The 72,089-nt window shown below is 42.8% G+C and overlaps 2 protein-coding genes across 2 annotated transcripts in view; both read left to right on the top strand.

Annotated features, from left to right (window-relative positions):
* Positions 1-14,736, top strand: part of LOC113406154 (collectrin-like) — a 22,160-nt gene extending 7,424 nt beyond the window's left edge. Inside the window, exons 3-6 of the mRNA XM_026649134.1 lie at positions 306-391; positions 8,361-8,477; positions 10,529-10,723; positions 14,580-14,736. Coding sequence (XP_026504919.1) covers positions 306-391; positions 8,361-8,477; positions 10,529-10,723; positions 14,580-14,736 — 555 coding nt within the window. The remainder of the gene's footprint in view (positions 1-305; positions 392-8,360; positions 8,478-10,528; positions 10,724-14,579) is intronic.
* A 16,192-nt stretch (positions 14,737-30,928) lies between these two features.
* LOC112103828 (angiotensin-converting enzyme 2) lies at positions 30,929-68,978 on the top strand. The gene is made up of 18 exons (XM_026649133.1): positions 30,929-31,111; positions 34,568-34,726; positions 38,265-38,358; positions 39,163-39,306; positions 43,714-43,826; positions 45,131-45,239; positions 46,406-46,503; positions 48,557-48,726; positions 50,997-51,223; positions 51,971-52,115; positions 56,929-57,027; positions 57,829-57,951; positions 58,265-58,437; positions 59,315-59,373; positions 65,309-65,409; positions 66,860-66,976; positions 68,214-68,408; positions 68,861-68,978. The coding sequence occupies exons 1-18, from the start codon at positions 30,929-30,931 to the stop codon at positions 68,976-68,978; spliced, it is 2,427 nt and encodes an 808-aa protein (XP_026504918.1).
* The last annotated feature ends 3,111 nt before the right edge of the window (positions 68,979-72,089 follow it).

Genomic DNA, 72,089 nt, shown 5'->3' with positions numbered 1-72,089 from the left:
TAGACATACCCTTAGATAAAGAGTAAAATTAGATCTCTAGTGCTGTCAGCCTGGCAACTTTCGTAAGCATTCAGTCCATTCAGTTTTTTGAAAAGTTATAAAGTTCTGTGTATTGTACTTTCTGACAAGCCCTATAAAAATCCTTTATGCACAACAAACAGTATTCAAGAAGTTATTTTCATAACATTATCAGGAAGGTTTATTTCTTTTTGAATGATAGACTGTTTCAGGGTCAGTGCTCCATGCAACCCCCCTCCCTGCCGGTACTAGTGCTAGAACTGTTAATTTTCTATCTTTCTTTACAGTATGCCTGGGATGCAAGTGAAGAATATCTGTTCAAGGCAATGGTGGCTTTTGCAATGAGAAGATATTCCAACAAAGAAACAACTCAGTAAGTGCATACTTAGTCCTCCGCAGCATGGGGCAGGGGTCGCTTGCTGGAGGATTCTCTGCGACTTGAAGTCTTTAAATCATGATTTGGGGACTTCAACAGCTGAGTCAAGGGAGAGAATTATTCCAAGAGTGGGTGGGTCAGCTTTTGTGGCCTGCATCATGCGGGAGGTCAGACTAGATGATCATAATGGTCCCTTCTGACCTTAAAGTCTATGAGTGAGTCTATAATATACATGTTTACAATATTGCTTATGATGGAACCTATTTTGACATAGAGAAGTTATAGAAATAAACACTATGTAGAACCAGCATACTGCAATGCCATTATTATTATTATTTTGCCATTCTAATATGTGCTAGGCGGTTTATGATCTCTGCCCCAAGCAGTGTACAATCTATGGGCCAAATTCTCTGTTGCCGTAAATTAGTTAGTTGGCTTCAGTGGAGCTGCACCTATTAAACCAGCAGAGAATTTGGCCTTAAATGTAACATGACACCATAAGTGAAGGTTCTGAACAGCCAAGAGTTGGAGGAAGGGGAAAGAAAGAACAAGGGTGACAGCAATGAGAAATGCAGTGTTATTTCTCAGGTAGGCATGATGATAGAGGCTCAGTTCCCTTTTTTGTCGTTGGTTACCTATGCTCCCCTTTGCATCTCATAGACAAGATGGCAGAAAGGCCAGCATGCAAGAAGACACAGAGATGCTTGTGAGAAAAGAAGACAAGAGTGATATACAATGACACACTTATCAGAATTTGGAGGGTTATCTGTCCCTAAGAGTACAACTTCCCAATTACCTTACACTCTATCAGGAAAAAGCTTCAGATTTCACACTTCAGGGCATAAGCTGATTACCAGCTGGAGTCAGGAGAAAATCTCCCCCATGTTATTGAGTATTATAACTTCCTCTCAAATTTCTGGTATTGGCTACTGTCATAAGACAGGCTATTAGACTAGATAGGTCTTTGGTCAGTGTCAGTATGGCAGTTCCTATGTCTTTAATATGCTCACCTCCTCCTTAGAGATGAAAACAATATAAAGATATTTTAGTATCCTATATTTTTTTTGTTTATGAATATAAACAGAAATGTCTGCAGTTCTAGTACATTACTGAGACCAGGCTTTAGATTTACTTTTAAGAAAAGCTGGCCCTGGCTGGCACTGAGTCTGATGAAGCGTTTTCCATATTTGCAAAGAGATTAGCTAATCTGAGTCATATGATATCTGATTGCAGCTACAGTACTGGGTTTTAAATAGAACAACTCCCATCCATAATTGAGATGTTGGTTCATTACAATTTCATTCTGATTTGTAAGAAGCTGTCCTTTAAGCTAGAGAGCCATATCTGGTATGTACCACCATTGCTTTCCTCAGGTTCCACAGGAACAAGTCAGGTGACAGCATGCTTCTGTTATTTTACATCATTGCAAACAACATGAATGCTACTCAGAGCAAATGAGTTGAAGTAAACAAATCATTAAAAGTGACCTGTAAAGCTTTTTCAGGATTGTTCGCTTTTCTAGCTTATGAGACTTATGGTCCATGAAGATTCACTTCTTACTTATTTTTGATACAAACCCTGTTTTCATAATTTTTTTCTTCAAATGTGGCAATTTCATCCACCTGGGGAAAAAACAAGGGAGAGGCATTTAAGCTCCACCCCCTGCTGACATCACTGCTAGTTGCATGCCATGCTAATAGCAATAAAAATAATAGTAAGTTGACTTGGAAGCAGAAAAATTATGATGCTGATACCAAATGGGCTTAAGTTTTTATCTGCCTTGGGAATTTACAGAACCTACTGCTCAAATAGAATCATAGATGTGTAGGACTGGAAGTGACATTGATAGGTCTTCTAGTCCAGTCCTCTGTACTCAAGGCAGTACTAAGTATTATCTGGAGTCTTGACCATCCCTGAGAGATGTTTGTTTAACCTGCTCTTAAAAATCTCCAATGACGGAGATTCCAGAACCTCCCTAGGCAATTTATTCCAGTGCTTAACCACCCTGACAGTTAGGAAGTTTTTCCTGATGTCCAACCTAAACTGCCCTTGCTTCAATTTAAGCCCACTGCTTCTTGTCCTACCCTCAAAGGTTAAGAAGAACAATTTTTCTCCCTCCTCCTTGTAACAGCCTTTTATGTACTTGAAAACTGTTACCGTGTCTCCCCTCAGGCTTCTTCCAGACTAAGCAAACCCAATTTTTTCAATCTTCCCTCATAGGTCACATTTTCTAGACTTTTAATCATTTTTGTTGCTCTTCTCTGGACTTTCTCCAATTTGTCCAAATCTTTCCTGAAATATGGCAGCCAGAACTGAGCACAGTACTCCAGTTGAGGCCTAATCAGCGCATAGCAGAGTGGAAGAATTACTTCTTATATTTTGCATACAACGTTCCTGCTAATACATCTCAGAATGATGTTTTCTTTTTTTGCAACAGTGTTACACTGTTGACTCATATTTAGCTTGTGATCCAATATGACCCTCAGATCTCTTTCCACAGTACTCCTTCCTAGGCAGCTGTTTCCCATTTTGTATGTGTGCAACTGATTGTTCCTTCCTAAGTGGAGTACTTTGCATTGTCCTTATTGGATTTCATCCTATTTACTTCAGACCATTTCTCCAGTTTGTTCAGATCATTGTGCAATGTAATCCTATCCTCCAAAGCACTTGCAAGCCTTCCCAGCTTGGTATCATCCGCAAACATTATAAGTGTACCCTCTATGCCATTATCTAAATCATTGATGAAGATATTGAACAGAACTGGACCCAGAACTGATCCCTGCGGGACCCCACTGAATATGCCCTTCTAGCTTGTCTGTAGGGAAATACTGTGACAGTTTCTCCTTTCACTTAGGCCAGTTTGACACCAAAATAATTCCCCTTGTGGAAAAAAATCTTTTCCATAGACATTTTTAAATCTACCTATCAGTTTTAATACAGAATTGAATTTCTGCTATGGAGTCCTATTGATTAATTTATATACTTGGTAGAACAGTTGTCATTCTCTATTAAATTCCATATTCACTTCAATTAAGTTATTGCTCATTTATACCATTGTAGGTGAAAAAAAGAATCAAGGCCCACAGAAAGTATTATAATCTATACTTTCGTGTCAGGACTTCAGCTGGCTCCAGGTGTGGCCTCCTAGCAATCCAATGAACTTGGCTGGGCCCAATAAAACCCTCACTAAGTGACTGTGCTCCCTTTTTGGACAGAAGGGCCAACAGATCACCATTTAAGCCTTGTAGCAACAATAGCACAGTGGCTGCACAATGTGTTCCACGCCCGCAGCTGTGCCACACCTGCTTCCTGCACCAGCCCTTGCTCCAAACCTTGTCTGCTCTGCTCCAGTCCTTGTCCCTCCATTCCTCAGAACTGGCCCCGACCATTGTCTTATCTCCTGACCACCTCCCCAGTTTTACCTTTTGCTTCTGTTTTGGCTCTGGCCATTGACCTGTCTCCTGACCATACCTCCAACTCTGTCCCTTGGTTCTGCTCCAACCACTAGGCCAGGCTCTTGTTCCGATCACTAGGTCGTACTGCCGACCCCCCGGTGTGTGCCATTTTGTGCCAGTGTTGTTGCTTGCTTGGAGGTGAGGTTTTGTGTGTCATTGGAAAAGGAATAATTCTTTGGTGCTACATTGTTAAAGGAGAATCAATGTACTGTAATGTGTCATATTAGACCAATTAAAATGTTGTGTTGAAGTTACAGAATGTTTCCACTTTCTTTATCGGGTAGGGTTCTTTTAATATAGCAATGTAACTTTTGTGCCAGTAAATTATATGATTAGATAACCTGTTTAAATTCCATTTTACAGTTTCAGTGATTTTACTGGCAAAATGTCAATGAATTTTCATTAGGGGTTGTAGAAGATTCACCATGAGTCACTCAGTATCATAAAAAGAAAAACTAGCTGATTACCATTGAGGCATGTTATGGTCTAGATTTAAACAAATATGAGACATTGTACACAATTGATCAAAGATTTATGAAATCACAGGAACAGAGAATGATTGAAGGATTACGTTTTTGCATGAAGGTCCAAATCCATGTTCCCCTTGCAAGTATATTGGCTGTGCACAGAGGGGGGTGATCTGGGAGGGGAAAGAATCATTGCTACAAGGTCACTGAGCAGCATGAGAGATGCTACATAGCTCCTACAGCAGTTTCAGGGCTTCATTAACTCTCCAACCTGATTCGTACTCTTCAAGGACATGAGAGATGAATAGTGAGTGGATCAGCATAGTCAGAACACCCTACCTGCTAGGATTCAAAGTGACCCCTTGCTAGACTCTTGGAGGAGGGATAAAAGGATTTTCTTCACTACGGTGACCAACTTTTGGCATAGGAAATGGCAATAGGCCAGCAGTAGGTGCCCATTTCTGCCCCTAGTAGGTTATTATTAAGCCCTGTTTAGACTTTACTTTATGTCAGGATGTCTGAGCAGGTTCCCATTAAATTCAAATTTCAATCTAAAATTTATTAAACTAGAATTTTAAAACTAAGCCACTGATTTGTGCTTAACACTTTAAAGACATATTAAATTGACAAAGTTGTGTGAGACAGAAAAATCACGCTACCCATTTGAGTATTCTATAATAATAGAATGTTTATTGAAAAGTTTAACTTTTCCAACAGAGGCACAAATCCTTGATTTCCTTCTCAATAGGGCCTTGTAATTCACTTTGAAATATAGACATTACTGAACTACATAAACCAACCTTTGATCGCGCAGTGTTAAAAATTGATCCTCTGTAATTTGTGTTGGTAACCCTGGTTTCCCTAATCTGTGACTTGTTTGAAATAATATTCATCTCTTTTGTGTTGGAGACAAGTTAATCTTTAGCACATAAAGAATGTGAGAACATTTACTTTCAATCAAATAGCAGAATCAGTTGTTGCTGTATCTTTTATCACACCTATATTTAAATATCTGCAGTATGTTTCATTGACCTGCCACACAAAACCAAACTTTGTTCTCTATCTTCCACACAAGGATCACATCCGTATTTAAAATATTTTGACTATTTGGAAATGGAATTACAAGTGTTCGTGTGATCTCAGATTTGAACTGATTATGTCAAGATGAGTATTTTGGCCCTGCTGGTTACTCTTCACAGAAAAATCCTCATAGTGTCCAGAAGGTTCTGCGGGGGGGGGGGGGGGAGAAGGGTCTGCTGCCTTGAAAATGTCAGAGCAAGGGGCTCAGAAGAACCCAAATTCTGTGGTTCTCCTATGATCCAGTAGAGGACAGGGTCTGCACAGAAGCTCTGTGCCTCTGCACTGCCTTTTGGCTCCCTGCCCCTTTCTTGTATTCCCTGACAATCCGGTAACTCCCCCAGAAGAGAAGTTACTTCGCCCCCTGACTAAGAAACTTACAAGTTTTTGTCCTTTCTGCTCACTGATCTGGAGGAAACTATGACTTAGATTGTAAGCACTTAGGGCAGGGCATGTCTTTTGTTCTGTGTCTGTGCAGTGCCTAGCACAATGGGGTCCTGGTCCATGACTAAGGCTCTTAGGTGCTACAAGAATACACATAATAATAATTTATTGTCGTATATTTAAAAAAAAAAACACTGGTGAGATTTGCCAGTGCACATACTGTGGGTCCTAAGAGCTGGTCCAGTATGTCATTCTAACATTAAGATTCATCTATCATCTCCGTGGCAAAATATTGACACTTGCTAACTATTTCTAACACAGAAGGCAGTTTTATTGTAACTTTACCTTAATAAAATGTTGCAATTAATAAAAAAATATTCACATCATAACATATGTTTACAAATTTACATCATGGTAATTTACATAATGAAGGCAAGTTTTTCAGTCTGAACAGATTCTGACTGTTAGCTACATATAATGTTACAGCACAGTATGAATTATCACACGTGGGAATGGGAAATGGTATATATAAGAGTATGATAACCATGCTGTGAAAAGATATGTGAACTGGTATGTGTTGCACTGTAGTCCATCTTGGTATTTACTCAGCCTACTTGAAACTCCCATGAACAACAGCTTCATTCTTTTCAAAGCCTAGAAGGATTTGCTACTCTCAGATTCTGATGATGAAGAGTGGCAGTGGAGCCAAGTTCTGGATGATTATAATCATGCAAGGATTTTATACATAACAGGGAGCTCAAAGGAAGTAAAATGTACCTGTTTTCATGAGTCTTGCTGCTCAACTATTAAAAATATTAATAATTGCATTTGCCTATTAATGAAATAAATAGAGATGGAAATCATTTAATTATTTTTCTGATCAGCCAGCAGATGTCACTATGAACATTTACAGTACTCTGTTGTGGGTAGCTGTTTGCAGAAGGAAATATATCCCACTAGAAAACCAGAGGGGAAGAAATGTTAAAACTTGTTTTTTAAGAAGGATGGGCTAAGCCATAAAAATGAGGAGGAACCAATGGCAAAATAATAATAAATACTGGGCATTATAATTACTGCATACATGGCCATAGGGATTCACTCCACATGAGGGCTGGTAGTGCCATCCTCCCAGTGGGGAACTGCCAGGGCACTTGTGTGTGGAGACTTGCCAGCGCTATGCTGAATTACTGCCGGTGTTAACCAGCCCAGGAAATTCAGTGGAAGTAAATCTGGGCCCTTACTCTTGAGTTTGATCTGCAAGTGCCACTTGCTCAGAACAGCTGCTTACACAAATGCCACCTAAAATCTGTTCAGATACTGGAGTCTCAGCAGTCTGGGGCCAGAATTTTATTTTCGGAATACAAAGTCGGCTACTATCAGATATACTTTAAATTCCTGTCGGATTTTAATCCTTCATGTATTTCTAATGGTATTTTCATTATGAATTACTGATAAGTATACGAATATCAAAAAGCTAAATTTTAAAGACATGTTCAGACTCAATTTTATGTAGCAACTCATGAAAATCTGATTGCATACAAAGCTTCCAATAACTGCTTCACATCCACTTGAATGTTTCTGTCTCTAGAACTTTAAATGTAGCTGAACATAACCTAAACACTATGGGTCAGTGCTAGAATGATTTGAGGTTTAACAGTCCCTAGTAAACTTAGCCCGTTGCCTCCACAATCCACTCAACTCCCACTACAGCAAGTGACCAGGGAGCTAGATTCATTTGCAGGGCTAGGCTGTCTTTTTCTGGCATAAACCGTCTCAGAGAGGTTCAAGGTCAAAAGTCTGTAGAGGAGGCTGCAGTCAGACAAAGAGTCCACAGCCTCCCTTCTTCCAGTGGCGGCACAGGGAACGAACACAGCCCCAGAAAGATGACTGACACTGGTTGGAAAGTGGGTATGGCCGGGGCAGCTGGCAGGTGCACTGATTCAGCACTCCCGAAGGCATCTCCTGCACCAGGAGCGCCTATGGAGTTCCAAGTGGAAATAAAATCTCTTCTTTCCACAATCCTCCCTGAGATACAAGGGACCATACTGGGGCAGGGAAGTACAATGTGCACCTCCTTATGGCAACTTTAGGGAATCTGCTCCTGATGTCATAGTCCTAGCTGTACACTATTATTAATTATTATTATTATTATTATTGCCTTAGCCCCTAGGAGTCCCAGTCTTGGACCAGGACCCCATTGTGATGGGTGCTATACAAACACAGAACAAAAATATGGTCCCTGCCCCACTAAGCTGGCCCTACATATATATATGGTTGAAAACACATTTCCTAGTGGTGAGATGACGGTGATGATATGGCTATAAAATGTTTTTAAAAATAAAATAAAGCCTCTATAAATACAGTTATTTTGTTATTGTTTTGTTACTGTATTGGAGGATAGAAAATATGACCAGTATTTCTTTCTCGTTCTTTCTTATTAGATTAACAGAAACTAATAATTTCCTTTTCTAAAAGATTTTTCTCCTTAGACTAAAACACTGCGAAATACAGTGATAACATGCATCACTTGAGTACGTACTTACTTATTTTACAATGACTTCATTTTGTTTTAAATGTTCACAGAATTTCCAATGTGCTGCTTTGCAATATGACAGAGAGGGTGTCATTTTGGTTTGTGGTCACAGACTCTGCCAGAAATGTGACAACTGTTCCTGGAAGTGAAGTAGAGGCAGCCATAAGGTAAAGTAATTGTCCCTCCCTCTGACTCTTCCTTGGCAACCAAAGATGTTTTCTTAATGTGGACCTGTGTCTCAGGCCGTATGAACTAGCACTCTGTGTTTTTTAATTACATGAATTAGTTTATAGTTAAACACAATGGGGTCTGTACTCTTCTTCCTACATGCATGTGAGATTAAAAGGCGTTATATATGGCTGAGGGAGAACAATCTCTTTGAACTCTTGTTGTAACGTGTGAGCCTTTGGGAGGTTGATTGCAACTTTGAAAGGTGTCTTTTTTTTTTTTTAACTGTGGGTTCTCATGATGTCTAGACATGATGAGCTCTGACTGTAGCCTACTGTTCAGTGTGTGTTGCACATGCCCCTCTAATGGCTGATCCACAGAGTCTGCTACAGCTCCCAGACAGGAGATTTAGTACTTTTAGTTCAAGTAACAGAGGCTCATGCTTTTAGTGCTGAATGTTCCCGTTTCATATTGCACTGTCAGCCCAAGCAAATAATCCAATGCTCACATTCTTTTTATCTTAGGTCTTTGTGGGAAGCCTGTCACTGTAGTAGATGAGCACCATTTGCACACAATACAGTGTAGCATAAGTTATCCCACTTTCCCATTAAAAATCATGCTCTAAAGCTAGAAAAACAATAATATGGAGCTGCATAGGAAGAGAAGAAAAATAGGTTATCAGACCTCAACAGTTTACGATGTGTTCACAAGGCCTTTGCAAGGGTAACTCCCATAAATAGAGTTACCCACATATGTTTCCCAAGCATCAAATGAAAAATAGACCCATTGTTTTTAAATATACTGCACTTTGTCTTTAAAAACCATGTTATCTTTGCAAAGGCGTAATACCTAATTCCTGATGAATGAGTATGCGTTCTTTTGGAAAGATTAACTTTAAGCTTCTGAGCAGATTAAACTATTTCCTACAGAGATACCCAGCAACAACTTCAGTGCATTAGTGGGCAAAGGAGGTTATTTATTCACTGAAACTTGCTAAGAGTGTTGGAATGTACCATTTTTTAATTCATTTCTGTTGTTCTTTGATACATTCGGTAGCATAAGCTGATTTACAGTAAGTCTTTTATAGGCACTGTTTGCCACAGAAATTGGATGCTGTTATAACATGTTTGGTTTTTAACTGTTGTCTCTCACCTACTAAAGAAGAGTATATGCTTTTAAAAATGTTTAAATTCCTATCAGTAGGTTAGAGATAAGAAACAAAATTCTCTACAGAATGAGAACTCCTGTGCTCAGTATTGAACTACTTTTGCTTACAGTATGCTGAATCTAAGTTGGACATGCAAAATCTATTCAGTGTTATGAATCAAAATCAACATCTGACAAGTGCAAGATTCCTCCTTTGATGATAATTATACTAATTAATAGGTATAATCAGGGCTGGCTCTGGCTTTTTCGCCGCCCCAGGCGAAAAAGCCTCCGGCCCCTGCCCCCCCCCCCCCCGGGGGGGGGGGGGCCGGGGCCCCCGGGGGGGGGGGGGGGGCCCCCGCGGGGGGCCGGCCCCCCCCCCCCCCCCCCCCCCACGGCCAGAGCGCCGGGGGCAGGGCGGCGAGCCCTGCTGTGGCCCCGCTCTCCCCGGCGGCCGCCGCGCCGCCCCCCTCCAGGTGCCGCCCCAAGCACCAGCTTGGGTGCCTGGTGCCTGGAGCCGGCCCTGGGTATAATAATAAAATTTGTTTTAGCGACAATTCCATTTGTTTTTTACATATTCCATCTCATGAGAGTCTATGCATGACCCAAAGCAGAATCAATTAGTAATATAATAAATACATAAACAGTGATAATATAAAGTCTCGTCCTTATCCCCTAAGCTTTCAAATAGTTGCATATGGGAGTCTTGTGGCTAACACCCTGCACAGGATATATAGGGATCAGTGACAATGGCTATGCAATGTATGCAGCCTAAAAACTTCATATTGAGCCACATTCAGCCCTGCCAGAGTTGTACTGCCTACATCAGGGCTATATTTTCCTCATTGTCTTTTCATTTATAAATGTGTTTATCATTTGTGTTGTGTTTTGTATTTTTTTAAAGGATGAACAGAAACAGAATCAACAGTGCTTTCCTACTGACAGACAACACGCTCCAGTTCTTGAAAATTTCCTCCACTTTATCACCACCCATTGAACCCACTGTGCCTGTCTGGGTTATTGTGTTTGGTGTTGTTCTTTGCCTCGTTGTGGCTGCAATTCTTTTCCTCGTTGTTTCAGGAATCCGGCAACGCAAAAAGTAAGCTGTGCTTTTGTTTTAACCAACTGTTAGTGAATTAAGTGAACTAGAAGTGTTAGAGTTGGATCATTCTGCAGTTCACATTGGTTACAAAGAAACAATAGCAGCCTTTTCTCCCCAGTTGAGGATATCTGTCCTTTAAAAGGGCAGGTGTTGTTATTTTGGACTGTGGAGTTGTTAACTCAAGGTAAGAATGTGATCTTGGAGGCCTTGTTAATAAAGATGATTGCTTTACAAGGAGTTTATTTGCTGCCAGCCCCCGTGCTGCAGGTAGGTCTCCTGTCAGAGATAAGGCATGTGAGAGGGGAAAAGGCTGGCAATGATTGTGGCTACTGATTTTTAAGACTGGCAGATTTAAAACACTGCTCCTGATTTGTGCAGATTCAGGAGCCACTCGCAGGGCAGACCAATGACTGAAGGGCTAGTTGACTGAAATTTTAAAAGGGCCTGATCCTGTAAGTCGGTGTATGGCCTCAGCTCCCATTCACTTCATGAGGAGTTCTAGGAGCTCAGCATCTCACATGGTCAATTCCAGATTGGACTCGCCATGAGACTAGATTATCATGGCTATGCAGTAGAGTAAGGAGTAGTTGTCTCCCCTCTCCTTACTACCCTGCTCATATTGCAGCACCAGTCATAGTGTTCAGTGCATCGTAGCCATGGCAGTCCTAGTAAGGGTTACTTACTTGATACTTGCTGCTGTGAGCCAGTGAGTTCATGGGGATAGAGAGGGAAAGGGAGTGGGTGGAGCCTTGGGTTTGACCCCCAGCTCCCATTCTGTTCCTACTTGCTGTTATTTCAGATAGTTGTACTTAAATAAGGACATCTCTAAGCTCATCTGAGACTCTCCTGCTTGATCATACAGTGAAGAGAACATCCTTTATTTGACTATGATCATCATGGACATTGATATGTTGTCACAAGCATTATGATTTCATTGCAGGCTCAAACAGGAATCGGAGATAGATTGGGAAAGTACAAACTCTTGTTGACAGCTGGATAGCTTAAACATTAGCAAATGTCCAGTGGCAAAAAAAAAAAAAAAAATTCTCACGAATAATCCAATGTAAATGGATTTATGTGTGAAGACAGATATTGCAGAGATTTCCCCAGTATAAAAATGCCTCATTTTAGGCAAAGAGGTTGAAACAACTGGGTAAAAATAACATATACTGCTAGTGTTGAGTGAACCCTATGGAGTTGGAGGTTTGGTGAGGCTTTCAAATTATTTTTTTGGATTCAGAAGACTGGTATGAATTTGTGAAACTCTTCCCCATCTAATCCCATCCCTGTTTTAAACAACAAGAACAAAACCTTGCCAATGAATGAATGCTGTTCTTGTGGTTAAGGCACTGACCTGAGATTCAGAAGATCTGGGTCCAGTTCTTAGCTCTGCCACAAACTTCCGGTGTGATCTTGGGCATCAATGAACTCCCCTGAAATCAATGGGAGTTAAACACCTAAATCCTTTTGAGGTCCTGAGCCTTAATCTCTCTGTTACCCTTACAGAAATTACCCCTTCTGTACATCTAGGATAATAATACTTCCGTATCTCATCCTCTGACTGTCTTGTCTACTTAGACTGTAAGTTCCTCAAGGCAGGGACTGTCTCATACTGTGCATGTGAGCAGTGACTAGCACAGTGGGGCCATGATCCCCATTTGGGCCTCAAGGCCCTACTGTAATACAAATTAATAATGATAATAATAAGTAATCATGATTCTCTAGTTAATGGGAAGCCTGTTCTGTAGATTAGGGACAAAAGACACACACCACCATCTCCTTCCTCCTTCTCAAAAATAAGTAGGCTGGCACAGGAGGGGTCCCTATATATGGTATATACTGTTTAATTTGTTTTATTTAGAATATTTTTCTTTTCCCTTCTCTGCTTCTTCCTCCTGTCAGCCTCTCTAAATTTGTTTTTCATCCTGCCCATTCTCTGCTCCATCTCTTGCCTTTATATTTTCATTAGATTCTTTTTCTCTCTGCTCACCTTGTCTTCTTTTCACTATCATCTTTTCTCAGCAAAACACAAACTCAGCTCATGTTTGAATTCTATCATACTTTCAAGCCAACGGTGGTTGAAGGGAGTTGAATATGAGGCAAAACAAATGTGTTTGTTCCTGTCCACTGCTGGGAGGATTTAAGGGTTACAGGGAATGTCTGGGCCACTTTGCTTCCCAAGGGAAGAGACAGGCATTTGGGACCAGATTTTCAAAGGAGCTCAGCTTGTTGGGTGTCACACTGGGAGTTGCTTCCTTTGGAGTGCTTTCAAAAATCTAGCCACCTTATAGGTGTTGAGTATTTGAAAATCTGGCTCTTTTTACTTCAATGGTCTTTGGATCAGGCCCTTACAGAGTGAGCAATGTACTGAAGTTTAGGCCCTGATTCAGTAAAGTATGTAAGCATGTGTTTAAATCCATCCCTGTTCAGGACAGCATGTAAGCATGTGTTTAACTTCAGTAGGACTTATTAAGTCTCATTGAAGTTAAGCACATGCTTCAGTGCTGTCCCAAATAAGGATGCTTTTCTCGATCAGGCCCTTGGTGAGTAACATTCAAGATCTACTGCCCCCACATACAACTCCAAGAACCATCTAGCTCTAGCTTCAGGTCCTCTCATTATAGGCTCAATTTTCCTCTCTATTGAAATCAGTGGCAGTTTGGGCACTGATCTCAGTGGGAGCTGGATCAGGCCCATACTGAACAGACTCTCTCTCCAATCCCTCATAAGCCTGGTTTCCAATGTGTTAGCTCTATCACCATGGCAGCACGTCATCTCCTTCTCTGCTAATAGACTTGTCTCATTTCCAAGCTAGGAGAGACAACCCCAGAAGCATGTCACAAGCAGGAGGACAGGAGTTTATTACCCGCTCTCATTTATTTTTAGCAGGTCTCTAAACTCCAAGTATCTCTCGCAGGCCAGTAAAGTTTTATTATTGTTAATATTACTGATGTATAAGTACTGAGTCAGGTTGTCACAATGTGTTATGGGATTGGAAGAAATACTGTAGCTAACCTGTGAGTTTCTTATCATTCTAAGTTGCTGATGCTGCAGTCTGTAAAGTACAGCAGGTTTCTTCAGCTATGAATCAGCAGGTCTCAAGGTCAAAATAAATATGGAAATTAAAGGAACTATACAGTCATTGTTGACTAAATTTGCTTACAGTTTGTCAGTTTAGATCATTTTCTTCAGCACCTATTTTATTATGGTTGGTATCAGAGTTTGAGTCTGGAAAAGTGAAAGTATGCAAGACATATTGCTATTTAATCTAGCAGCCAAAGATCCAATGGCTGGAAGTTAAAGCTAGTGAAGTTTGAACTGGACATAAGATACAAATTTAGAACAGTGGGAGAAACTTACCATTGGAATAGATTACCAAGAAATGTGGTGCATATATTCTCTAACATCTAACGTGTCTTTAAGTCAAGTTGTTGGGCTAGATGCAGGAATCATTGAGTGAAATCTATGGCCTGTATTATGCAGTAGGTCAGACTAAATGATCATGGTGCCCCCTTATAGCCTTGAAATCTATTAAGTATATGAATGTGTATTTTATTCTTTGTTTTCCTTTTCTATTTTTCACCCTCCTCCAAGCCATTTTACAGAAGGGGAAACTGAGGTCTAGAAGTTAAGTGAGGCAACAGAAGGGAGCCAGGGTGAAAGTGATATTAGAATTTACTTAGGAATTTCTGACTCCCATTCCTATCTTCAGATGAGTAGACTATGCCTCTTTGTATATAGTGTGTTGTAAACTTCTTAATAAAAGTGCATGCTAAACTATTTTTCTTATGTCCAGTCTTTGTTGAATGGTACACTTTGATTGCAGTAATGTAATTTTGTTATTCCTTTTTAGAAATAACAATGAGTCTGCAGAGACAGGAGATTTAGAAGACAAATGTGACACACCAGTGACAACAGAAAATGGGATTCCCTGTGATATACTAGATTTAAAAGCAGGCCAGATTAATGGAGTCTACGCAGCAGATGATGAACGGTTCACACCACTATGAAATGTCACAGTTTCTTTTTGGCTTCTTTGAGAGAGACTGCACTAACTCTATGTAGTCATGACTGATGAATGTCAAGCATTAAGGCAAGAAAAATATGACTTGTCAGCAGGGCCGGCTCTAGAGTTTTTGCCGCCCCAAGCACCAAAAATAAAAAAATAAAAATCCACGATCGCGATCGGCGGCAGCTCTACCGCCGCTTCAGTCTACGGCGGCAATTCGGCGGCAGGTCCTTCGCTGCGAGAGGGAGTGATGGCCCCGCCACCGAATTGCCGCCCAACGGCCGGACATGCCGCCCCCCTCTTCATTGGCCACCCCCGGCACCTGCTTGTCCTAACCTTGTCAGTTATTTTCCCGTGAGAGAAACTTTCCTTGATAAAACACAAACACACAAAACTGTATTACAAAGCTAAAACAAAGGAAAACACTCAATTGTTCATTAAACATTTTCAAGAAGTGTGTGGTGGAATGAGGTTGAAGGCTGTCTTACATCAGATGCTTAGTTATTAACGATTATTTAAAGACATCATTATGACTAGTTCATTGTTCTTCTTAAAGTGATGTCCCTATTGGTGCTCCGTTGTAGGTGCGGCAGTGTCTCCTGCGCCTGGTATCGGAGATCTTCACCAGAAGTGCCCGTAGGACTGCACATGTGCATCTTGTCTCTCTCACACTGTGCGCAGGACATATATATATATAGCACTGTTTGGTCAGACAGACAGCCCCAGTTCCTTCTTTATTACCTTTGGTCTGGGACGGAAGCCGCTAGCAGAGCTCGCTGCTCCTCATAGATAGTTCCTTACCTGATAGAGTAGTTAGTATTTTCCTCTTCTTCTTTCAACGTCTATCTATAAAAAAAAATGTTTTTTGTTTTAACTTTATCTTTACAGTTATTCTCATAGCTTAGGTTTCCATTTATCCCACTTCCCGCCTTCCAGACTGGGAAGCCCTTTTCCCTTCACCCTTATGCCCAGCTCTCCCAAGTATAAGAGGTGCGTTCGTGCGGGGCCGCCTTCTCGATAATGGACATCCACCCACAGTGTATCCACTGTCTGGGAGAGGGACATGTCCCTCAAGTGTTCTCACTGCCTCGGCCTGAAACCCAGAGCTAGAAAGAATAGGGATATTAGATTGAATTTCCTCATGGAGAAATCACTACATCCAGGATTGGACCCGGGCCCGGACTCTTCCCCAGAGAAGCCTTAATGCTCTGTCAGATTGTCTGCCGACCCCCACTCTCCATGTCCTGTGAAGAGAAAGTCATCCGTGATCATGCAGATAACAAGAAACAGGCTTCCTTCTCCTCAAACTCTGAGGCTCAGCCCTCCAGAACACCATCCCTAGCTAGGTCAGTGGCTTCAACCTCATCCCACAGGGGACATAGCTCCAGGGCTCATCTGAATACCTCTGGTACTGGCTCAAAGAAATGGTCTAATGATCTTGTCCGGGCACCTTCAGCCCTCGGCGTCATTTCCCAGCTGTGGGGACCAAGGCAGCCTGCTTGCAGGAGCTATGGCACCAATGCCATTTCTGGTACCGACAAAGCTGTTGGCACCGAGTAAGTCCTTGGCACCATCAAAATAGTTGGCACCAGCCAAGTCACCAGCACTGACCGAATCATCAACACCAAAATCTTCGGCACCAAGCAAGTCTTCGGTACTGGCCAAGTCACTGGCACCGGCCAAATCTCTTGTGCCATCTTCTGAAACTTCAGGGACATACACTCTCTCTCCATCACCATGCATTACAACCGCACTGATGATGCTCCTTCCCCTTCCACAAGACTTCAGATACCTTAAAGACCTCTGGTATCTGACACTCCCGAGTCTCTGCTTCTTCGACGGAACTTCCCCCCATTTCTACCCTCCTCCCTGGACTCACGGCGTTCCTCCCTCTCTCTGCCGAGGACAACACCTCCCTTCCCAGTAAGGAGGAGGAAGAGGAGAAGGAGGACGAGGGCTCCATTGTTCCCTTGACTACGGGACAAATTGCACCAGCTTATCCTCACTATATGCGGAATACCTCTGGCTCCCAATCCTGGCAGGGCCACCATGGATGCAGCCACATGTGCCATTCCCACCAAACTGACCATATTGGGACCCTTGGGCCAGGTACAGGGCACAATTTGGGAACCTTCGCAGAGAGCAAAGCCAGAGACATACACCTCTCCCTTCTCCATTGGTCTCTCACCCTCAGGAAGTCAAACCGCCACTGATACCAACTGAGGAGGAAGAGTAGGAAGAGGAGGCTCCCCCAACTTTACATTTTTCCTCCTCCTTACCTGACGAGGCAATTATGCCTCCATCCTCTATATCTGCCGACAACTTCAGGCACTTTCAAGATCTATTCCATAGGATTGCGGACTCCCTATAGATCCCTTTGGAGGACGTCAAAGACCAACAGTATAAACTGCTGGATATCCTCCACACATCCTCTTCCTCAAAGATCGCACTACCGATCAATGAGGCTTGTCTCAAATCTGCAAAGGTTCTGTGGCAGACCCCGGCTTCCATCCTTCCAACCTGCAAACACGCCAACAGAAAATATGTTCTGGCGAAGAATACTGAATTTTTATTTTCGCACCCCATCGCACATTTTTTGTTGGTCAATGCGGTGCAGGAGAGGAGCCGTCAGTACCAATCTCGATCTAGTCATCCAGACAGAGATTGGAAATGCCTGGACCTATTTGGATGCAAGACATACTCTTCAGCCACACTCCAATTTAGGATTTCAAATTATGAAGCTCTCATGGCCAGGTATAATTATCTGAATAACTCCAAATGGGAGGAACTTTACTATGATCTACCAGAGACCAAAAAGGAGCAATTCCAGTCCTAGATATCGGAGGGACACCTCCTAGCCTGTAGAGCCCTACAAGCCTCATTAGACTCTGCAGACACTGCTGCTCGATCCATCGCACTGCTATGGTCATGAGGCATGCATCATGGCTCCACCTCTTGGGCTTTCCTAAGGAGGTACACAGTAGGGGACTTACCATTCAAAGGCTAGAACTGTTCTCTGAGCGTACAGACGACCCTTTGTACTCCCTTAAAGACACCCAAGCTACATTTTGTTCTCTCGGGATATGCACACAAGCACCAAAGAGACACTCGGGGAAGTACCAACTCCCACCGCAGTCCCAAACTCAGCAGTATACCTCTCAATGGCACTTCAACACCCAATGCCATTGACAAAGGCCTCAGTCTAAACGTAGACAGCCCACTTCTCAAGGGACTACCTCTCATGTACTGGCACCAAAGCAACAATTTTGAAGGTGTGATCAAGGCCCCAAGAAGCTTTCCCTTGTTCCAGTCATCCCCACCATCTCTGATGTTCCAATAGTTAGGCGACCGCTAGCTCAATTTTTCCCATCTTGGAGTCTCATCACCTCAGATAAGTGGGTTCTAGAGATAGTCAAGGAAGGATACTCCTTCCCATTCCTATTCCGCCCGCGCCCCCCTTCCCTCTTCAGGGACCCCTCTCATAAGTCCTTTCTATGGGAAGAAATAAATCACCTTCTGCAACTGGGAGCCATAGAACAGGTCCCTCCCCAACACACGAGAAAGGGTTTCTACTCCCACTCTTTTCTGATTCAGAAGAAGCCTGGTGGCTGGCGTCATATCCTAGACCTTCGCAATCTAAACAGATTCGTCAAGCTGCAATGTTTCAAGATGGTTACCCTCTCCACTATTATCCTAGCATGAAACAATGGGACTGGTTCTCTGCCCTCAACCTCCAAGATGCATACTTTCATATTTCTATACATCCTGCCCACAGATGATTCCTCTGGTTTGTCGTGAGCACTGACCACTGTCAGTACAAAGTACTGCCCTTCGGACTATCCACAGCACCTCGGGTGTTCTCCAAGGTCCTTGCGATAATCGCAACCTACTAAGGAAAAGAGGAATTATCATTTTTCCATACTTGGATGACTGTCTCCTCGAGGCCCCATCTGAAATCTACACTCTCCAAGCCACCCACATAACAACGGACTTGTTCATGAAGCTAGGTCTCCTCGTGAACCTAGAAAATCCACAGTGAAAATAGAACAATTCCCAAGGGATATGGTAAATTCTGCTTCACTTGGACTCTAAATCATGACTGGATTTCTGTCTAAAAGACATGCTCTACTTTGACCACCAGTTATTGGGCTGGATACAGACATCACTGTGAAATTCCATAGCCTGTGTTATGCAGGAGATCTGACTGGATGGTCATAATGGTCCTTGCTGATGGCCTATTCATATCTGGGAATCTCCCATTGACATGAATGGGAGCTGAGGGCACCTCAGAGGATCAAGCCCTAAATTCTGCTCTTGGACAACTTAAATGAGAGCCATTCACACGTAATCCATGGTAGAAATTAATATTAAGGACACTATCCTGCTCCCATTGAAATCCATAGTAAAAGTCCCATTGACTTCAAGGAATAGAATTGGGCCCTAAGCAGAGAAGAATTATATATATTGTTAAAAGAGGATATGAGTATGTTGAGGTGAGGAATTGTATCTACATGACTGCATAAACATCTGCTTACTTTCTTCTACATCCTGTCCCGTCCTTGCAACTCCTTTGGAAAATACAATAATACACTTGAGGATAGAATTTGGCCAGTGTCACTGCAATTATCATTTCTTATTTCAAGAGAACATTTAAACCATTATTTAAGCATTAGTGTTTCACAGCATATTTTCAAACTCTTTACCTACAACAGGAGCATGTGTAAAGTGAAAAGAGCTGGCAAAGACTCTAGAGTCCGGACTGGCTATGCGGATCCCTGCCCCCAGGAGACCAACCCCACCTTCATTGACTGTGTTTTCCTTTTTGGTTTCTCCCACTCATCCCTGAATCTCAGGTTGGGGTGAGAAGGGACCAGGGTATAGAACAGTGGGAACAACATGTGTAACAAGGAAAATGGGGCATTGAGACACATGAGAAGAGGGAAGGGAGGAAGGAGGCAATTAATAAAAATAAAATCACAGAGCTAACAAGACATATGCCTAGGATGGTCTCAGTTTTGCTTGCATCTCTGCCCGCTTCCCACATCTGTTGTATGTCCCATCAATTTAGACTGTAAGCTCTTCAGGGCAGGGACTGAGTCTTCTCTATGTGCTGTGAGATTCCTAGCACAAGTCTGGGCAATGGATTAATAAAATTAAAAAATGGAAATGAATAATAATCTCCCTGTGCCTCAGATTTTCCATTTGTAACATGGGGATAATTATACTCCCCTGCGTCACAAGGATATTGTAAGGTTTAGTCCACCAGTGTTAGAACATCATTTTGAGATATTTGGATGGAAGATGCAGTAGAAGTACAGAATATTTTACTGGCCCCCATCCCGAGGTCCTTAAGTCCTTATGGCACTGACTTATTTAAGGAACTCAGGATTAAGCCCAGTATTATTTTGTCGCCTATGTAGGTGGCTGGCTACCTTCATAGGTGCCATACTCTGTATGGCTAGGAGTGAACTGCAATGTGATCTGCGCTGAATGGCTGGAACTGTGACATCTCTTCAGAAATTGCTGAAAGATTTCTGCAGTGTGGCCCTTTGGGGGAATGGCTTAATAGCACAACAGCAAGTGGGAAGTGCAGATAAAAAGAGGAAGTTCTACAGTGTGGGTGAAATTCACTTAAAGTGCAAAGAGGCCTTGGCAAGGCTTTCTACACCACACACGTCTTTAATGGGGATTTGTCTGAGCCTTCAGCACTGGCCAGCACTTTGAAAGTAGCTCTCTTCTGAATATTGTATGTGAGGTAGCCTGTTATTGGTGGTAAGTGGTTAATCACTGACCTCCTCCTGAATTGGATCTTCAGCAGTGAGATTAATTAACAGTGGCTTGGCATGATTCTCCTTAGCAGTTATGTAAGGTGAAGACAGAGAGTACATTTTGTTGCCCGTAGGAGCTGTGAGTGAATAGCCTGTGGGGAATCATAGAATATCAGGGTTGGAAGGGACCTCAGGAGGTCATCTAGTCCAACCCCCTGCTCAAAGCAGGACCAATTCCCAACTAAATCATCCCAGCCAGGGCTTTGTCAAGCCGGGCCTTAAAAACCTCCAAGGAAGGAGACTCCACCACGTCCCTAGGTAACGCATTCCAGTGCTTCACCACCCTCCTAGTGAAATAGTGTTTCCTAATATCCAACCTGGACCTCCCCCACTGCAACTTGAGACCATTGCTCCTTGTTCTGTCATCTGCCACCACTGAGAACAGCCGAGCTCCATCTTCTTTGGAACCCCCCTTCAGGTAGTTGAAGACTGCTATCAAATCCCCCCTCATTCTTCTCTTCTGGAGACTAAACAATCCCAGTTCTCTCAGCCTCTCCTCATAAGTCATGTGCTCCAGACCCCTAATCATTTTTGTTGCCCGCCGCTGGACTCTTTCCAATTTTTCCACATCCTTCTTGTAGTGTGGGGCCCAAAACTGGACACAGTACTCCAGATGAGGCCTCACCAGTGTCGAATAAAGGGGAACGATTACGTTCCTCGATCTGCTGGCAATGCCCCTACTTATACAGCCCAAAATGCCGTTAGCCTTCTTGGCAACAAGAGCACACTGTTGACTCATATCCAGCTGCTCGTCCACTGTGACCCCTAGGTCCTTTTCTGCAGAACTGCTACCTAGCCATTCGGTCCCTAGTCTGTAGCAGTGCATGGGATTCTTCCGTCCTAAGTGCAGGACTCTGCACTTGTCCTTGTTGAACCTCATCAGGTTTTTTTTGGCCCAATCCTCTAATTTGTCTAGGTCCCTCTATATCCGATCCCTACCCTCTAGTGTATCTACCACACCTCCTAGTTTAGTGTCATCTGCAAACTTGCTGAGAGTGCAGTCCACACCATCCTCCAGATCATTAATAAAGATATTAAACAAAACTGGCCCCAGGACCGACCCTTGGGGACCTCCGCTTGAAACCGGCTGCCAACTAGACATGGAGCCATTGATCACTACCCGTTGAGCCCCACGATCTAGCCAGCTTTCTATCCACCTTACAGTCCACTCATCCAGCCCATACTTCTTTAACATTTAATGATACAAGCAAACGGGCTTGTATCATTCGTAACAACCATTAAACGTTATTCTTGGTTTAAGATTCCTGGCTGAAATAGTAATCAGAAACTGGGTTATACAAAAACATATTTGCTGTGGAAGGAACTAGTCTGTGTTCTAGTGTTCTCATACTGCAAACTCTAGAAAACAAAGAGTTTGACTTGGTGAGTTCTGCCCTTTAAACACCACTAGTGGCACAATGCTGATTTACATCAGCTGAGGAGCTAGCCCAACTATCTTATATAACCTTTGCTTGTTTGCAGCAGTTGTTTTTCCTCCAAGCAACCTGTCATAGAGTGGTGAGCTTTATATAGGTAACTCAGTGAAAGGCAATATGCCTTAAATCACATCCTTAAAGACAGTGAGACAATTCTGCTCTCAGCTACATCAGTGCAGTGCCGTGCCGTGAGGTATGAATGGAGTAACACTGATGTGACTGGGAGGAGAATTTTGCTTTTCTGAGAGCTTGATCTGAGGCTACAGATCATTACCTAAATTCCAGATAAATGAAATAAAACAGTTAAATGAAGCAATTATAAAATTCAGAGATATTCTGTATAAAGGAAAGGTTGATCAAGATTCAGTAACTCCATTGCCAGAGTTGGTCACAATTTCAGCTAACAGGGAGAGTTTTGATGCCTGTGGGTTAAAACTAGTGCAAATTATGCATAAATTTGCATAAACAAACTGAGCTTATGGTTTACTCTGTCACTCATTACTTCAGAGTGTTTAGAGAAGTTTTGAGAACTTTGAGATATCTGCCCCTGAATTAGAGAACGAGCTCATTTTGACACTATTCATGTTTACTGATTAAATTGGTACAGAACTGTGAGTGCAGCACCAGACACATTCTTTACTTTTAAATGAAACACAAATGTAATGATTTTATAGGAAAAAGTGTAAACTTAGGGACCAAATATTGGAAATGCTTAGTCAGGTAATTTTGCCATTGAATTGGGTGGGAGTTTGTAGTAATTCCTTACCACAATTTATGGTGCCTCTCCACTGGTCTGACCTATCCTGAGGTCTGGTACGTATGGGTGAGTGAAGGGGTTTGCACTTGCGCTGCTGGAACAAGGTACAAAGCTACTCAGAGGGAAAAGTGTTTATGCAAATGAGCTTCTTATCCCCCACAATCAGATCTCCATGGATCCTGGTCCTTCTCACTTCCCCAGTGGCAGTTAAAAGGGTTATAACTCTAGTCCTTCATCTCTGCACATCTACTGTGGGGTAAAGATATGTTCAAGAATGGGCTCCCCAGCATGAGAACATAATAATCATAGTGGAGGTGCTGAGGAATCTCTTTAATGTTATGTCCACCTCCTCTTGATCACTTTGGAGGTCTGGCCCAGTGGGCACTGGACTCTGCTCCCAGATGACAGCTCTGGTTCAATGGCTCCTTTCAATCCCTCTGTCTGGCTGTCTTTCCTCTGGGAAAGAATTTGACCTCTGTGTTGAATCAGGAAGACACTGTGTGCATTTTAGTGCATATGGGCAGGACAGAGTTTGTGCCTATATCCCTAGGCAAGGGAACCAGTTGGGGAGTTGCATAAGCCTTACAGAGCCATCTGTGAGGACAAATTTTTGTCCCTTGGAATATGTACAGACCTCAGGGTTTCAGAACCTGGCCAGGTGGCACAATTCCAGTACTCTGCTTTCCATGGATGCACCAGGGTTGGGGATTAGGACCATACATAACAAGGAACTAGGGTCCTGCTGGTCTTCAACAATGTCACTAGCAGTACTGAAGTTGCAATTTTTGTTGGAGCTGCCCATCACATCAGTAGGGGAAAGAAACGTCCTTGTTACATGTTGGACTTCAAGATGAAGCACTTTCCTGGATATTCCTTATTAAGCATCATCGTTTGCTCTATAATTTGAGGGAAAACAATCTTGCATTTATGTCTTCTCTCTCCCATATTGTTATCTGCAAAGGAAGAGGGAGAGATCTGCATGTGGGGCTCTAGGAAACTGTTCGTGGGAATGGATCAGTTTCAACAAATGTCTTGTTTTGAAAAAAAATTTGGAAAAAAAAAGTTTTGAAATTATTGAAATCGGACATTGTGACATTTTCAAAATGAAAAATTCTGGATTTCTTTTGTTCAGAACTACTTTTCATTTAGAAATGTAAGTTAATTATAGTAAACAATGTTGTATAAAAAGCCAAAATCAAACAAAATGTTTCAACTGGCCTGTGCCAAAACATTTTTCAGTTTGTTGATTCGCAACAATTTTTCAGATATTTGACTTTTTGTCCCAATTCAGAATGAGATGATATTTTGAAATCTTGACATTTTTCTTCGGATGAAAAACCATTTGCCAGCCACCTTAGTGTCATGTTCATATCGTGAGTGGTAAAAACTCCCACCCATAGTATCAGAAAGAATATACACTTAGAAGCTTGGGACAGGAGCACTATGAAGAATAAAAACAAAAAAGCTAGGATTTTTTGGTCAGTTCTTCACTGCAATAAACCTGTTGCTTATGAAGTAAACTGTTTTAAATGTGCCAAGTTTACTTAGGGCATGTATCGACCCAGGGCCAGCGCTTCCATTTAGGCGACCTAGGTGGTCGCCTAGGGCACCAGGATTTGGGGGGGGGCGGCATTTTGCTGCCCTCGGCGGCAATTTGGCGGCGGGGGGTCCTTCCGCGCTCCGGGTCTTCGGCGGCAATTCTGCGGCGGGTCCTTCACTCGCTCTGGGACCCGCCGCCGAAGTGCCCCGAAGACCGGGAGCGCGGAAGGACCCCCCCGCCGCAGAATTGCCACCGACGACCGGGAGCGCAGAAGGACCCCCGCCTAGGGTGCCAAAAACCCTGGCGCCGCTCCTGTATCGACCAGCTGTCCCCAGCCCATTAGCTGGGAACAGTCTTTGCTCAGCTTTCTATGAACTGCTCTAATTTGTTTCTAGTATTTTTGTTTTCTTTAAAAGAGACAGGTAATAAGGGATTTGTGCGGTTTAATTATGTTCCAACTTTCAAAACTAACAAACAGTTATGCTAATGAACTAATAACTAATTACTAATGAACATCATTAGTTAATTAATGATTAAGCAGTTACATACACCTGTTTATTTTAAATGATTGAACGTGGTAGCTTTCAAATAACATGGAATAGGTACAGTGACCGAGTGATTATTAGTGTCACACGTGCCTATACATGGTGCAGATATGTTCACTTGTATAAGTACATTAAATGCCTTCACACCTTGTGGATGCACATATAAAAATGATGATGATATTTTTGGTTTCAGAACTGAATGTTCTGTAGCCATATCAATATATATGCATTTTAGACTAAGGTTCGATGGCAAGTGACAATTCTCCCTTTTCAATGAGGGCAAAACCTTCCATTAAAGTCAATGGCAAACTTCCTGTTGACTTCAGTGGGAACTGGATTTGTCTCAAAAGTGCATGAGAGGAAAGTTCAGTTTTTCTGCTCTCTCTCTCCCCTCCCTCACAATTGCCTTTTCCTCTTACCTGTTTTATGTGCCATGTTAGGTGGGTTTTGTTACCTGGTGCATGACTCCTTGGGGCTGACACTGAAGGTTTACCGTCTCATTTTATTTACTCCGATTTAATAATAATTAAAATGAAGAAAAATCCTTTGGAAAGTGAAGATGAAAAATGTTTACCTCTTGCTATTATTTTATGAACTTGTACTAGTACTGTCTGTCCGTTTGGTTTCTGATTGCCACATAATGCAGTATGTAGCTCTTATCAGCCATGGACCAACAGGAATTTTGAACTTTGAATTAACATTCTCTATGATATTGTATCTAAATGATATTGCAAACTATGATGTGTGGACACATGCCCATTAGAAACTGTACTGAGACCTCTCCCTCATTATTCCATGTTCCCTACCCTAACCTGTGGTAGCAGTAGAACAGTTCAATAGCTAATAATGTGTGTGCCCGTGTTTCATGCAATAAGCAGAAAGACAGAATGAAGAGTGATTGCAGAGATATCAGAGCAGACAGCTGGACTGATGTCCTGGTTTGGAGTATGGCTTGACAGCTACAATGTAAGGTAAATACCTGGGTCATCATGCCCAATAGGTAGCTGACTGAAATCAGAATCTCATATTTTGTTTATATTTAGGTGCTATTTGATACATACAAAGTAAAATTCTTGGCCTGATGGCCAGCATGAGTCTAGTTCCATGGTACAGCTCAGCCAGTGCTGTAAGCACCAAGCCGGACACTTCACTAAGAATGGCAACAGCAGCCACGTGGCTGATCACAGCACGCAGCTACTGAAGGGGCTGTGAGACAAGTCGGACTCTGAGGGTACGTCTACACTACGAGATTAATTCGAATTTAGATAATTCAAATTTGGGAAACAGATTGTATAAATTCAATTGTGCGCGGCCACACTAAGCACATTAATTCGGTTTTTAACCACATTAATTCGGTGGTGTGCGGCCACACTACCCCATTAATTTTAACCACATTAATTCGGTGTTGTGCGGCCACATTACCCCTAATTCGAATTTACAAAATCGATTTTGGTGCTACTCCGCTCGTCGGGGTGGAGTACAGAAATCGATTTTAAGCACCCTTTAATTCGAAGTAACTGGCTCCGTTGTGTGGACGGGTTAAGGATTAATTCGGATTAACGCAGCTAAATCCGAATTAAAGTCGTAGTGTAGACCAGGCCTGAGAGAACTAAATAGGGTTTGCAAGGGAGGAGCCAGGAGCTGCCACTGATGCTGTAGCAGCCCAGGCAGCGAAGGTGAGGGGGGAACTGGCAGATCTGGATGGGCAAGAGATTTCTGCTGTTATGAGGCTTCATCTGCACATTTCACAACAATTATGACATGTTCACTATGTTCCCCCCTTACCCAGGGCCAGCAAAATCAGCTCTGATTTCTCCATATACCAATACACGTTGTGTAGAGAACCTCTTCTCACCCAATTGCTTCTCCTCTTCCTCCCAGATTGCTTGGATGCTGTCTCCTTTGCCATCTCCAGAGCTTGGGACTCTCTGAAGAGGCTGTGGGATCTCAGCATGGTCTCAGGTATCACACACTCCATGTCCTTATCTCTGTTGCAGCTTCCATGTTAGTATTCTTTCTCTCTCCTTGCTGTTCTTCACTGGAGTGGCCAAGCTGCGTTTTTACTCTTGAACAGCATCCCAAACTAAGTTGAAGAGCAATCACCAAGAAATCTGTCCAATTCACCATAGACATGCTGTTATTGTCTCAGGCCATATTATAGAATCATAGAGTTCAAGGCCAGAAGGGACCACCAGATCATCTAGTCTGACCTCCTGCGTATAGCAGGCCATCAACCCCACCCAGCACCCGCACACTAAATCCAACAATGGAAATTAGACTGAAGTATTACAGCCCACTGTAGAATAGACTATTATGTGCCACAAGCAGGGAAATGATTACATGAGATACACCCAGATAATGCTGGCAAGTCACTCGCACCCACATGCTGCAGAGGAAGGCAATAAAACCCACAATCTAACCTGAGGGAAAATTCCTTCCTGACCCCATGGTGATCAGTTAGATCATGGGTGGGCAAACTATGCCCTGCGGGCCGGATCCGGCCCGTGAGCCATTTTAAGCTGGCCTGCGAGCCGCACCACATGGCTTGGCCCTGCTCCGGCGCTCCAGCCGGGGCGGAGGCAGCACCAGCAACTCGACCCCACTCCGACGCTCTGGCCGGGGGACGCTGGTTCGGGGCTGCACCACGCAGCTCAGCCCCGCTCTGGTCGGGGCCGCACCACACGGCTCCTGGAAGCTGCGGCATGGCCCCACTCCAGCTCCTATGTGCTCCAATGGAAACTGCAGGGGCGGTGCCTGTGGATGGGGCAACGAGCAGAGCCACCTGGCAACGCCTCTGTGTAGGAGCCGGAGAAGAGACATGCCACTGCTTCCAGGAACCGCTTGAGGTAAGTGCCACTCAGAGCCTGCACCCCCTGAGTCTCTCCCCACGCCCCAACCCCCTGCCCCAGCCCTGATCCCCCTCCTGCTCGCCAAACCCCTCGATCCCAACCCAGAGCACCCTCCTGCACCCCAAACCTTTCATCCCCTGCCCCACCCCAGAGCCCGCACCCCCAGCCAGAACCTGCACCCCTTCCCCAGCCCTGATCCCCCTCCCGCCCTCTGAACCTCTCGGTCCCAGCCCTGAGCACCCTCGTACACCCAAAACTCCTCATGCCCACCCCAGAGCCCACACCCCCTCCCACACCCCAACCCCAATTTTGTGAGCATTCATGGCCCTCCATACAATTTCTATTCCTCGATGTGGCCCTCAGGCCAAAAAGTTTGCCCATCCTGAGCATGTCAGCAAGAACCAGGCAGCCAAGCACCTGAGAGAGAGAATGCTCGGTGCCACCTCAGAGCCCTGGCCCACCCTGCCCAGTGTCCCATCTCCAGCCATGGCCATCCCTCATGTTTCAGAGGAGGAGAGAAAAAAACTTCCCAGAATACACTGAGGGGTGGAATCCCTTCCTGACTCCTGCCCTTAACATTTTCCTGCATTACTCACTCGACTGAGTGATGCTTTGGTCAGCAAGGGATTTGGAACCAGGTGACAGATTGGGTGTTCTGAATTACAGATTTCAACTATGACTGGATCTCCTTGTCGTCCCAGATGGTCACCAATTCCCCCACAACTGCCTCTGGACCGCTGGCAGCACAGCCATAGGAATCCTTCTCCTGAGAATTGCTGGTAAATAACAATGCCGCAGAAGAAGCTGATGCTGGGATCTGGGACAGGCATCTTGGGTGGTCACAATATGGTGGTTGTCAGGCCAAATTTCTCTAATGTAGGCAAAGCTCAAGTTTAAACCTCTACTAATTCATATCACAACAAAGGTTTACCCTCTGTGAAAATACCGTAGAATGTGCAAAGTGGAATTCCTGTCTACATTGCAAATAATAGTCTACATTTTATGAAATATTTTCACTTACTGGTGCACTTTTTAGTATCCTATAAATAAGTCAGAAAGTTTGAAGGATTTCATAATGAAGTCATTTTGTGATATAATTCAGAACAACTCTACCTGATAGATAAGGAGCAAAGTGCAAAATGTATATGTAATGTTCTGCATGTGGTACATTACATTGATCCTCAGCTAAAAGAGACTTGAGCTACCTCTTGGTAAGTTATCTTGGAAACCCTAAGATATTATCACTTAGAACGTCCCAGGTTTATCCTTCCTAATTCTGTCACAAATGGCCTTTCTCTAGGCACTGCCCTAATACAAATAATAAATAATAAAATAACAACAATGAAATCTTATTCTTTTTCTTCTTTGTTTCTGGTAGTACCCACACTGTGCTAAGCCCTTCCCAAATATACAAGAAGGCATTGCAATGCCTACGAGACTTAGGAGCCTAAGTATCATTTTCAAAAGTGACTCAGGCACTTAGAAGCCTAAGTCCCATTGACTTTCTGGCTCTTAAGGGCCAGATTTTCAAAGGTATTTAGGTGCCTAAAGATGCAGATAGGTACTTAGTGTGATTTTCAAAAGCACATGAGCAAGTTAGGTGCTTAACTCCCATTAATTTCTGCAGGAGTTAGGCACCTAAATACCATTGAGGATCTGGGCCTACAGGTATGTCTACACAACAAAGAAAAACCCAGGGCTGGCCCATGCCAGCCGACTCAGGCTCATGGGGCGCAGGCTACAGGGCTGTTTCACTGCTGTGTAGATGTCTAGGCTTGGGCTGTAGCCTGAGCTCTGGGACCTTCCCACCCAGCAGGGTCCTTGAACCCCATCTTCAGCCCAAGCCCGGAAGTCTACACAGCAATGAAACAGTCCCACAGCCTGAGCCCCACGAGCCTGCATCGGCTGACATGGGCCAGCTGGGGGTTTTTCTTTGCTGTGTAGTCATACCCTAAGACAGGGGTGGGCAAACTTTTTGGCCCGAGGGCCAGATTGGGGTTGTGAAACTGTATGAAGGGCATGGTAGGGAAGGCTGTGCCTTGCCAAACAGCCTGGCCCCCACCCCCATCCGCCCCCTCCCACTTCCCACCCCCTGACTGCCCTCCTCAGAACCCCTGACCCATCCAACCCCCCCTGCTCCCTGTCCCCTGACCGCCCCCTCCTGGAACCCTCCACCCCTAACCACCCCCGGAACCCCACCTCCATCTAACCCCCCCTGCTCCCAGTCCCCTGACTGTTCTGACCCCTGTCCACACCCCCACCCCTTGACAGGCCCCCGGGGACCCCATGCCTATCCAACCCAACCTGTTCCCCGTCCCCTGACCCCTATCCACACCCCCGCCCCCTGACAGGCCCCCCCGGGACTCCCACACTTATCCAACCCCCCCGTCCCCCATCCCCCATCCAGAACCTCCGCCCCATCCAACTGCCCCCTGCTCCCTGACCCCTGACTGCCCCCCGGGACCCCCCACCCCTTATCCAACCACCCGGCCCCCTTACCATGCCACTCAGAGCAGCATGTCTGGAGTCGCGCCACACGGCCAGAGCCAGACACGCTGCCGCACTGCCTGGCAGGAGTGCACAATTCCGCCGCTCAGAGTGCTGCCCGCGCGGCAGCGTGGCTGCAGGGGAGGGGAGACAGCAGCGGAGGGGCTGGGGGCTAGCCTCCCCGGCCGGGAGCTCAGGGACCGGGCAGGATGGTCCTGCGGGCCGGATGTGGCCCACGGGCCGTAGTTTGCCCACCTTTGCCTTAAGAGGCCAAGCAGCAACATTACACCAGTCCTACACTGAATTTGTTTCTTCCCAAGAGATAAGGTCAGGTAGTATCTCACTGAATTTGCTAACTATTTTTGTAGATTATCATTAATCTGTTAAAGGATTTGCAGATCTTGGACTTCCCCTGACACTGTGAGATTATAGGAACTAACCAGCTGTATCATTGACAGTATACTGGGGAAATATTAACTAAAAGTAAAAGCCTTTTATAAGAAGACCATAAAATGCTACTAGTAATTATGTTTTTCCAAAGTTAATCATTAACTTTTGTTTATTTGCCTTTTTAAAGCTATTTTCATTTCTGTCCTTCACTGGATAAAAACGATAAAAGAGCCAGCAAATTGGATTCTCCCTTTTTCCCCTAGCACACACCTATGTGCAAAGGCTGATGAGACAGCAGCTGATTAGGAAGCTTATTTGAGGGAACCTACCTCAATTACTGGATCTTGGCTCAGAAGGAAGTATGTTGGTCCATCTTTGGCTTCTTTGCAGTCTCACTGCTGTTGCTACATCACAGGATACAACACAAGAGGCCAGCAACTTTTTGTCTCAATTCAATGTACGAGCAGAAGATCTATCTTATGCAAGTTCACTTGCCTCCTGGGACTATAACACCAACATCACCGATGAGAATTCCAGAAAGATGGTGGGTACTCAACACTGTCTAGGAATGTTTGCTATGATATTAGAAATTATATTATAACTACATGATATTTTATTGTATTGCTGTAGATAGATATATAGGAATTGCTAATGGATAAGGAACTAGGGATGGGTTCAATTTTTGATTTTAGTTCAGTAGTTACTGAAAAATTTCTGATGGTCATTTGGTGGGTTATGTGAAATGAGTTGGTGACCTAAATCTATTTCACGGTGGATGATTGTCTCCCTCAAAACACTGTCGCTATTCTCATAGATTAGCATCCTTAGCAATCACCAGTGGAATAGGTAGAATTGTACTGTGAGGAAAATTTAATGAAGACATAGATTTCCAGATTCCCAAGGCCTGATGTTCTGACTAACAGAAGCTAGTATATAGCCACAGGAAGGACAGTGACAGTTGTGCTTGCCCATCTCACAATAAGATTCACTATCTCCCAGTCTCTAACTATCCAGCCTCTTCTCAGCCTCTAGCTATCCAGTACAATCACCTGCCCCTCTAGACAGATATCATATGCTGTGACAGCATTCAACCGTAATCTGATTGGTCACTGAGGATTCAGTGCTGCAGCCATATTAGAAAGCATCTACTATCCTTGGAATCTTGAAAATCAATGGAAAATATTGTGGTGACTTTTGTAGCTATATTTTAAAGCAAACTAGTTTCTAAATGACAGGTTTCAGAGTAGCAGCCGTGTTAGTCTGTATCCGCAAAAAGAACAGAAGTACTTGTGGCATCTTAGAGACTAACAAATTTATTTGAGCATGTTTTGGCATGTGATGATGCAGTGTAATCTCAACAGACCTAATTTTGAATAAAGGTATAACCCAGAATCACCACAACCAGTGGAGTCTTATTAGTTAATGAAAACATGGTTAAGTGTAACATTTCTTAATCAAAATATAGTCTCTGATTGCAGGATGAAATCCTCCTGGCTAATCATAGTTCTGTGACATTCTAAAACACATAAAATTGAAGCTCCATTTAGCAGCTTTAAGCAAGAGGATAATAAGGTGGCTCAGTATGATACCAGTAATGAACACAAGTATGATGGTGCTCAGGGATGGTGCCTCTGGTTGTCCCTCGTGCATGCACTATCGTGATGCCAGCAGTGACACTGGTATGGCGCCTGCCCGCTAAAGGGACAGAGTTAATGAAAGGTGCCCCCAGTGGCTTCCTCAAATCCACTTTTTTCATAGAATGGGGTCACCCCTCCATAATCACACAACCATTTTGCCCACTCCTCAACCAGTTTTCCAAATGGGTGGGGACAGCCCATGCACTCAACCAGCCCGTCTTGTGGAGAGGTACCGGCTGGCAACCCAACTTCTCCCAGCTGGATCTTCTCATTGGGCAGAAAATGCCCCCTCTCCGCCTAACTCCCAATCTGCTTAGTCATCCCCACTGGGATCAAATAATGTAAAAAATACATTTGCATACTAATACATTTGACTCTGGTTGGGTATCAAACACCAGGACTGAGGTGTTAGAAAGAAAATGATGCCCATTTTTGCTCATTCCCAAAGAATAAAGGGAAAAAAAGACACTGCCAACATATTCATACATAGTTCTGAATGTACGCATGCTGGGTGGTAATTCTTATCTTCTGATGAGTCATTAGCAAGGAGCTATGATAACCATAAGTACAATGTCCCTTAAATGTCCTGGAACATACAGAAGGGAGATTAGAAGTGACCTAAGATTCCAAACCAAACCTGCATGCCAGGGTCTCATTGTGCTCGTTGTCCATAACAAAAGACGGAAATGAAAGCCGGCTCTTCTAGTGACTGCCGAAATCCAAATCCTGTTAAGTGCTAAGGGTTGCACTGCATCTGTGAGCCAGCTTGTCTTGCAGAGTATAGACACACAGAGTAGGTGCAAGCAATTGCGTGTTGTGGGTTCATATTCTGCATGTACAGTTTAGGATTCTAAACTGCATTTGGGAGCGTGTGGTTTTCCATGTCCAATCAGTAAGCACTAATTATTATAACTTTGGGAAGATTAAATATTTGTGTAATCACATGAATTACTACCGGTGACATGGCAGTTATGCAGGGCCGGCTCCAGGGTTTTGGCCGCCCCAAGCAGCCAAACAAAAAACAACAAAAAAACAAAAAAAAAGCCGTGATCGCGATCTGTGGCGGCAATTCGGCGGGAGGTCCTTCGCTCTGAACAGGAGTGAGGGACCGTCTGCCGAATTGCTGCCGCACAGCTGGACGTGCCGCCCCTCTCAGAACTGGCTGCCCCAAGCACCTGCTTGGTAAGCTGGTGCCTGGAGCCGGCCCTGCAGTTATGATTTATTACTTCTATTGTGGCAGCACCCAAAGGACTCAGTCAGGATCATGATTCTTGAGCTACGGACTATTCAAATGCATAGGTAGGCATGCCCAGTACCCCAAAGAGCTTACAGTCTAACTCAGGGGTGGGCAAACTATGGCCCACAGGCCGCATCTGGCCCATCAGATCTTTTAATCCAGCCCTCGAGCTCCCACCGGGGAGTGGGGTGGGGAGTGATGCTTTCCCCGCTCTGGTTCTCCAGCCGGGGTGCGGGGTCAGGGGCTTGCCTTGCTCCACTCCGTGCGTGCAGCAGCTTCGCACAGCTCCTGGAAGCAGGGGCAGCCAGGGGGTTCCGGGAACCAAGGCCAATGGAAGCTGCGGGGGTGGTGCCTGCGAATGAGGCAACGCAGTGTGGCCCCACCTCCGCATGGGAGCCAGAGGCAGGCTGGGCCATTGTTTCCAGGAGCCACTTCAGGTAAGGGCTGCCTGGATCCTGCACCCCTGAGCCCCCCCCCCCCCCCGAGGCCCAACCGCCTGCCCCCAACTCTGATCGCCCTCCAAACTCTTTGATCTCAGCCTGAAGTCCCCTCCTGCACCCTAAACCCCTCATCCCCAGCCCCACCCCAGAGTCTGCACCCCTAGCCGGAGCCCTCATCCCCCCAATGTGCCCCAATCCCCTGCCCCAGCCAGCCCTCCATACAATTTCCATATCGAGATGTGGTCCTGAGGCCAAAAAGTTTGCCCACCCCTGGTCTAAGTTAAGACAGCATGTAACACCTGCATGCAACAAATACAGGAGGGAAGGAGGATGAGGGGAGCAGTAATAAGTATGTATGGTTACATAGACCAGCTGTGTGCACAGCTTGATGGTTCTGAATCCATTAAAACTGGTTGGTTTGTTTTGGGGGGAGGCTCTTGGCTACTTGATTACTATTTTTCCAAATACAAATAATTTGAAAAGCTCTACATCTGTGAATAAATGGAATCCAAAATGTTCCCTAGTTGTTTTCATTGTATAGTAGAAATATTTCCAAAGCTAATGAGAGAACTAGCAAAATCCACAAAACTAATTCTTCATGCAAGGAATGTTTTCTCCCCTAAAACTTATTATCTTGCTGGATTTCTTATAAATGAGTAATTCAGACTTTAATTAATCTGTTTTAGAATGAAGCAGGAGCCAAATGGTCTGCATTCTATGATGAAGCATCCAACAATGCCAGCAAGTATGCAATAGATAAAATTACGGATCCTATTGTCAAACTCCAACTTCAGTCTCTTCAGGACAAAGGAACATCAGTGCTATCTGGGGAAAAATACAGTGAAGTAAGTTGCTAAATGTATGAAGACTGTCCAAAGAGTTGAAATGCATTTCAAAATGTCTCTGGCAGTGGTTACAATATTATTCTTAGTCATTGTTTATCCCAGCAACATATTAAATCCCAACAGTGTTGTCTTGTTGTGAATCATATAGCTTTTATTAGCTAATATTACATATGCGCACATTTAATTTATTGCTAGTTTATATTGTGCATTAAATATCTACACGTTTAGAACATTACATGAACTCATTGAATACCCAGATCCTTCAGCATATGTTACATACAATTAAGCAACACGCATGTGTCTGTATAGCATAGTCAATGGGACTGCTCACATAAGAAAAATTATATACACGCTTATGTGCTTTGTAGGGTCAGGATCTTGGGGAATAAGTAGAAACACAAAAAGGCATTCAATGAAATTCAAAGGTGGCAAATTTACAACTAAGACAAGGAAATAATTGTTCAGATGTGTAATTACCACAGAAAGTGGTTGAGGCCAAAAATCTAGCAAGATTCAAAATGGGACTGGGCATTTATATGGATATCAAGACTATCCAGAGTTATGACTAATGGCTATACACATATCAGAAGGGATATTGAACCTTGTGCTTCAGGGCTTAAGCCAGTCTCTAACTATTGGAGATCAAGATGAGACCTAATGTGGAGGCAGATTATCCTACATCTGTCTACTGTGGGGTTCTTACATCTTCCTCTGAGGCATCTAATGCTGGCCCTTGTCAGAGACAGGATGGAACTTGGGTCTGATCCAGTCTGGCAATTCCTGTGTTCAGAGAAGAGTAGATTGTCTGTGAGCAATTCGAAATGGTTCAGGCATATATTTTGTGTAATTGTAGTGTTGCAGTGGCATTGTGGTTGTGAGTGATAAGGCATTTCCATCTTTATCCTCTATTTTTAGGCACTTATAGCTTTCCAGAAGAAAGGGCTGAAATTGTTAATGCTGGTTTTCAGCTCAAAGGCAACTTTCTGTTCTGTTTGACAGAACTTCATTTGTATATTTTTAAATTTTCTGATTGTGACACCGCCTCCCCCCCACACACACACAATCATTTTTCATGCTTACAGAAATTGCTCAAACATGTTTTTTTTCCCTCTTGGATAGCTCAGAATAGCTCTGGTACAAAATATCAAAGCGAGCAGGTTGTGAATTGGGGCTATGTCTGTACAGCTCATGAATTCTGGTTGATATTATGAAGTTGTATTATGAAAAATTGTGATATCATTTGTGCCTATATGTATGTGGATCCACTATTGCTGACAGGGCCTGTAGCAGATAGAAATAATAGAAGGTGCTTACCAAGGGAGAGCTGCTAGGTGTGCTCACTACGGGGGGCAATGAGGAAAAGAGATTTCAAAAATATGTTGGAGATTTCAAAGGGGGGAAGTCCTCCAGTCTCTGTGATCTTTAGGCAGTGGAGTTTACAATTGTGTCCAGAGCCATCACTGTTAGAGGGAATTGGGCATTATGAAACAGCTAGTGGAGGACTGTTAAGGTTGACACTGGTCATACAGTGTCTACACTCACCCTGTGTTGACCTCAGCAGGTGAACCATGATTTCATGCCATTCGGTGAGGTGGTTTTATTGTGTTGCCGTAGTGGGGAACTTACGTTGGCTGGAGACAAATCTGAGACACATACACATATAGGTCAACACAGGGTGACTTATGTTGACCTAACTTTGTAGTGTGGACCAGGCCTAAGGCTCAGTGATTCTATTCAGATGCAATCATCTGGGACAATGGATGAGTGGCAGCCTTAGGGCACGTCTTCACTACCCGCCGATCCGGCGGGTAGCAATCGGTCTATCGGGGATCGACTTACCGCGTCTAGTGAAGACGCGATAAAATCGATCCCTGATGGCTCTACCGTCGACTCCGGAAATCCACCGCGGCAAGAGGCAGTAGCAGAGTCAACGGCGGCGCGGCAGTGGTCGACTTGCCACCGTCCTCACAGTCAGGTAAGTCAACCTAAAATACGCCACTTCAGCTACGCTATTCACGTAGCTGAAGTGGCGTATCTTAGGTCGACCCCCCGGTGTAGTGTAGACCTAGCCTTAGGAAACCAGTTTAGCTGACTCCTCTGATGCGGGGTGTGATAAAGTAGAAGCAGTGGAAAGTTACCAGGAGGAGAACAAAGGCAATCAGGTGACTGGGAAAAGTTTAAATAAGAAATTCCCAGGAAGGTTCAAGAGACAGGAAAAGGAAGCATGGGGCATGAAAGAGGAAGGTCACAGAAGCTAGGTAAGGGGCTCCAGGAGAGAGAGACTACCAATCATGTAAGAGCATTCAGGAGATAGAAGTCACCTTTCCTGCCTTCCTGGAACCAGATGGTCCCCAAGGACTCCCAAGGGAAGTGTGTTATAGGAAGGGGCATGCCTTTAGGCTTAACTGTTTTGTGTGATCTGTATTCTCCTCTGCTTTACATGATTAAGTATAAAAGAGCATTAAGGTGTTAGACTCTGTGCAAAGTTTGTGTGTGTGTGTTGACTGCTTCACAACTGCTGTGTGCCCCTGAAAGAGTTAAACCTTAACCAGAAGCTTCACACTTTGGGGTGGAGTTCCGAGAGAGGGTGTGCTTGAGTAACTGGGGTATCTTGCAGGTCAGTGCTGATTCTGGAGGACAAGGGCAGGTGGGATGAGGAGCTGGGGTTCTGAGAAGGGGTAACAGACTGAGGGTTGGTGACCAGGAATTGTGACAAACAGGACAAAGGAGGAAACAGTGCTGCAATCTGCTAAGGCTCCAGAAGCTTAACACGCTCTAGGGGATCGAGAGTAGAAGAAGCTGTGGATTCCTCTCACAGCAATCCTCGGGAGTGAGTGTGAAGGGGCATTTGCTAGGACATGTGACAGCAGGTATATAGTCCTCAATGAGAGAATATGCTTTACTTGACACTGGAAAAGTTGAGGATAGTTGAGAGAGAAAGAAAGAAGTTAACGATAGATAAGTGAAAAGAGAATGCTCTGTAGCACCACTGGTGAGGCTAAGATGGAGCTGAATATTTTGAGATGCATTTGGCCTTCAGCTGAACTAAGACATAAAAATTAACTTCTGTGTAAATCCACAGCAAACAGATCAACACAATCTACCTTATGTATAATTAAAAAATACAACCAACAATCAACCTGTCTGTATCTGGAAAAGGGACCTTTTCCCCTCCATTAAAACGCGTGTACTGTATACTTACCTAGAAACCCTTGGCATGGATGCCATATACATAAAATGTATTGTTAATCTTTATGATAATGATGATGTATTTGAAGGGTTTTGTGGAATCACTTAATATCCACTCAAAAGATATTACATTATCTGTCTTGTCCAAGTAGCTCCAACTTAGCAAAGCATTTAAGCGCATGCTTAAATTCATTTTTACTCAGGTACAGTGCTTAAGCACATGTTAAACTGCCTTGCTGATAGGGATAAGCTGCTGTACTGAGATTTTAAGGACTAACAGTTATGGAATAGTCATTTTGTATTTATTGCGTTTTCTTTTTTAATGGGCTTTTTTGTATTTAAATTGCAGCTGAAAACTATTTTAAGTACAATGAGCACCATCTACAGCACCGGGACCGTGTGTAAACCTGATGATCCATTTAACTGCTTGCCGCTGGAGCCAGGTACAGTATAAACAATGTCTGTCCTGTGCCCTTTACGTTAACAGGTTTCAAGAAGAGTGGAACAAAGCAGAGAGGAGGTTTTTAATTGTGAAAGATCAAATTTTAGGTTTAATAGATCTGCGTTCTCCAAATGCTTTTGTTTTATAAAGCTTATTTGTTGTTGTTGGTGGTGGTGGTGGTGTGGTTTTTATCTCCCAGTACAATTTTGCTGTGACTTTTCACACATGGAAATAATTTAGTGAAATAGCATGAGCTGCAGAGTTCATGGTCCTCCATCTGGCTTGCTCAAAATTACATGCCCCATTTCAAATGATGTAGGTTTGGATGGCCAAAACTTGGCTGCGGCTTCTAAAGTTGCAGAGTAGTCTATGCTAGCTTTACATCACTTGGGGGTTCTGCCATACTGGGTGAGTTTTGTCAAATTCTATCAAAAGAGATAGAAGTTCTGTTGGCAGACTTCAAGCCAGATTCTGATTTCTATTACATTGGTGTAAGTCCAGAAAACTGCACTAACTTCAGTGAAATTAATCTAGAGTCACACTTTTTTTTTAACTAAATCACAAATTGCCCGCATATCTCGGGGCAGAAAAGCCAGGGCAGAAAAGTTGAAATGGAAACAAATGAAACATTTCCTTCAATAAACCAAAACTTTCAGCTACAGCATCACTGGTTTTACCCAAAATGTGCATTCAGCTATTTTCATTATTCCTTGTTTTCCTGTTGTTTTTTTAATGTAGAATGACAAGTACTTAAAGAATTCATCTTTTACTTATGGCTCTGGTTCTTTTTTTAAAATGATGACAGGTCTAGATGCTATTATGGCTAGCAGCATTGATTACTCTGAGAGACTGTGGGCGTGGCAAGGCTGGAGAGCTGAAATTGGCAAGAAGATGAGACCGTTATATGAAGGTTATGTTGAGTTGGAAAATGAGGCTGCAAGACTTAATAGTAAGTTACAATTGCAATTATTTTGTCCTTCAGAAGTACAGAGGGCCTGATTCTCCACAGCCTTTCATACCTTGTGCAGTCATTTGTGTCCAAGCAAAGCCAGGATCTTCCCCGAATCGGTGGGTAGCCTTGTGCACACACTTTGAACTCACTTTATACATGTGTAATCTGCAAAGGCCTGGTCTAAATTTAAAAGTTGATTAACATAGATATGTCCTGTCACAGTGTGAAAAATCCACATACCTGATCAATGTAGCTATGCCAACCCCACCCCCCAGTATAGACACAGCTGTGTCAATGGAAGAACGCTTTGGTTGACATGTCTGCCTACCACCAACAGAAAAAACCCTTGTGTCAGCGTAGGCTGTGTCTACACCAGGGAGCCATGCTGGCATAGCTCTGGTGATATACCTATGCTGGTATAGTCTCTGTAGTATAGACATACGTCAAGGTTTTTGATTTCAAATGGGCGCGCTTTGAGAAATTACGGGAGCTAGTTAGTGAAGTCAACTGGACAGAAGAGCTCAGGGCAGGGGTGGGCAAACTTTTTGGCTCGAGGGCCACATCGGGGTTGCGAAACTGTATGGAGGGCCGGGCAGGAAAGGCTGTGCCTCCCCAAACAGCCTGGCCCCCGCCCCCTATCCACCCCCTCCCACTTCCCGCCCCCTGACTGCCCCCCTCAGAACCCTCAACCCATCCAACCCCCCCTGCTCCTTGTCCCCTGACCGCCCCCTCCCGGAACTGCCCCCCGGGATGCCGCTCCCTATCTCCCCCCCCATTCCCTGACTGCCCCAACCCCTATCCACACCCCCGCCCCCTGACAGGCCCACCTGGGACTCCCACGCTTATCTAACCCCCCCGTTCCCCATCCCCTGACCGCACACCTCCCGCGAACCTCCACCCCATCCAACCGCCCCTCTGACTGCCCCCTGGGACCTCCCACCCCTAACCGCACCCCGGGACCCCACCCCCTATCCAACCACCCCTGCTCCCTGTCCCCTGACTGCCCCCGGACTCCCTGACCCTTATCCAACCCCCCCGCTCCCCGCCCCCTTACCATGCCTCTCAGGAAAGCCTGGGAGGTGGGCGGGCACAAGCCGTCCAGCCCGGCAGGAGCAGCAGGCCAGAGCACTCCCCGTGTGGCTGCAGGGGAGGAGGGAAAGCAGGGGAGGGGCTGGGGGCTAGCCTCCCCAGCCAGGAGCTCAGGGGCCAGGCAGGATGGTCCCACGGGCCGTAGTTTGCCCACCTCTGGCTCAGGGATTTAAAAGCGGGGGCAGCTTGGAATTTCTTTAAGTCAGAGGTGCAAAAACTATGTGGAATTTGCATCCCAAGCAAGGGGAAATAACTAGTAACAAAGGGCTGCAAACCTAACGAGATGAATAACCACCTCAGAAAGGATATTCGTGGTAATTAGAGAACCTACAAAGAATGGAAGATGGGATTGATCAGCAAAGAAAGCTATGTCTCAGAGGTCAGAAAGTGTAAGGATAAAGAGAGAACTGCCAAAAAGCCAAGCTGAGTTAGATCATGCAAAGGAAATTAAAACAATTAGTAAAAAGTTATTTAACTGTATAAATAAAAGAACAGGAAAAGAAGTGAGGCCACTATGCTTTCAGGATGGGGTAGAGGCTAAGGATAATCTACGTGTGTCCCAACAACTCACAGCTCAGTTTTCCATAAGGATGATAAAGTAGAACAATGGTAGGATGGCTAATGGGAATGAGTGTACAAAAATGGAAATTACCACCTCTGAATTGTTAGCAAAACCCAGAGCTTAATGCTCTCAAATCAGGGAGACTAGATAATGGAAGTAAACAGAAAAAGGGATCAAATGCAACGTGGGTTTACCAAAGGTAGATCATGTCAGACTAATCTGGTATTTTTGATAAAATAACTAGGAACTGGCTAAAGGGGAGACAACAAGTTGTACTGAAAGGAGAGCTACCAGGCTAAAGGACAGTTACTAATGAAGTTACTTCAGGATCTGTCTTGGGGCTGAGAGCCTATCTCATGAGGGGCGATTAAAAAAGCTTTGTTTGTTTAGGCTGGAAAAACAAAGGCTGAGGGGAGGATAGGATTTCTGTCTAAAAATGCATCAGGGCAGTAAACACCTGGGAGGGTTGAAAAGCTGTTTAAGTTAAAGGACAATGTTGGCACAAGAACAAGTAGGTATAAACTGGCTATGAATAAATTTAGGCTGGAAATTAGAAAAAGGTTTCTAACCATCGGAGGAGTGAGGTTCTGGAACAGCCTCTCAAATGGAGTAGTAGGGGCAAACAACCTAATTAGATTTTAAGATGGATCTTGATAATTTTATGAATGGGATTACATGATGGCATTGCCTGCAGTAGCAGGGACTGGACTTGATGACCCAGGAGGTCCTTTGCAGTCTGACAGCCCATGTTCCTATGTGACTAACTGTATGAGGTGCAAGGCAGTGGAGAATCAGGCCAGTGATCAGACCAGATACATTTCACACGTCTTACACCATAATGACGAGGTCTGTCTTTGTCGGCATTTTATCTCACTCCCATAACACCACATTATCTTTCACTACCTGAAATTAAAACATTGCCCATCCCTGGGCTGCACTGTATTTCACGGCCTCTCAGTCACAGCTGAGTGGATAACTGTGGACGTGGCTAAGTCTTTTTGTATCCATTGAGTTGTATCTTGTTGTATCAGATGGAAGAACGCATGTGGTGTTAGACTTTTATATATTATGTTCCATGAATGATCACATTTTCTAGGATTATGTTGGCAGAGAAGGCAATAGGTGGAGGAGGCAGGCCAATAATTTGCCTAGGTGAGGTGCAGATGCAGCTATTATCTGAGCATTTGAAGGAATTTTTAATTTAAGGCACAAAAGATTATGCAGTGTAATGCTTTTCAGAGGAGATCTTCTTCCCACCAATCAGAGAGGATCATCCTCTCAAGAAACAGCAGCCTGGATTAGTTGTTTTTATCCTGAGAGCTTCTATGATAGATCATACCATAGCATATAAATAACACCTAGCAAGGTGTAGCTACATCATAAGAACATAAGAACGGCCATACTGGGTCAGACCAAAAGACCATCTAGCCCAGTATCCTGTCTTCCGACAGTGGCCAATGCCAACTGTCCCAGAGGGAATGAACAGAACAGGTAATCATCAAGTGATCCATCCCCTGTCACTCATTCCCACTTTCTGGCAAACAGAGGCAAGAGACGCCATCCCTGCCCATTCTGGCTAATAGCCATTGATGAACCTATCCTCTGTGAATTTATCTAGTTCTTTTTTGAACCCTGTTATAGTCTTGGCCTTCACAACATTCTCTGGCAAAGAGTTCCAAAGGTTGACTGTGTGTTGTGTGAAGAAATACTTCCTTTTGTTTGTTTTAAACCTTCTGCCTATTAATTTCATTTGGTGCCCCCTAGTTCTTGTGTTATGAGAAGGAGTAAATAACACTTCCTTATTTACTTTCTCCACACCAGTCACAATTTTAGAGACCTCTATCATATTGCCCCTTAGTCGTCTCTTTTCCAAGCTGAAAATTCACAGTCTTATTAATCTCTCTTCATATGGAAGCTGTTCCATACCCCTAATCATTTTTGTTGTCATTTTCTGAAACTTTTCCAGTTCCAATCATCTCTCTCCCCATGCAACCATACCTCTACCTATCTACTTTCCTGTATTTTATACTTACTCAAAAAAATCTAACCAGAGGCAGTGCCAAAGCATGGAAAATTTAAGTCCAAATGGTAAAAGTTTGTCAAAATTACAAGCAATTGAAAAGGGAAGGTTGTAATGAAAAGTGTCAAGGCAACTTTAACTAGAGGCCTCGCTGTCAGCTCTCCCAATATTAGAGAGGGCCCAGACAGTGGGCTTTAAACATGAACCATCCCCTTCCCAACAAATTTCATGGAGGGGAGGTTGAATTTGAATCCCAGGATCTGAGCTTGCCCCTGTAGTTGTACTCTTGAGGTAGATTCAAAACTAGAAAGGGCTTTTTTCCTATGTCTAGTTTGGCAGCAGCCTGCCCTGCATATGTTTTATGAGAACGATTTGTGAGATTTCATTGTCACTGAACCTGAACCCAAGTCTTCATTCTCCATTGACCTCTAATCTAATGAAGAACTCCAGCCTAATCTGTCTCTTCATTCTGACTCTCTGATTAGTATGAATCATAGATAGACCTACAAACAGTTGCTGCAATTTCTGTTTCTGCTGTCCATGGAGACCTGGACTATCTAAACTGCAGTGGACCAGAGCTTTTCCATGGGATGGCTTCCTCCCTCCCACCATCTCAGAGGACACATGCCTTCAGTTCCAATACTAGTAACTTCATCTCTTCCCTTATAGGGAGAGATTGTTTAAATTTCAGGCTGGACTCTGGTCTCAGTATGAGCATGCCTTTGTTTTACAGAGTATTCTGACTATGGAGATTACTGGAGAGGAAATTATGAAGTAGATGATTCCACAGAATATGCCTACAGCCGTAATCAGCTGATTGAAGATGTGGAAACAACATTTGAGCAGGTAGTGATTCAGGGTCAAGTTGTGGGAGTTTTCTTAACCACTGTTCTGTAGTTTCATTTTGTCATTTCTACACTGGTTAGTAATTTGTGAAAGTTTTGTGACTTAAACTGCCATACTATGGGGAAATAGTACAACTCTGCCTAGCCCACTGGCCTTGGGTAATGTAGGCTCCACAACCCATAATCAGGTGGTTTTGTTAATAACATTTATTGCTCTCACAGTCCTTTCAGTTTCACCTGGAGCTTCACATTCTCATGAACTTAAAGACTTCAAAGCAAACCTGGGGCAAGCGCAAATGGAACTTGCAGGTTTCATAGGAACCTGGACACTTTTCTGGAATGCTCTTCTCCCTTTGCTCAACAGGGCCTGAATTTGTTACAAAGCCTATATATTTATCTAGTCTTTTAGGGGCAAATTTAGCTCCCTCCGTCACAACCATAGAAGGTACCCTTTACAGTGGAACTGGTGCAAAAGATACAGCAGTGTGCAGGAGGTAGGAGAATGAGGGGTGTGACTATTTGTTATGCAGCTTCTTACATCCTTCTCCTGTGTGGGGGTTATGTGAATCCCCACAGAGAGCATTCTGCCATGGGACTGTAGTGACATCCATTGAGTGGCTCCATAGCTATTCCATGGCTTAGGGATAGATATGCCTCCCTCCCTTGCATCTGTGCAGTGCTATTAGGGCCTTACTGAGTGAAAGCTGGATTACAGTAGCATTTTGTCTCCAAGCTCTCATATGCAACTTAATGATGGGAATATGGTTGCCAGAGTCCTGTTAGCCAGCTGTTTCCTCTGGTAACACCCCAGTACCACAATGAGGTCAGGATAGGGTGACCAGACGTCCCAATAAAATCGGGACCGTCCCGATATTTCGGTGTCTGTCTCGCGATCTTTTGTCGGGGTGTATTTTGTCCCGATATCCGCCGGCAGCACTGTGTTGTTGTTGTTTTTTTTTTGCTCTGCTGGCGGGCACCTCCTCCCCCCGTGTCCTGATGTTTTCTTCCCCTCATCTGGTCACCCTAGGTCAAGATGGTCTTTACAAAGGACCCTGTAAAAGTCACCAAATTCATTCTCGAACTTCATGGCCTGATATCAATATTGTGGGACAAGACGACAACTGGATTGTAAATTTCAGAATGTATTCACATGACATTGTGTACGTACACCTAGGACATTGGACAGGTGCATGATAATACAATAAGCAATATCCAGTTGGTTGAATCTTAGAGGCTCTGCATTTCCAGATGGTGGCTTAGACAAACTAATGGCTCTGTGATCTAGCCCCCCCCTTTTTTTTTCAGATAAAACCTTTATATCGGGAGCTACATGCTTATGTGAGGTACAGGCTGGAGAATGTCTATGGCTCAGAGCGCATCAGTTCAACAGGATGTCTTCCTGCTCATTTACTCGGTATGAAAAAGCAACTGTATTATACAAGCTTGATTTCATAGACACTTACTGCTGTGGGAGCAGGACAGTGCCATTTAAGACATAAATATTAAGACATTAAACTCATGTGAATCCAGATTCTTGATATAATTTTGGGCCCCATTGCACTAGGTGGTGTACAAACACACAGTGAGAAAGACAGTCCCTGCCCTGCAGAGGTTACAATCTAGATAGACAAGACAGAGAAAGGGTGGGGGGGGGGGAAACAGAGGCATAGAGAATTGAAGCAATTTGCCAAAGCTCATACAGCTGGTGAGAGGCAGAGGTAGGACTAGAACCCAGGGTCCCTATCTTCCAATCCAGTGCCCTTTCCATTAGACCACATTGCCTCCCAAAAATGGCACTATATAATGTAGCCAACTTAACATAATTAAAGGAAATTAGGTCAAGATTCTCAGAAATGGGTATCTTAACCTAAACTACTAAACTCTTACTTAGGAACGTAATTTTAGGCACGTATTTTTTGAAAATCTTGACCTTAACTGTGACATTCTTATTTTAACCGTGCCACCTTTATGTTGCATTAATATAATATATACATTTAGCCATATATGAATAGCAGTTAATGAAAATAATCAATCGTAGTATTACACATAGAAATGCAGGGGATGTTCAGTCGTTTCAATTTTGAATGGTCCTGAAGCTGTATGGTAAGAGGTAGTTTATCTCAGGGAATGACGATGTTTGCTTTTCATTGAAGAAATTAGCACCTTTGAGGTTGAAATAATTTTGGTATGGCAAATAAAACTATTTTTTTTACATATTTTCTAAAATATTCTACTTGTGATATCATTATATTAAATATATCCTGTCTATGTCTATCCATCTGTTGTCTCATACTTAGATTTTAAGCTCTTGGAACAGGGACCATTGTGTTCTGTCTTTGTACATCCATGACTTGGACTCCTAGGAGCTAACATAATAATAATAATAATAATGTGCCCGATGCAAAGCCCATTAACGTTAATGTAAGGACTCCCATTCATTCCAATGGGCTTTGCATCAGGCCCTAGCTTACATGTGTGAAAATCCTTACACCTGTTACACCCAACATTCTGGTGATGACTTTGAGCATGGCAGATAGTATGCTGTTTAATTAATTTGTAACTTTCCCTTCTCTGTTGAAGGTGACATGTGGGGTAGATTTTGGACTAATTTGTATGCCTTGACAGTCCCCTATCCAAACAAACCAAACATTGATGTAACATCTGAAATGGTTAAAAAGGTAAGACTTCTAATGAGATGTCAAGCAGCAATTGGCTGCATTGCAAATATGGTTTTGCTGTGATTCTCATGGTTCTTTAAATGACGTTTTTTGGTAGTATATTAAATGGAATACTTCAGCCATCCCCCTGGAAACCAGGGCTGGCCTTAGGTATAGTCATGCTTCAGGCACAGAATTATTTACTACACTCCCTTTTATTGTTTCCTTTACTCTTCCCCTGTGTTTATCCATTCACTTCCCATCTGTTCCCCTCTCCCTCCCTATTCCCTTCCCTGTCTCTCTCTCTCTCCATCCTCTTCCACTGTCTAGTCTCAGCTCCAACTCCCTTTCCCTCTTCTGCATCTGTTCCACAAGATATGTTTTGTGTATAAAAATCCCAGTAAATAAAATCCCACCTAAGAAATCATTGCACTAACAAGACGTTTGCCCTGGTCAATCTGCTTATGTGTTGTATCCTTTTTCCCAACTCTGCCAGTCTTGTGTCTTTCGACTGTAAGCTGTAAGGACAGTGACTGTCTCTTCTGTGTTGTACAGTGCCTAGCACAATAAGGCCCTGAACCTGGTAGGGGCCTCGAGGCGTAATAACAACACCAATAATAATGTTCTGTGATGTTTAGTCAAATGTTTGTAGATTTGCCTGAATTTCATTCATTTTACAAAAACAATCAGGAGAGCTTAATACTTAACATTTAACTATTTATCCTAAATATACCCACTTCTTGGATAGGAAGCTCCACTAATATGGCCCCATTGCCAGAGTACCTGAACCCAATCTTTAATGGATTTATCCTCACAACACTCCTGGTAAGGTAGGGAAGTTCTGTTATCCCCATTTTACAGGTGGGGAATTTAGGCACAGGGAGACTAGGGGTTTATCTACACAGTGAAGCCTAGTGTGCAGTAAGCTAGGTGTGGATTTACAACTCCTCACTAACTCCCCAGGTGGACACTCTTACTGCACATTGCTAGTGAGGACGCACTCCACCGACACAATGAGCATGGTGTGGACATGCAAGATCGATTTCCTTAATTTGGAGGCTCGATATCGACTTACAGAAATATGTCGACTTAACTTTGTAGTGTAGACATGGCCTAAGAGTGCCCTCAGGTGGCTTAGCTTAGTACACTTGCAAAGTGCATTAAGCTAATGTGCACAAAGGCAGTCTTAGTACGCAGTAAGAGTATCCACACTGGGAATTAGTGCAGAAGAGCTAGTGCACGCCAGCTCTTGTGAGCTTTCCACCCCCCCTCCTCCCATGTAGACAAGCCCTAAGTGACTTGCCCAATGTCACCCAGATGTCTATAGCAGAGAAGGGAATTGAATCCAGATCATCTGTGTCTCAGGCTAACACCCTCACTGGACTTTCCTACCCCCCTAATTTTAAAGCCTCTAACTTTATGGCTTTACTCAAAGTCAGGCTAATAAAGAGCTCCCCCTATTTAGAATAAGTAAAATTGTGGAATGAAATTCAAATGAAGGTTTTTAAACTAACTTTCAAGTACAGTTACGATCAGATAAGGGACTCTAAAATCAAATCCTTTTTTACTCAGCTCTGCTGTCTGTTTGTATTCTGAGTTACAGATTCAATTTCCCTTTCACCTGGTTTTACAACACTGCCACTCCACTGCCTTCAACAAGTTACTCCTGACTTACCACCACTGAGAGGAGAGAATTGGACCCTATATCTGTGTACATTACTGACAAAAACTAAGTTTTTACTACTTTTCACTCCTGTTAATGCTTTTCTGTTCTGGCTCATGGATTATCAATAGGCTAGCTTTGCCTGCGGAAACCTGATTATTGATGGTGATCCATGAGCCAGCTTGACTCAGCTCCCGTAGTGAGTTTTCAGGACTGGCAGTAAGCTACCCACTTATTTGCAAACTGTAAGACTTTGATTTGAAGCCATTGAGATACAATAAGTACGAGGACTGTGATGCTGCTTTTCAGAGTCACTTTTCAGAATAGAATCTGTTCTACTGGACTGTGAGAAATATCTAGCCATAGAATGACTGGCTAATATTATAAGTGAATTCTCATTGTCTGTTTCAGAATTGGGATGCAACAAAAATATTTAAGGCTGCTGAGGATTTTTTCATCTCTGTTGGCCTCTATGAAATGACTGAAGGCTTCTGGAACAATTCTATGATTACAGAGCCTAACGATGGCAGAAAGGTTGTTTGCCATCCTACAGCTTGGGATATGGGAAAAAAGGATTATAGGTACTGTAACGTTTGTAACTCTTTCCTATGGGTACTCATAGAATCTTCACATTTCTCTTCAAAGATGTAAAAGGTTGTTGTGAAAAAGGCGGTGATCTCTTGTTCTCCAGGTCTACTAAGGTTAGGACAAACAGTAATTGGCTTAGTTTGTAGCAAGAGAGATTTAGGTTAGATAAGAGGAAAAAACTTTCCAACTAGAAGTGTGGTTAAGTACTAGCATAGGTTATCAAGGGAGGTTGTGGAATCCCGGTCACTGGAGGTTTTTAAAACGAGATTAGACAAATGCTTGTCAGGGATGATCTAGGCATACTTGGTCCTGCCTCAGCACAGGGGGCTAGACCAGGTGACCTCTTGCAGTCCTTTCCAGCTTTACATTTCTATGATTCTTTGATATCTAGTCACGTGCACCAGGGCAAACTGCTATTTTAATTTTATCTTTTCCTTACTTCTCTAATATTTTTGGTAGGGGGCAGATTTAGGGTGGTTAGGGGAATCTAAACTGGATTTTGTAACGTTTTTCTGTAAAATCAATGGGCTACTCTCTTCTATTAAACAGAGGATTGTGTTTATATTCATATAAGTTAGTGATAGAACAACTGTGTTGGGGGACATCAACAAAATTATCAAAAAAGTACAGTGCTTAGCCTGGGGCCATGTGGGCTGTAATTTAGTGAAAATTTATCCCCATGTATCTGCTTCATATTCAGTGAGAATGTGAATTTATATAGAATGAGACCCATTGGAGCAGGTTCTATCTTCCCTTGAAATTAATGGTAGTTACCAATATCCTACAAGGAGAGAATTGGATCAATGGTGGGTCACCAGATATCAGTCATTGATCTAGGGGTGAAAATTTCTAGTCCTGGACCATCTATCAATGTAATTTGGTGGCAGTGAAGAGAAGCCACATTTGAGGGGAAAGAGAATAATTTGTCTGGTGGGGTTTTATGAAATAGCAGTTGTATGAAGGTGCTCATAGGTATGAAACGTCAGGAGTAGCTTTGGGTGAGATGGATTAATGAGCAGAGTCCAGGGGAGGTGGTCCAAGATGCATGATACATTCAGCTCATCACATGCTTTCATAATTTAGCACATGGATGTCACTATATGCTGTATGTACTTTGTCCTTAAATACCACTTTATAAACATTACATAGTGAGGCCTCAATACCCACATGAGGTGAGCAGAAATCATCATCATCTCCATTTCACACATGGGGTAACAAACAGGAGTTAAATGACAGAGTTTGTGGTAGAGAGGAGATTAGAAAGCAGGTCTCTTGCCTGCTACACCTTATGTCTTATTCATAGATCATAATGGTCCCCAGGCAAATCATGTCTTAGCTACCCCAACTGTAAATGTGGCAAATGGTGCTTATCCATCCCTATAAAGTGTTCTGAGATCAAGAGATAGAAAACTGCTGCCGTAGGTGGGTACAAAGTACCATCTACAGCAGGAAATAGAGACACAGAAAGGGTAATTAATTTGCTTGGAAGGCGCTGTGTTCAAGTGGATTATACAGAGGCTTAGCAGAGAAAAGACACCTGGGTGTAAAGATTTTGGTTCCAAACCCAACTTTCTGTGACTTGGCCATGTCCTTTAATGTCAGAGATAAGCTACCTTTTTCTAAGGCGCAAACCCTCCTGGAGCTCCCCCAGTGTTGATGTAACTCTGCCACACCTTACTCAGGGCTGTATGCAGTTTGCACAGTCCAGCTAGTCATAAGGGTGCAATAAAGCCTTAAATCTCCATGTAGCAGCAGAAGTGTTAATAATGCATATTGACAAAAAATGAATGTGTTCAACATGCATCTCTACATGTCTAAACAATCAGGCTAAAAAGAGTTCTATATGCGTAGCCAATTTTTGTTAATTTCTTACTGTATTAGCCATCCAACTATGTAAACTTGGCAACAGAGATTTTCCTTAATAAGCACTGTTAATGTGCCAGCTTTCAGAGTTCAGCCATTTTTTACTTCTCGGCATACAAAATGCATGGCAATATTCATTTGACCTCTGCAGAATTTAATAATAGCCAAAGGAATTTTACTTAAAACTTTCCCCCAAAATCACCTTTAGGCAGGGATCAAACATAGAACAGACCCAAACGTGAATGTTTTAGAAAACGATGAACATGAAATACACCAGGGGGTTAGTAAGTGAGTTATTTTAGCTGTTTTGCAGCCACAACTACAGCATCCAGTACCAAGCAAATGGTATAACTCTGCCAGTGTCTTTATTTAATTTTAAATGTTTTGCATTGGAATGCAGGATCAAGATGTGCACTAAAGTGAGTATGGATGACTTCTTGACAGCACATCATGAAATGGGGCATATAGAGTATGATATGGCATATTCCAACCTCTCTTATCTGCTCAGAAGTGGAGCTAACGAAGGATTTCATGAAGCAGTAGGAGAAATCATGTCACTGTCGGCAGCTACTCCAAAGCATTTGAAATCGCTTGACCTTCTAGAATCTACTTTTCAGGAAGACAATGGTAACTAATAAAAATGTATTCATGCCATATTTTGTAGCAGAGTATGAGTAAGTCTGTAAGACGAGTGAGTTACTTAGATGCTTTTGAGAATTCCATCTCAGTTACATATCACAGTATGTTCATTTCCAAAATGACTTCATGAACCGGGAAGTGCTTATTTATAATGTACCACTCATTTGATGCTACTGCAAGAATTTAGAATTGGTAGTTCTTCACTACCTTCGGAATTATTGAGGAAATCTTCACAGCACAGTAAGGTTAGTGGTGGTCCTTGTACTTTGTTTACATAAAGCTATGCAAATCGATATCAAAATGTAAAGGGCTGCTTTGTCCAACTTCTTCTTCACAGTTGGATTTGTCTGGCTTGTCCAGTTGAATATTACATGATGAAGATGAGCCTAAATCAAATCCCTCAATCCAAAATCCTCCAGAATTTAGATTAGGATTTGGATCCGAACTCTAAATCAACTCTCAACTAAATCTCAACTAAATCAATACAACAAAATAATGTTGCAACAAAAGCCACAGGGATTATGAATGTTTAGAAAGTAGAACTGGAGCAAAAAGAGAAAAAAATGTACAAATTTGCATAACAATATCTTCCTGGGTTTCTTTGGGTTTTTTGTGTTTCACTAAAATTTTCTAAGCAGATGTACTCATTAGCTATGTATGGTGAAGGAAGCAACATTAGTAGCCTGGTCATGTATTCATCATCACCTTAACAGTTACATTGTGCTCTTTTTTCAGAAACGGATATCAACTTCCTACTCAAACAAGCCCTCACTATTGTTGGAACAATGCCTTTTACTTACATGCTAGAGAAGTGGCGATGGATGGTATTTAGAGGTGACATTCCAAAAGATGAGTGGATGAAGAAGTGGTGGGAGATGAAGTAAGTGTGGGGAAACAGGAAGAACTTTTGGGAAAGAGGGTTTAAGGAATGGTTCAGTTTTCATTTTCAGGAGTACTAGAGACATCAGGGAAGTGGAGGGGAATGCCAAATTATTTAGCAAAAGTAAACAGATCTGTCTCAGTGGCACTGCAATGCTATCCACTGGTAGATGATGTTCTTGGTCTTCATACACCTGTATGGACTAAATGTCTGCAGTTTCAGAGATTTAGGTATGCTGAAATAGGTCTGTCTCCATGGTACAGTTTGGGAAATCAGCTCTTCAGGAGGGAAAAAAAGGAGCTATATTTCATCTCCATTCCAAAGGCACAGCAGGCAAGAGATCTGTTTTCTAATCCCATCTCTGTCACAGACCTTGTAACTTCTCAGTGTTTCACAGTTACCCCATGTGTAAAATGGAGATACTAATGGTATTCACTTACCTCAGAGGATGTTGCTCAATATCACTAATGCACTTTCTGGGACCTGCTCCCAAGCCCATTCAGTGTAATGGGTGTCTCTCACAAGGTTCACAACTCACCTCTGTGGCACCTCCTTCTGGGGATTAGCTCATGACCAGTCTGATGCTCTCTCCTTTGGTTTCTCACCCTGGGGTATCACTCACACTCTCTCTCTCTGGAGTCAGGTTACTCCCTTTTCACCACTCCGGGTGCTCTCTCTTCATAGCTTGGCCCTTTGGTCAGGTCACTATAGTCCTCCTCTTCTGGGGTATCAAAGTCCCATTGGATGGCTGTCCTAGGCAGTCTTCTGCTCCACTGCCCTGTCTGTGCCACTTCCCCAGTGGCTAGGAGGGAACCCAGGCCCGCCCATTAGCCCAGGTACTAGGCAGGGATCCTACAACCAGTGGCCAAGGTCGGCACTGTCCAAAACCTTGCTGCTCTTTCCCTGGGCTGCTTCCCACTTTGCTTCTGTCTGGCTCCTTTTCCACCCTCCTTTGGGTATGCCCTTTCCTCGGGGCCCAGATCTCAGGGTTTCTATTCTCCCCCAGGTTCCTCCTTTCCTTCTCTAAGCCCAGAAAGTGACTATCTGCTTTCTCTACTGCAGCCCACCTCTTACTCTCTATTTTTTATCTTCTTTACTCTATACTTTATAGCAGCTTAGCCTGCCCGTTGCCCAGCTTGGCTTCAGCAATTAGACCTTATCAGCCCTGACTCTCTCCCAGGTGCAGCCTGTCACAGGGGTAATTGGCCCTTTCTCTCTACTCAGGCCTTGTGTGGGGCAGACACCCTATCACATACCCCCCAGGGTTACAGGCTGGAGTGGGAGGGTATGGATGCCTCTCCCCTTGGAGTTGTTGGAGCTAGTTATCTTGCTTCTGTTCCAGGTTGCCAACCATAAGGAACAGTCTACCCTTCTCCTCCATGGTGTCCTGAAACTTTTCCCTCTGGAATTCTAAGTCTTGCAAAGCCACTTGCAAGGCTTACTCTGCAGCTGTCAGCCTCTCTTGTAGCCTTTTCCCTGGCTCCTTTCTCCCCGGGTCTGAGTTCCCACTGCATTCTGGTTACTCTCCGTATTTGTCCTTATATCCTTTAACTTTGTCTTTGGCAGACTCTTTCTTCCCTCCAATTTCTTCTCACCCTCTATACTCACAGCCACCCTCTAGGCCCTCTCTACAACCTTTGTGCACTTTCTATGGGCCTCTGACTCATCCTTCCATTCCTTTCTTGATACTTTGCTCTTTTTCTGCTAGTTTCTTTTTTTGTGAAGACAGTGCCTCTGCATGTGTCCCCATTTCCCACAGACAAAACAGGTCCCTCCTTTTCCTACTTCTTCCGCAGGTGGGACTCTTTTGGGCTTTCCTGCATCCCTCCCTTCCAGGCAAGACTTCTTGTCCTGATACACACAGGGGCATTCCCTTTTCAGCTGTCCCCTCTGCCCACAGGTGTAATACACACTCATGACCAGGCCTCTGGGCTCAGAACATTTTTTCTGTTCCCAGCCTCTTCAGCCCTAGCTCACTTCTTTCCATAGGATCTTAAATAAAGATTTTCGCTTTTCTGCCAGCTTCATTAAATACCCCTGCAGATATAACTGGGCCTTCCACTGTCTCTGCTGGTTCTGCAGGACCTGCAGAAGTAGTGCCTGGAGCCCCATGGATTGTTTTTCATCCCCTTTAAATGGGAGCAAAAACTCTGCGTCCATTTCAGGAGGGTATACAGGCCTTCTCCAAAAAAGGCCTCCACATGCAGCAGCTCCATTGTCCCTTTACTTCTTCTGTGACTGTTGTGGCCCCTCACTTTCCCCTTGTATCAGTGGTGACTGTTATGCACAGTCCCCTCATCTCAGAGGTAACCAACAAGCATAGTTTCTCACTCCACTTGTCTTAGGGATGACTATCGTGCCCACATTCGTCACCAAATTTGTCACAGGGTTTGCTACTCGTTGCTGTGGTGCCTCCTTGTGGCCCATTGGGGATTAGCTCACGACCACTCTGACACCACCTACTTCCGTTTTGCACCCAATGGTGTCTCTCTCTCTCTCTCATCAGATTACTCCCTCTTTATCACTCAGGGTATTCCTTTTTCATGGCTTGGCCCTGTGGTCAGGTCACTATAATCCTCCTTTTCTGGGGGATCAAAATCCCATTGGATGACTATCCTAGGCAGTCTTCTGCTCCACTGCCCACTCTGTGCCACTTCCCCAGTGGCTGGTAGGGGAACCCAGGCCTGCCCATTATGCCAGGTTCCAGCCCAGGGACCCTACAACCAGCGGACAAATTCTGCACTGTCCAAAACCTTGCTGCTGTTTCCCTGGGATGCTTCCTACTTCATCCCTATCAGGCTCCTTTTCAACACTCCTCTGGATATGCCCTTCCCTCAGGGCCTGGATCCCAGGGCTTCAATTCATCCCCAGTTTCCTCCTTTTCCCCTCCAAGCCCAAAAGGTGACTATCAGCCTTCTCTACTGCAGCCCCCCCTCTTACTTTCTTCTTCCTGGTTTTTATAGCAGTTTAGCCTGGGCTTCATCATCAATTAGAGCTTTTCAACCCTGACTCTCCCCCAGGTGCAACCTGTCACAAGGTTAATTGGCCCTTCTCTCTATTCAGGCCTTGCATGGGGTAGACACCTCATCATGGTGTCTTTGGTTCAATGGGCTATGAGTGCTGTGTGAAGCTAATTGACTGTGGAATATTTTACAACAGTGATTTTACCTTTCCTACCCCATCCTAACATAAATCCTTTGGTTTTTAATCTTTTATGTCAAAGGACCATATCCTGCTATTCATTTTGAAGCAGTGCCACCATTGACATCACTGTGAGTTTTGTGGTATTGAACTCAAAGGAAAAAAACGTTAGCCGTGTTATAAACTCTTTCACAGTCCAACATTAAAACATAGATACTTAGCTTTGGAGTTTTTTTCTACTGAAGCCTTGGTTTTACTCAGTTCCTTAGCAAACACCCAAAAGTATTCATTCTAAAGTTGAAACACATGGAAGAAGAATAAATTAAAACAAGTACTTATACTGAAAATGACATTGAGTGATATGCAAATTTAACTTAAACCTTTAAAGTTTCTCTCCATTTGGAGGCAAAATATCAGAGTCTTCTATTTGCAGAACAAATTTTCTTTGATGAAAAGGAAAGGGTTAATTTCACTTTCAGTCCTGTTGGGTAAAATGCCTCCTGTTTCTAACAAACACGCAGACACAAGGTAGAGGAGAGATGGGACAGAGAAGGTGAGGGAAATATGGCTTTTGTTGATGTCTTTGGAACACTGGAAGGCTGGTGAGTCACGAATGGATGCTTTGGCTGGCAGGCTGATCAGGGTACCTGGTGCTTGGACCGTGGTTCACATTCTGGTCAGGGACATAATCTGGTTGGGTCTTTTCTCCTTAAACAGGACAGGATCGTGGTCATCTTATCCCACTGTACTGATGCAATGCAGTTGATTTCAGGATTTGATGAAAAAATGAAAACTAAGAGATAGGATAGGAGGAAGGGGGAAAGCAACACGAGGAATGGAACAGAACAGGATCTTATGTGCCTTTGCAATGCTGGCAATTAAGTATTCCCACTGATGGGCTGAGGCCTGGATGTCATGATATGATTTCCAGGACTCACAAGTGAAAAACAAAGTTATTTGAACACTAGCAAGGCCTAGTGGCCTTCCTCTCAGGAAGGAAGTCTGGTCAGCTCCTTCTATCATGGGGTCAGAGAAGATGAGAGCAGACGAGACCAACTGGGATACAAGGTGGAAAAGGAGATGAATTTTTTTTCAAAGTCTTTTTTTAAGAAACCCCCCAAAGAGAAAAGTGAGCAGCATAGTTCATCCCCTTGTATTTTGTCCACCAATTAGGCCAAATATCCGCCACACCAATTTTAGCTCATTAATTTCAGACTACACCTCTTCTGTTTTTACAAAGCATCATTTCAATAGTCCTTGAGTGATATCAGTCGCCTCTTTTTGTTTGGACTAGTCTAGTTGCTCTGCCTGGTCTTCTTGCATTTATTCATAACATTTATCATAAAAAAACCTGTTTACCATGGTTAATTTTCAAACTGGAAAAAAGTTATAGATTATTGTGACATTTTCACTCACTTCTTACATTTGAATTTCCAGTCAGGGTTAAATGTTTAGGTCCAATAATCCCATGCACAGTAGTTCCATGCACAGATCAATAGCAGTTTAGGAGCCTAGTTTATTTAGCTTTGTGATGTCTGTATTTGGAAGGTAAGGGAGATGCCAACAGTGATGACTGCTACAAACAGCAGCTGTTATGTGGAAAGGTCAGTATATTTTTTTCTCAAGAACTCGTAATGGAAATGCCTCTAATTTTTTCTTCCCCTATCCACAGGCGAGCAATAGTGGGTGTGGTTGAACCACTGCCTCATGATGAAACGTACTGTGACCCTGCTGCTCTGTTCCATGTGGCCAATGATTACTCTTTCATAAGGTATCCTTATCACCATCATTTAACTCCTAGATGACAAGCAGCTGTGTGCTAAATATTTCATTTAGAGTGTTACGGCCAAATTCTTCTTTTGGTTAGGCCCTGGCCTAAGGCCTCCTGAAGTCAATGGGAATCTTTCCACTTACTTCAATGGGCTTTGGATCAGACCTGCAGACTAGTTACATTTGTAGGGCCGGATTCTCACACGATGCAATGTGACTGGAGATGCCCAGTAGCAATTCCTTGCTGTGCAGAGGAGCTTTCTGCACAGCAGTGTAATGTTGGTGGAGATGGCTCTGTTGTTTCCTGTGCCAGCTGCCTCTCTGACCCTCACCATAAGGGGAAGGAGGAAGCACCTTGGAAGTCCTTCACTGGAGTCAGGTTCCTAAAGAACCAGTGGAACAGGCCCCTGAAGGATCAGTAGCTAGTGCCAATGACATACATTAGGGATGTCCCTGACTCAGAGAGCTGCATCTGGCTCCCTGGGGCTCCTCCATCCAATCGATCTCAGCTGGAGTGGAGAATCAGAGTCTCTGTAACCCCACTTACTCCAGCTAGGGCCCATTGTAACGGAGAGCACATCTCGGCTCTTATGCTGTGTTTGATTTTGGCATTTGAACATTATCAGGATGTTAGGCCCAGCCTGTCATTAGTGTTTTGTCTTTCTCTCCAAAGTGCCCAGTGTCACTAGCAGGAGCGGTAATCTAAATTGCGGCCCATTCCAAAGGGCAAGGCTATTTGCTGCTCCAGTGTGAGATGGGTAACACAAAGTATGGCTTTTGTTCTTTTTTTCTTTTCTTTTAGATATTACACAAGGACCATTTATCAGTTCCAGTTTCAGGAGGCACTTTGCAAGGCTGCTAACCATACAGGTCCTCTTTACACATGTGACATTACTAATTCCACGGCAGCTGGTCACAAACTGCGGTAACAAAGCACACAATTTGTTATATAAAAGGAGACTGAATATAACTGGGCCAAATTCATCCTGGCTGTAAAGCCACTTAAGTTATTGAAGCCAATGGGGTTACACTAGGGATAAACTTGGCTCTACATTAAAGTCTGTTTCCTCACCTAATTCCACTGGAGTTATGCAGATTTATACCAGCTGAGGATCTGACCCATAGGGGTTTAGTCTCCTATCAATGAGAAGGGAATTTATTTGCATTAATATGAGTGCGTACATATAATCTGTGCACAGATGGAACCTAGCAATAATTTTTGATCCTTCCATACCCAGGGACATGCTTGTCTTAGGGAGATCACAGCCCTGGACCCAGGCACTAGAAAGTATAACAGGAGAAAAAAAGATGAATGCAACACCCTTGCTCCACTACTTTGAACCCTTACATCAGTGGCTGATAAAGAACAATAGTGGCAGATCTGTTGGTTGGAACACATTCTGGACTCCATGTATGTAATGGTTTTATATGCAATTCAGAATGCTTGACAATACAACTTCTCCTTAACCCACGCCCCCTTTCTCTTTCCGCAGTTGTTGAATCTGGCAGTTGGGAGAGGCAACAGGCAAATTCTATGGCCCTGGGACCCAGCAGTTAGAGTTGTTCATGCAAAAGTGCATTGACTTCATCACTCCCAAAGCTGGAGAGTCAGCATACTCAGGGACCATGGTGGCCATCAGCCACCTGTCACAGCTTCACCTGATTCCCAGAAACTGAGCACTTGACCCTGATAATGAATTATTGACAAAGGGCACTTCAAAAAGCTTTTTTACACTGGCAGTGCTAAAAACTCAGGACGGATAAACAGAATGAAGGGAGAATAGTGGTTTGGGTTTGTAGGTACTGATCAGTTTCAGCTCTTCAGTTATAACCATTGCTTGAGACTACTGAGCATGCTTCACATCTGCCGGGCTGGTGAGAACTCATCTAGACTTTCGGTCATCAGAGCTGGAACAGCGATCAGGCTCAGGGTGGGCAAGCCAGTTTGGAATGTTAAATGTCATCTCTCCCTGGCTCTCCATTGCTGGCCATATCAAAAAGGGTGCCCAAAAAGTGGGAAGAGGAGTAAAATGCTTTATTCAGCCCAGCATCACTACATCAAATGCTGAAGCACACGTGAGACACACACCTGTAGCCACAGTCAGGATGGGAGAATGCAGCATATCCTAGTGGCTGAGAACAGTGTTGTGTCTGATACCCTTATTAGCCCAAGGAGGGTAAAAACTATCAGTAAAACAAAATCACCTCATCGTCTCAGTTGCTATGCAGTAGCTTTATGGAAAAGACTTTGCAGTTCTGATACAATGCTTCTTTTCTTTTTAAATCAGATTCTAGCAATGCAATCAAAGTGAGGATCAGTCTGAAATCAGCACTTGGGAACAATCCAGTGAGTAAATCCAGATCAGTGTATTCATTCTGTTACTATGTCATGTTTTGTTTAACAAATCATAGATCAACATGGAAATATCTAGCTGAATTCTATACAGGAGGTATTGGATGCTCTCCGTTACAAACAATATGATTGCTCTTTCTAGCAATTTGTTTGCATATTTGATGTCATTTTTCCAGGCCCTGATAAACCTTGCAAACCTCCTCACACCTTCCTCCCTGTCTATGCTCCAGCTCAGATGCCCAAATGTCCTTACTGTTATGTTTCTGGAGTGCAGTAGCTAGTAGGCAAAAAATGGTACTTCCCTCAACATTGTGCTGGAGGATTGGCTCACTGCTAACTCAGCCAATCTGCCAAGGCTGGGCATTTGGCTGCGGATTTGCTCCTCAGGCCTGGTCTACACTAACCCCCCCACTTCGGACTAAGGTATGCAAATTCAGCTACGTTAATAACATAGCTGAATTCGAAGTACCTTAGTCCGAAGTTACCGCGGTCCAGACGCGGCAGGAAGGCTCCCTCTTCGATGCTGCGTACTCCGCTCGCCGAGCTGGAGTACCAGCGTCGACGGCGAGCACTTCCGGGATCGATCCGGGGCACTTCCGGGATCGATCCGGGATCGATTTATCGCGTCTTAACCAGACGCGATAAATCGAACTCAGAAAACCGATTGCTTACATCCGGACCCGGATGTAAGTGAAGACGTACCCTTATTCTAGTTTTCCTTCTTCGTGGTACTCTCAGTGGAATAGTGCACAGACCCTTCCTTCCTGTGAAAGCTTGTCATTGCCGTCAAAGCATGAGCATTTTTCCAAGTAAAATTGGGTCATCAGGCAGGTGCTTATTGCTTATGTATCCAAACACTCAAATTTGAAATTCAGATGAAATTCAGGAACCTATTGGTCTAGGAAGGTTACACAAATATGTTATTATTTCTCACACAAACCCACACTCTTTCAGTTCTGTCACTCTCTTGCATGCAAGCCCTAATAAAAAATTTTTTGCCTCCAGTCCCCCTGAGTTGAGTTAGATGTCATTCAGTGGTGATAGAAACACCACTAAAAGGCTCCATATTACAACACATTTATTAGCCATTATAGTTAATGGTTAACTTAACACCATTTTGTGCCTGGTTTTTGTCATCATGCTCTTGTATGGTGCAACTGAGTGGCTGTAAAACAATCTCATTTACAGTACTTAATTTGAATGACTGTAAGATATGGTCCCAAGCTGCAAAACAAGCACATAAACATTGTCCACTAAATACATTTCTGCTCTGACACTCCTTCTACACAAGTAAATGATTCTGAAACCTTGTAGTTCAGCAAGGGATCTTGGTAACACGTGTTAACTAGTGTGTAGGCATGTTGGGAAGATTCCTACATAGGACTTGCCGCAGCTCATAATGGGACACATTCAGCTGCTGTGTACTGCCCAGACATTGCAAAGCAGCCCAAATTCCAGTTTAACTGGTTGGCTATGCTGGGTTTACCACTTTTTTGCGTCACAAAATAGCTAGAGAGTGTACAAGTGAATCTGGCCTAATAAGTGCTGATTTGCAGCAGTCAAGAACATTAGGCTAATATGGAGATATATGTATCTTATAGAGCTGGAAGGGACCTTGAAAGGTCATTGAGTCCAGTCCCCCTGCCTTCACAGCAGGACCAAGTACTGTCCCTGACAGATTTTTGCCCCAGATCCCTAAGTGGCCCCCTCAAGGATTGAACTCAGAACTGTGGGTTTAGCAGGCCAATGCTCAAACCTGTATCTTACAGGTGCTTAGAAGTGGGGCTAAGTACACAGCAAACTGCTGTATTAGACCATTTCATGGTCACAGCTGTCAGATAAGGCATCCTGTATCAAGTCAGGGACTGACTGTGCAATGGAGACAGTGTAATGTGAGCCTGGGAGTGACTATGGGCCTAATCCTGTGCCCATCAAAGTCAGTGACATCCCTGCTTTATGTCACTGAGTACAGCTTCAGGTCCCATGCTAATGCCTGGGTTAAGCCTCTAGCCATCTCCCTTGTGTACTACATGGTCCAATCCCGCAGCCAGTGTAATTTAGTGTAGCTCTGTTGAAGTCAGTGGAGCTACACTGACTTACCCTAGCCGAGGGTCTGGCTCAATAGTTCTAGAAGCCTGAACAGCCTTAGCCAGCTGTTGTACAGTGTAAAACCTCTGCTTCTTCTCTCCTGACAAACCTGACTTCTGAATCCTTTCTAAATATGACAGCAGCTATATTGTATTACACCTGACACACTGGTGCTGGTAAAAGTCCAGGAAAGATTGAGGCATTGCCTTCCAGTTATGGAAATGCTACAAAGTTAATGGAGGCACAGTGGATTTTGTGAAAAAAGTAAATTGAGAACTTCATTGTCTGTTTACTACAGCTTATGTTAAAGAAGCAGCTTGTTTGGAACAGCACATATAACTTACATCTATTGCACTAAGCATCTGTTTAGAATGTACTGACGTCTCAGGTGACATTGATCAGGTAGAGACACTTGCAGCTTTGCTCTGGCTGTGACTTGACTTTACTAGAGTGTCTGAGAGAGAAAAAAATATATTTAAAAGACTGCCAGGACCAGTCCTTTTGAACTCAATTAATTTCTGCCAACTGTAGACAAAATATTTCATAAACCATTTAATATGAGGATCTGTCTCTTCTTTTTTAAAAACCGACTCCTTTTTAAATGTTAACCAGAACCACTCTGTCAGCATCTTCTGTGTGATCACACCATAAAAAGCTGAAACACAAACTGCTAGGTCAGCAGCTTGTAGACAACTAAGTGTATTTTAAAATGGAAATTTCTTCTAAAATTAGAGGCCAAACTTACATTTTCTCTTAAATAGCACATGAGATCTTTGTTTGAATACTTTTCTGAATGAAAACATCATAAAATAGATTTTATAAAAACAAGATAGATAATTAAAAAGCTAAAAGAACCGCTAAATAGAACTGGTCAGGAAACAGATTTTTCCATACTGTGAAATTTTTTAAGATTTCCTAAACATTCATCCTGAAAACCAAAATTTTGAATTTTTTTGCAAAATAAATTTGAAAAATAATTTATTTTCAGTCAATCAAAATGTTTTGTTTGGATAAATCTGAAATGTGGTGGTTTTGATTCTGGCCCTTTTCAATTTTTTTTTAATTTTTATAAAAATAAAGTAAATTTCAAAACAAAAAGTCATTTTGAATTACAAATTAAACCTTTTTGTTGTGAAAATGTCAAAACAGGACATTTTTTCAATTTTCAATTTTTTTTAAGTTTCTAAATGAAATGTTGAAATTTATACAATATCATGCAAATAAATCAGTTTAGTTGAAACAGCATTTTGCAATGGAAAACTATTTCAACAAAAATTTTCCAACCAGCTCTACTGCCAAATATGAAAGCAGTGGTTGTGGAATCAAACTCTGTTAATACACGGGGTTCTTTTAGGGGGTGGAAAATAGATATTGTAGAGTATAAAGGGGCAAAGGATGAAAGGAAAATTAGAAAAAAGCAAATACAATGACATTATGGATTGTGGTGGTAGCTACAGGAGAAAACAATGCTAACTCCTATGAATGCTTAAGTAAAGCATTGTGTGTAGTATCAGCTAAATAATGAATGTACAAGATGCCAGTTCAGAGATAACCCATACAGCTGTATTTTTCATTAATGCTAAGGGCCAGATCCTGGGGTACTATCTTTGCATGCTCAGCACACCTCAGAAGAAGGTGTTTGTGGGCAATAGTGGCTTTAAGCCACCTTTATTGTCCTGTAGGGCCTGATCTGTAACTCACTGAAGTCAATGCAAAGACTTCATTGGCTTCAACGGACTTTGGATCAGAACATTGTCCTTCTGACTGCTGAGCACTGAGCCTGTCCCTGGAAGTAATGTAGATTCAAGTCAATGGAGCTGTGCTACACTATACTTACGGAGGAATTGGTCTACTGACTGTGTCTGAGTTTAGAAGCAGCATTTCCTTCTGCTCTAGCTGAATCCACCATTCACTTCCATGGAGCTAGGCTGACATATACCAGCCCAATGTGTCCTCCTTTTATGAAATTCACTGCAGCAGGAAATAAGAGAGTTAAAAAATGTAGCTGTATTTTTTAAATTGCTATTATATAAGGGGTATCTAGAGTTTTATACCATGCCCATGAGCCTCATATCAGGGCTGGATAATATTACCAATAATAACATTTATGGGCATGCATGCTAAGATATAAGTGTAATCAAAGCTCTGGCTTCAAGTTATAAACTGATTGCTACAGAGGTCAAAAATGAACTTTCCTTCCACGTACACCATTGCACAATTGCGTAGGATACATTCTCAGTTATTGCTGGGTTTTTCCACCTGCACAGGCAGGGGCACCTGCCAGAGATGAGCTATTTAACTTGATGCACCACTCTCTGTTTCTGTGTTCCATTGGAGTTAATATCTGACTTATCATGTAGTTTGCTATGAAATACCACATATGCTCTGCTGTTTTTGAATCACTTGTCTGGTTTGGGGCACAAAAATCAATATATACCTTATGCAGAAACATTGCTACAAAGAATTCTTAACAAGAAAAATACAAAGACAAAAACAACTGGGTCTCCTACTAAATGACCTGTTTATGTATAAAATTATATAATAGAAACCAGTGTCTAAATCATAAAGTCCTTTCCCAGACAAAACTCCCAATAACTCCAGTGGAAATACTCCTGGGCTAGGATTTGGCCTCTCGTTATTTTAAGCAAAAAAAAACCTTTTCAGCTATTATGAACCCTTGTGTTGAAATGGGATAGATATTCCTGGTGCTATTTGTGGGATTCAGTTGGGACACAAAATAGCCTTAGGTGATAAATACCCTAAAATGACAGCACTTCAGATAGATGACAACACATGAAAAGATGGTCAGGTTCAGAGGAACAGCATCAGCTGTGGACTAGATATGGGACTGGAATGCAGAAACCCCTGCATTCTAGGCTTGGCTCAGCAATTGACTCACTCACGGTATGTGTATACTGAGATGAAAATCCCGTGGCACCAACTCTCAGAGCCTGGGTCAGCTGACTCACACTTGCAGGGCTCAGGCTGTGGGGCTAAAAGTTGCAGTGTAAACATTCAGGCTTGGGCTGGAGTCTCGGCTCTGATACACTCCCTGTCACAAGGTCTCAGGGCCCTGGCTCCAACCCAAGTCTGAACGTCTTCATTGCAGTTTTATAGCCCCACAGTTTGAGCCCCGCAAGCTCGAGTCAGCTGACCTGGCCCAGCTGCGGCCATGCCACGGGTCTTTTGTTGCAGTGTAGATGTACCCTCAGTGAGCTTCTTCACGACACTCCATTTATGTATGTATCATTTTCCCCATTTGTAAAATAGGGAATCAATCACTTATCTATCTTGAAGGGAGTTATGAAGATTAATCAGATATTTGTAAGTCACTTTGGGTATGTAAATTACCTTTGTAAGTAAGTAAGTGGTGAGCCAAGACTTCCATTGTTCTGTTCGTTTTGTTACCGCATTCTCCCGCAATGTTTGTCCACCTGTCATGTGCTGCCTGGTAAAATGTCTGTGAGTTCTATGGGGTAGGGAATGTCTTCTTTGTTACCTTCTGTACAGCTCCTAGCTCAATGGAGCCCTGAGCCATGACTGGAGCTTGAGTCAAGTCAACACATTTTGAAATGAAAAGTTGTTTTGAAATATTAAAATGAAAGAATTTTTTTTTTGGCAGGGGTGTGTATGGTTTCCAACCAAAACAATTCGGCAGGTTCAGCACAAAGTTACAAAATGTTTTGGTCAACCTGAATCTGCATTTTCTGGCAAAAAAAAATTGCCTAGCTCTAATTATAATTACTACTACTGAAGCAGTATTTTAAAAGTAATTGCTTAATGCACGGTAATTTTCAGCATAATTATAATCTCTGTTGAAGGTCTGTTTTTTATATTGTAGTACGAATGGGATGAAACTGAATTATATTTGTTCCAGTCATCGATTGCCTATGCCATGAGAAAGTATTTCTCAGAGGTCAAGAACCAGACTGTCTCATTCCAGTGAGTTATTTTATTTGACTATGCATGCTGTGAGCATACAGTACTGCTTTTGGTTCAGCAGGGATATGTACTGGTGGAATTAATTGTGATTTCTGTGTAATGTAGCTGGAGGAGGTCTGGTGGTTTCATACGAAAGGACATGAGGGTCATAATAGGGGAGCCACTTGCTTTGTCCCATGCTGTTTAATCTTCAGAACTTTTGATAGAAAGAAAAACATCACCTGTGCAATAGTTAGATGATATTTTATTTTTGGATGAGGTAGGAGACTGTAGTTTACCACTTACCAACGGTGAGATTTGATCATGAGAACAGCTGCCCAAATGCTAACACGGGAATATGGCTATGATAGCCAAAGAACAGAACAATAGAGATACCTTCCCTAGAGGAGAAACATTCCATTAAAAATAAAAAATGAAATTATATAAAATTCTAGGCAATAATACTCGTATCATATACATGATGCTGAATAGCCAAGGAATTTTGGACCCACAAAACATGAGTTAATTGATCTGAATGAGTTGAAAAGTCACCCACAATAAATAAATGCTACCCTAATCTAATTGCATTTTAAAATAAACAGTCCTTTACTAACATAGGCTATGAACAGAAATAGATATTTGTAGAAACAAAGCATTATACTTGCTAAGTCTCTTTGAATGATTTTTAGATAGCCTCAGAAAATCATCCAAAGAGACCTATCTGCCTAATATTTTTGATCATATTTATAGCACATCAATCACCATTATGTCTAAGCTAAATTCTCAGCAGGGCCTAGGTGCAACCAAATGCTAGTTTTTATTCTTTAGTTCAAAGTGCAAGAAGCTGAGCTGAATTTTGCCCCAAACAGGTGAGGGCAACCCCTCTGTTCTGTGCTTGGCCAGGTGCTTTAAGGCAGGGGATCTCAACCTTTCTTTTTCTGAGGCCCCTCCTAACATGCTATAAAAACTCAACGGCTCACCTGTGCCCCAACAGGCAGTTTTTCTGCATATAAAAGCCAGGGCCGACATTAGGGGATAGCAAACAGGGCAATTGCCGAGGGCCACAAACCACAGGGTGTCCCGCGAAGCTAAGCTGCTCAGGCTTCACCTTCAGGCTCGGGTGGTGGGGCTGGACTTTGGCTTTTTGCCCTGAGCCCCAGTGAGTCTAATGCTGGCTCTGTTTGGTGGCCACCCAGGGGGCCTCAGACCCCTGGTCGAGAACTGCTGCTTTAAGGGATTATGCCAGTGGGTGCCTCAATCCTGGGGCAACACATCTGTATCTAGAATTACTTAGTAACACAAAACTGAAAGCTCAAGTGTTGACAAAAATACCTCTTTCAAGCAATGGACCCTTAAGTTGTGCTGCTAGGTGTTGTTTGTAGGTATAGTGGATGCAAGATTTTCATTCATGTGATTTTAATTGGGGGTATCTCTTTAATCATGAAACAATTTTTTTTATATTTCCCATCAGGAGCACAGATATCCACATAGGAGCTGTAACACAAAGAATCTCCTTCTATTTTACTGTCAGTATGCCTGGTAATGTCTCTGACATCGTTCCCAAAACTGAGGTGGAAACAGCCATCAGGTGAAATTTTGCTCTTAGAGGAAATAACATGAAAGAGGGTTGGAGCCATATAAATACTCAAATGACTGAGGGAGGTGTTATAAGAAAGTGTGACCCAAAACTAAAATAAGGAAAAATTAGGATGAGAGAAATTGTCATATCAAAAAAGATAAATAGCCTGTCTAATCTGATGTTGTTTTCAAACCTGCCAATATAAGGCGACACAGAAAAGTCGTGAAACTCCTAGAATCCATCGAGTTGTACTGTACTGTGCCATGGAGAAGGTACATTTCTCCAACCCCAGCTGGTGACTAGCTTATGCCCTGAACTTGAAGATAGATGGCCCATGTAATTTTAACCTAACTAGTGTAAATTCAGGTGCTATTTTTAGCAGGACCTTCAGGATGATATGTTAGAAAGAAAGCCAGGTATGGGAGACTGTACAGAAGAGATCAAGGATGGAGAAGTAGATTTGTGATACTACCACAGAGACAATAAATTAAGCTGTGTGAACAATAAGGTTGTGGATGATATATAGAGAGAAAAGAAGAGTGGACAAAAGACAAATCCCCGAGGGACTGGCTGGGGAGAATTAAAAACCAAAGGAGGTGCTGATGAGCGGTCAGAGAGATTGGAAAACTAGGAGAGAATATGGCCAAAGAAGTTATAGTTTCTTGCAAACTTTGTCAAAAGCAACAGGAAGATCAAGATACAGAAAAGTACCTTAGACATGGCCAGGAAAAGGCCCTTGGAGACTTTGGTGAGAGCATTTTTGTTGGAGTGAAGAAGGCAAAATGCAGACTGCAGGGGATCCAAGAGGGAAACAGAGAAAGGGAAGTCAAGGCTGTGGTGTATGCTGGGCATCCAAGGAACTTAGAGGTAAAGGGAAGGAGAGAGAGAAGATGCAAGTAGACAGTGAGGTCAAAAGGTTTCTTGTCTTGTTTTGGTTTGGCGATTAGGATTTGGGATACTATTGTGTACAGTAACAAATCTGAATATGTCAGTTCTGGTTACTACAGAAATTCAGGCTTTCAGTTACTGTCTTTGTAGCAGAGCAAATCTGGCATGTCTTGCTGCTGTATGACTGCGGTATCATGCCAGAAAGAAAAATAGTTTATCACTCCAGTACTGAAGTAGCATCTTCAAGCAAAGAGTTCAATGGAAGTTTAGAATACCTAGAGGATTATAAGGAATCCAAAAATATTTGATTTGTTTGTGTTTAATTTATTCATCTATTTGATTGTGCTCTTGATGGCAGAATGTCTCGGGGACGAATCAATGAGGCTTTCAAACTGGATGACAAAACTCTGGAGTTTGAGGGTATTCTTCCAACACTGGCACCACCTTATGAACCACCTGTCCCTGTCTGGCTAATACTGTTTGGGGTGGTCCTGGGCGTAGTTGTGATTGGAGCCATTGTCTTGATCATCACTGGGCAGAGAGACCGAAGAAAGTAAGTAATATTTTAAATAATATATGCCAGCAGTGGGAGGCCTGGCAACTCAACATTATCGAAGCTGGTCCTGAAGATGGGTTTTCAGCAAGCCTAAATTGTTTATTTGGGTTCCAAGCCACCCTAATGCACTGGAGGAGCTGACCTATAATGTGCTTTGCATGTCTTTTTTTCATAAGAATTATTTGAACCATAGTTTTGATCGGAAACCAATACAACAAAGATTGGTTCATTGTTTTACAACTTATTTGTATCAAGGGTACTTCTACCATATGATGTACCTCCTCGTGTTCCCATTAAAGTCAATAGGCCCAGTGTAATTCGTTTTTGCAAAACGAGTCACATGAAATACAGTATTTTTTTTTACAATAGTCTCTTGTTAGAATCCAAAAGTACCTGATCAAAGCAGAGGCTCAGCTTCCTATATATTAACAGGTTCTTTTTGCTTACAGGAGAAGGAAAGCAGGCACAAATGAATTAGTACGAACCAACCCCATCAACCCTGAACCTGAGGATGGAGAAGTCAATCCGGCTTTCATACAACATGAAGATCACCAAACATCGTTTTAGAAAATAATGCAAATTCTCTATTTAAGTTTTTGTTTTCATTTTAGCTTTAACAACAATGCATTGGAAAGACCAAAATAATTCAAATGTCATTAAACATTATGGATTCTGATATTTTCAAGCAGTTGCCCATGTACAGCCTAAGGCAAGTAAATGACTTGTTTGCCATCTCTGTGTTCAATCGGTGATGTACAAATACACAAGAGGTACATTGTGTGTAGCCCTTTCATGACATATATTTATCATATCACACTGCCACTCATGCTGCTATCCGTCAACTAACTATTTGCAATTTCTCTGTGTTTTCTCCATACTCTATGGCCAAAGGTTTTTAACTTAGCTATTTCTAGACCATGAGCAGAAAGAAGAACTGAAATAGAAAGTGCTTCCTCCAGATGATGATGTAGCTGTCCAACAAGAAGAAGGAAAATCAGAACTTATCAGGAGAGTGAGCTGAAAAAAGACCTATTAGTCAGTGGACACACACTGAGCAGCTGAGGAACCTCAGCTTTGGAGGACGCAGTTTGAAATTACATGAGTTTTTGCACCTTCAAAGTACCTGACTCCATACTAAACCCAAAACAGAAACTGAAAGAAGATAAACAGGAACTTGAACTTTGTTAAAATGTTGTGGCATATGTAATTTGCTGAGCTGGTGGGCCTGGTAAGTATGGTGTTGAGGCCAAACAGCGAATGTCCCCCCCCAAATAGCTTTTTGGGTTATGCTTCCAGCTGAAAAGGAAACCTATTGTATAACTGTGTTTTGGAATAAACTCCTCTAATATCAAATGACAGAACTTGAATTCTAATTTAAAATATTTCAGCATTTGGTTCCATTATTGGACACCTCACCAGTGGTAGCAGTTAAGTCATCACAATCTTATAAGCAGCTTTTATTTGCATGTATGGAAGTTGCTGTCCATAGCCTGGTTTCTGACTTACCTTATTTATTTTATTTAATAGTTCATAGACATTAAGATCAAAGGGTCCATCCTGATCATCTAGTCTTACCTCCTGCCCATTGCATGGCACAGAACCTCACCAACCCACTCCTGTAATACACCCTTAGCCTCTGGTTGAGTTACTGAAGTCTTCAAATCATGGTTTAAAGACTTAGTTGTTGGATTTTTCAAATAATATTTCTGACCTTAGTATAGAACAGGATAAAATTGAGATCCCAGGAGCTCTCTGACTTATGGTTGTGAGGAAGGTGAACTGGGAACATCCTGGTGATTTAATTTTTGTATGAGGCAAGGGAAGCAGACTGTTCTTCAGGTTATTAATGTTTCCCATTGAACCATTCCAGATCTCCAGATTGTACAGAAAATAAAACATGCTTTCTCCACTGCCACCAGTGGTTTAATTCCCACCTAAAATGGGCTATTCATCTATTTCTGGGTTTTCAATCTTTTTTCATTTGTGGACCCCTAAAATGTTTTGAATGGAGGTGCAGACCTCTTTGGAAATCTTAGGTTGAAAACCACTGACCTATTTCATATACAGATAAATCTGTAATAATCATTAACTCACTGAAAAACCCATATAAAACTTAGAGCTGTCAAGCGATTAAAAAAATTAATCATCATTAATTGTGTGATTAAAAAAATCAATCATGATTAATCACATGATTAATCATGCTGTTAAACAATAATAGAAAACCATTTATTTAAATATATTTGGATGTTTTCTACATTTTCAAATATTTTTATTTCAATTATAACACAGAATAGAAAGTGTACAGTGATCACTTTATATTTCTTTTTATTATAAATATTTGCATTGTAAAAAACAAAACAAATAGTATTTTTCAATTCATCTAATACAAGTACTGTAGTGCAATCTCTTTGCCATGAAAGTTGAACTTACAAATGTAGATTTATGTACAAAAAAATAACTGATTTCAAAAATAAAACAATGTAAAACTTTAAGAGCCTAGAAAGTCCACTCAGTCCTACTTCTTGTACAGCCAATTGCTCAGACAAACAAGTTTGTTTACATTTGCAGGAGATAATGCTGCCTGCTTCTTGTCATCTGAAAATGAGAATAGGCGTTCGTATGGCACTATTATAGCCGGTGTCACAAGATATTTACATGCCAGATATGCTAAAAATTCATATGTTTCTTCATGCTTCAACCACCATTCCGGAGGACATGCATCCATGCTGATGACGGGTTCTGCTAGATAACGATCCAAAGCAGTGCGGACCGACGCATATTCATTTTCATTATCTGAGTCACATGCCACCAGCAGAAGGTTGATTTTCCTTTTTGGTGGTTCGGGTTCTGTAGTTTCCACATCAGAGTGTTGTGCTTTTAAGACTCCTGAAAGCATGCTCCACACTTTGTCCCTCTCAATTTTTGGAAGGCGCTTCAGATTCTTAAACCTTGGGTCAAGTGCTGTAGCTATCTTTACAAATCTCGCATTGGCACCTTCTTTGCATTTTGTCAAATATGCAATGAAAGTGTTCTTAAAACAAACAACATGTGTTGGGTCATCATCCGAGACTGCTATAACATGAAATATATGGCAGAATGCGTGTAAAACAGCACGAAACATACAATTCTCCCCCAAGGAGTTCAGTCATAAATTTAATTAATGCATTATTTTTTTAACGAGTGTCATCAGCATGTCCTCTGGAATGGTGGCTGAAACATGAAGAGGAATACGAATGTTTAGCATATCTGGCATGTAAATACCTTGCAATGTCAGCTACAAAAGTGCCATGCAAATGCCTGTTCTCACTTTCTGGTGACATTGTAAATAAGAAGCGGGCAGCATTATCTCCCATAAATGTAAACAAACTTATTTCTCTTAGCGATTGGCTGAACAAGAAGTAGAACTGAGTGGACTTATAGGCTTTAAATTTTTACATTGTTTTGTTTTTTAATGCAGTTATATAACAAAAAAATCTACATTTGTAAGTTGCACTTTCACAATAAAGAGATTTCACTTCAGAACTTCTATGATGTGAATTGAAAAATACTATTTATTTTGTTTATCATTTTTACAGTGTAAATATTTGTAATAAAAAATAAATATATAGTGAGTATTCTGTGGTGTAACTGCAATCAATATATTTGAAAATGTAGAAAAACATCCAAAACTATTTAATA

This window comes from Terrapene carolina, unplaced genomic scaffold (genome assembly GCF_002925995.2).
Source record: "Terrapene carolina triunguis isolate 2854851 unplaced genomic scaffold, T_m_triunguis-2.0 Scaffold23, whole genome shotgun sequence".
Taxonomy (NCBI): Eukaryota; Metazoa; Chordata; order Testudines; family Emydidae; genus Terrapene; species Terrapene triunguis.
This window is presented reverse-complemented; position numbering and strand designations above follow the sequence as displayed.

Excerpts from the sequence above, each read along its gene's own strand:
- LOC112103828 (XM_026649133.1), top strand. The coding sequence starts at position 30,929 with ATGTTGGTCCATCTTTGGCTTCTTTGCAGTCTCACTGCTGTTGCTACA. Across the intron at positions 39,307-43,713 it reads TGAGGCTGCAAGACTTAATA|AGTATTCTGACTATGGAGAT; the intron begins GTAAGTTACAAT and ends TTTGTTTTACAG. Across the intron at positions 57,028-57,828 it reads AATGATTACTCTTTCATAAG|ATATTACACAAGGACCATTT; the intron begins GTATCCTTATCA and ends CTTTTCTTTTAG.